The 61,146-nt window shown below is 61.2% G+C and overlaps 1 protein-coding gene and 3 long non-coding RNA genes across 6 annotated transcripts; 1 reads left to right on the forward strand and 3 right to left on the reverse strand.

Annotated features, from left to right (window-relative positions):
- Window positions 1-3,478: 3,478 nt before the first annotated feature.
- Window positions 3,479-9,030, reverse strand: LOC139704796 (uncharacterized). The gene is made up of 2 exons (XR_011706821.1): window positions 7,761-9,030; window positions 3,479-7,626 (listed from the first exon to the last, which is right to left on the reverse strand). It is a non-coding gene; the product is annotated as an uncharacterized lncRNA (long non-coding RNA).
- A 1,143-nt stretch (window positions 9,031-10,173) lies between these two features.
- Window positions 10,174-15,178, reverse strand: LOC114107044 (uncharacterized). Its single transcript, XR_003585276.2, has 5 exons — window positions 14,959-15,178; window positions 14,703-14,873; window positions 14,181-14,621; window positions 13,619-13,803; window positions 10,174-13,210 (listed from the first exon to the last, which is right to left on the reverse strand). It is a non-coding gene; the product is annotated as an uncharacterized lncRNA (long non-coding RNA).
- Window positions 15,179-31,136: 15,958 nt separating this feature from the next.
- LOC139704797 (uncharacterized) lies at window positions 31,137-33,470 on the reverse strand. Its single transcript, XR_011706822.1, has 2 exons — window positions 33,243-33,470; window positions 31,137-32,216 (listed from the first exon to the last, which is right to left on the reverse strand). It is a non-coding gene; the product is annotated as an uncharacterized lncRNA (long non-coding RNA).
- Slco4a1 (solute carrier organic anion transporter family member 4A1) lies at window positions 32,698-55,599 on the forward strand. 3 transcript variants are annotated; one of them, XM_027954283.2, is made up of 12 exons: window positions 32,698-32,781; window positions 42,675-43,555; window positions 44,670-44,760; window positions 46,081-46,202; window positions 46,621-46,729; window positions 50,410-50,564; window positions 51,472-51,667; window positions 52,466-52,628; window positions 52,714-52,886; window positions 53,019-53,083; window positions 53,451-53,599; window positions 54,918-55,599. In XM_027954283.2, exons 1-12 carry the CDS (start codon window positions 32,711-32,713, stop codon window positions 55,059-55,061), a joined length of 2,319 nt encoding a protein of 772 aa, XP_027810084.2. In that variant the 5' UTR covers window positions 32,698-32,710; the 3' UTR covers window positions 55,062-55,599. The 3 variants fall into 3 exon arrangements, with proteins under 3 accessions (XP_027810084.2, XP_071465170.1, XP_027810086.2); XM_071609069.1 differs by having other exon boundaries at window positions 53,513-53,599; XM_027954285.2 differs by lacking the exon at window positions 46,621-46,729 and having other exon boundaries at window positions 46,086-46,202.
- Window positions 55,600-61,146: the final 5,547 nt, after the last annotated feature.

Genomic DNA, 61,146 nt, shown 5'->3' on the forward strand with positions numbered 1-61,146 from the left:
CAGTGACAGATGTTTGTTGCTGTGGGGCCTGTTTGACAGAGAGACAGTGAAGGCCAGAGAGACAAATGTCCACCTTTGCCCAGCCAGAGCCACTGGCTGCAGGGCAAGGGAACTGTGTGCACGGAGCCAGAGGACATCCAGTCTAGGCCCTGTGGGCAGAGGTCCAGGGCTTGCGCTCACTGCTGTCCTTCTTCTCATGCCACTGAACAGTCCTGAGAAAGGCAGGAGGACAGAGGTGTGTGGGACGCTGTAGGACAAGGGACCAGTTCTGCACAGGTCCTTGGGAAACAGTGCCCCATGCTCTCTGCAAACCGAATCTCCAGGGAAAGTTCTAGACAGCCAGGAAAAGCACTTGTGGGTTTTATAACAGAGGACAATGGCCACGGAGCATTTCCCAGCAGAGCACATGGGTAGGTGAATCGGCCCCAAAATCAGGTGTTTCTGGCACCCCTCTGGAGGGGACTCACGACAGGGGTCACCAACACCAGAAGTCACATGCCCAGCCCTCCTCGCTGGGGATGCTGCCTGAGAGGGGTGCCCTAGGCCTGGAGGAGCCCCTGTGACAGAGTCTTGAGGTCCTGAGCAGCCTCCCTTCCTGGGACCTGCAGCAGCCCTCTGCAGGGACGCCCTCCTTCTTGGCAGGAGGGGAGTCCAGCCAGAGCACGGTCCTGCCTGATGGAGCCCTGGGTACGGACACAGAAAAGCCAGGATGATGAGCCTCCGTGTGGCCCTGCTGGGAGCAGCAACCAGTGCCCCCAACTGCCCTGACCAGAGCAGTAGCCAAAGTGGCGGGGAATGGGCCTGGGCTCAGCTGGGCTGGCAGCGTGTGGTGAACCTTGGCACAGCCCATTATCCCCCTGGGCTAATGGCCTGGAGTAGTGGCTGTGGCCAGGCTCCACCCACACGTCCGCTCTTTCTGGGCTGTGTGCTGCTTTTGAAAGGATGGCACACACCACTGGTGGGGCACAAGATGGCGCAGCCACCCTGGCCCTGGGGTGAAGATGTGAATGGAGAAGCAGCTGTGACATCGCACCCAGTGGGAGACAGCGCAGAAGCCCAAAGCAGCGAGTCTTGGAGACGCAGCCCAGAAGGTCAGGATAGCTGAGCTGAGCCAGAGCAGACATAACTGACCCGGAGAGCGTGCAGCAGAATTGTGTTTCTATAAAATTCTGCAAATTGTGAATTACGCACAGTGGCAGAAAGCACCTGGGGCTTCCTGGAGAGCGGGGAGAGGGACAGAGGGAGGTTGGGGAACAAAGGGCAGGAGGAAGCATCTGGGGTGGTGGGTGCTCACCTCCCTGTCGTGGTGATAATTTCGTGGGTATGGACTTGTGCCCAAACTTACCAATCTGCACTCTTCAAGCATGTGCCTTCGCGTGCCAAGTGTACCACAGCAGAGCTGGTTGAGATGCTTGAAGCAAAGTTCAAAGTAATGCAAAATGGACCTCGTCTTGGAAAATGAGAGGACCCTGGTGATGCTGGGTCTTGAGAGCTTGTTTGGAGGTTCTAATGGGAGCACAGCTACTCGCATACCCTTGACGGAAGAATGGTCCTCCTCTATTGGAGAAAGTTCCTCCCCCACCCAGTGCGCAGTCTCGTGAGGGACGCACATGAGCGATGAGGGAGGAAGGGGGCACCCGCCTAGCCAGCCAGATCAGCCTCATCAACCCTGGCGGCCAATGGGGTGACAGATGTTGCAGCCAAATCGCCCTCACATCCAACACTACATTCAGGAGAAGTGTGTGAGTATGTGCAGAGTGGGTGGTTGTGCTAATCTGGGTGGGGCTGGACTGGGCATGGCTTACTACACTGGATTAATCTCATTGCACTAATCTGGGTGGCTTGCCGGCCTGAGCTTGGTAAACTGGGACGGGTGTGGCTCACTGCCCTGGGCGATCGACTGCAGTGGGTGTGGCTTATCGCCGTGGGTGTGGCTGACTAGAGAGGGCGTGGCTCACTGAGCTGGGCATGGCTGCCCTGGGCCAGGCTGAACTGGTCTAGTCTAGGCACACATGCAGCCTCCTTTGTGTGGCACCCACTGCCCCCGTGTCCACCATTCCGTGGAGGAGTACACCTGCCCAGTCCCACTGCCTTTGCATATTGTCCCTTTCTTCACTGGGGTACTGCCTGGTGCCTGCACATGTTTTAGTCCAATGGAACTAAGAGATTCTCAGACCCTTAGTAATGGAACCCTCGGCCAATCTCCATTTTCTGTACATGCTTGATGCACTGAAATTAGATAAAAAGAGTTTCTCTGGTTACAGGCCAGGAGGGGACGGGTCTGTCCCTCCTGCCCACCCTTCAGCCCCCTCAGCCAGTGGCCCTGAAGCACTTATAGGCCCTTGGCTTGCACAGCAGGGACTCTCTGGCGGCAGGGAGCAGGCCTTGCCCTGGCCCAGGCCACTGGGAAAATTTGGGGCCTGGGGAATCTCTGGGCTCCTCTTCACAGACGCCACTGGAGAAGGGAGAGGCCCTGAGGAGAGATCTGCAGCCCCGTCACCTCATTCCTCCCTGCTGGAATCACCAAGATGGCCTTGGGAGACTGGTCAGTGCCTGGCAGACACCCCAGGTACCTTCCCATCTGGGACCACAATGCTTTCAACCAGGAGCATTTTAGGAATGGGGAGGAGACATTCATTGGTGGCCATCCCCTTACTGTGCCTAACCCTCAAGGTTTGGAGTGCGGCACCCCATGGGACCCAATCTGGAGGTACTGGGGAGAAGACAGCCTTGGCATGGCCAGAGCCCAGCTCGGCCTAGCAGACTGAAAGGCCACCCACCTGCCTGTAGCAGTGCATACCCTTCTTAATGCTCAGGGACATTTGAAAGACAAGCAGGTGCTGGGCCACTGGACACATCTCAGTGTGTTTTAAAGAATGCAAGTCACACAGAGTTCCTTGACCATGATGGAATTAAATTAGACACCAATAGCAGAAGGGACACAGAAAATCCTGAAACAGGAAGCAAGTAGACCGCTCACTTCTGGGTAATGCGTGGGGTAGGAGGGAGAGGCAGAAGGTCAGGAGGTAGACTGCAGTGTTACCTTCAGTGTGGTGAGGCCAGCAGGCCAGAGATGCCACTACCACGAGGCAGTGTGTCACTCACGGTTCAAGAGTAGGGGGCAGGCCACACCTGGGGAAGGGCCCACAGGGGCACTAGGTGGCCAGGACACAGGGGCAGCAAGGAGCCTGGCAAGAGCCTTTGCAGTGGTGTCTGCAGGAAGGAGCAGGCAGGGTGAGCGAGCTGCTCAGGACTGGCCAGTGGGAATGAGTCCAGCTGGCCCCAGGAGAGGAGCCCGGCCTGGGCCATGAGGGCAGGTAGATGTGTGGGGGCCCCACAGAGGACGGAGGGTGTGAGGCTGGGGGGCTGGTTTGCACATGAAGGGTGTGCTGGAGGCCAATCCAATTGTCACTAGGCATCAGCCAGCCTGCAAGGGTCAGCAAGGTCCCATATGTCAAAGCACCAGCTACACAATTAATACAGAGTGAAATTAGAAAATATTTTTGATTCAATGAAAATTAAAACATACCAAAATCTATGGGGTGCAGGTAAAGCAGCACTTAGGAGACACTTTATAGCACTAATTGCTTACACGAGAAAAGGTAAAAGGTCACAAATTCTCTAAACCAGGACATGAGCACCACCCTAATAACCTTGTAAATTAAACCCAATGCAAGCAGAAAATAGGAAATACCAAAGAGCAGAGAAGATGGCAATTAAATAGAAAACCAATCAACTCAAGATCTTTGAGATCAATAAACTCCCCACCAGACTGATCAGGAAACTACGAGAGGGGCTGGGCTGGGGCTCAGCAGTGAGCACTTGCCTAGCTCGGGCAAGGCCCTGGGTTCAATCCTCAGCACCACATAAAAATAAATAAATTAATTAAAGATACTGTATCCAACTACAACTAAAAAATAAATATTTTAAAAAATATGTATTTAAAAGAAAAAGAAACTAAGAGAGGACATGCACGTTACAATATGGAAATTGAAAGGGACATGGCTCCGACTGCAGACCTGTAGAGCAGAAGAGGATACTGTGTTTGAGTTTTGGTTGTGCACTCAGCCCTTGAGAAGCAGGGGACAGAAGCCTAGGACACTGAGAGCTGTTATCTGAGGTGGTTCCACTCTCCTCGGGCCTCCCGTGTCTGCCAGGAAATCTGCAGTCATGGGGACATCTTCTGTGTGAAGGAATGCATGTGTTTTCTCAGCTGCCTTCAGGAGGTTTTCTGTGGCTCAATGATGAGGTTTGGGAGGGAGGTTTTCCTTGCCGGGCTCACGGAGTTCTGGATGTTAAAGTGACGTCTTCTCGCTCACTGGGGATGCTCTGGGGTTATCCTTTCAAATAACCTTCTGCCCCAATCTTGCTCCTCTTTCTGAAGCCCAACATGGGCTGGATTTTGATGGTGCATCTGGCCCCTGAGGCTTGCTCACCTACTTCTTTCTATCTCCTCTTCAGATCAGGTACTGATCTTCAAGTTCATGGGCTTTTCTCTTTTGTCTCTGTTCTGCTATTGAACTCATCAGTGAATATTTTACTGCAGATATTGTGGGGGTTTTTAGTTCTAAAATACTCATTTCTTATATTTCCTATTTCTCTGCTGAGAATTCTTCATTTCATATTGCATTCATTCATCAGTGTGTGAGTGTGTGTGTATGTGTGTGTGAGTGTGTGTGCATGAGTGTGTGTATGTGTGTGTATGTGTGTGTGAGAGTGTGTGTATGTATGTGTGTGAGTGTGTATGTGTGTATGTGTGTGTGTGTGTGTGTGAGTGTGTGTGTGTGTGTGTGTGTGTAGAGTGCATACTACCTCACAAAGTGCAGCCGTGACCGCTGCGGTCAGTGTCTGGGTTGCTCTGGGCTGCCATCTTGTCATTGCCTTTCCTCTTGAGGTGGTCATGTCTCCTAGCTCTGTTTGTTGGGTAGTTTTGTTTCATAGCCTGGACACTGTGGGTATCATGCTGCACAGACTCTGGTCCTGTCCTATCTTCTGGAGAATGCTGATGCGTGGCTGGGGCAGCCAGGTCACCTGAATTCCATCACCTCTGTGGTGGTGGCTCATACTCCAGATCAGTTCTCAGAGCTTTGCTGGGCTGTTGGTCCCACCAGGGGGCTTGCCTGGGTCCTACTCAGAACCTGGCGATCATCCTGTCTGGCTCTCTCCCTCCCAGGACCCCCAATCCTTTTCCTGCCGCTTCTGGCCAGGAAAATGGGGCTCCGTCCTAATATTCTCCCCTGGTGCTGTGACCTAGATGGGGCTCCCCCTGCAGCAAAGCCACAAGCAAAACACCTGAAATCAATCAGTGCAGCTGCTCTGCTGAGTTCCACCCCCCCACCCCCCGTCTGCTCAGAAGCTGTTTGTGACGTCTCCAGACCCTGCTCAGAGTTAGTGGCTCCGAGGGTCGGCCAGAGCCAGAGCCTGTGCATAAGACACCCCCTCTCTGGCTCCTGCAGGGTCCCTGGTGGAGAGCTTCATGAGCCACAAGAGCGAGTGTGGCCCTGGGCTCTGTGCCAGGCAGGAGGCAGTGCCCAGCCTGGGAGCTGGGAGGGCCATGAGCAGCTGGGCTCTGACTGTGCTGTCCTCTGTCAGGTGGGGGAAGCTGGGGCTGGACGCCAGGCCAGGGAGAGCAAGACGCACATGCCACACGTCAACATGATGACTTCCTCCTGTGCCGCAATGGGGTGACGCCCTCAGGTGCAGGGGGAGGGGGCTGCTAGCCCACTACATCCTGGACAGTGGCGAGAAGGGCACCTCCCTCAGGACCAGGTCCCTGCCATGGTCACAGGAGATGTGCCAGTGGAGGCACAGCTGGCTGGGGCTTGGTGGGGGTGGCCCGGGCCCGTCTAGTGTGGCTGAGCTCCGCCTCAGCAGCAAAGTCCTTGTCAGACCCAGGCTCCTCCACGCTCCAACCCAGAGGGATGATTGATGGCGGAGCCGATGAGCTCAGAGTCGGTGCAGGCAGTCTGGCCGGACAGCGGTGGGTGACTCAACCCGGAGGGAGAGACGGGAACCGGAGGCACCCTGCCCACATCCGCCATCAGGCACCAGCAGGAAGGCTTGCGAGCACTGTGACAGCTTAATGGCCTTTGGTTAAAGCATCCACGGATGTGCTGGTCAGGGAGAGGCTCTGAGCTGCACTGGCTCTGTGCCGGCCACCCCAGCCCAGGCTGCTGGGCCAAGACAGGAGATAAAGTGGCCATCAGTCCCAGTGCCTCAGCTCCAGTGCCTGCCCAGCCCTCGGGGGACAGTAGGCACCCTGGGTACGGGAACATCAAGTCAGGCAGCGGTGCTCAACCTGGCCTCTCCTCCGCCTGCCTGTTCACAGAGCTGCCCATCTTCCCACAGGACCCCCAGGACTGAGCAGGAGGCACTGGGAAGCACAGGGCAGCCAGAGCAGGGCCTTGGGGCCCACCCTGCACTCAAGTCGCCACGTCCTCCCAGAAGCTGCATCCCTTGGTTTGGGGAGAAAGGTTGGAGCATGTCCCAAAGGGACCAGACCAGGACAAGCAGCCCTGGGCCAGGCACCCTAAGGGGTGGGAGACTGCGGGGAGGACAGAGCACAGCGCGGGGTCTTCAGCCCCGTCAGCAGAGCTACTGCTTGCCCTGGGTTCCTACCCCAGCTCCTCACATCTGAGCTCAGGGCCTGAGCCTCCAGCTCTGTCCTGCTTACCAGAGATCCCAGGGGCAGCTCCAGTGTCCTCCCCAGGGGGTGGGCAGGCCACCGCCACTTCCCTGATGAGGACCCAGAGCCTGGAGTGGAGCAGCCCTGCCCAGGGCCCTGCACACCTGTGTGCACACCTGCCCATCAAGCAGCCCTCTGGGGAGGGGCCTGTGGGCACACTGCCTCTCCCCACCACCTGAGCTGTTTCTCTCGGTTGAGCGATGCCCACCTCAGGCCTAGGGACTCACAGGCCACTTGATCAGGCAGCGGTGCTCAAGCTGGCCTCCCCTCCACCTGTTCACAGAGCTGCCCACATCTGAGCTCAGGGCCTGAGCTACGGTGATGGGTGGACATGGACCGTCACCGTAGCTTTGATGTTGAGACTGCCTGGGCAGGAAGAGCTGACCCAGAGCCTGTCCCCTACTGAGAGACAGGGCCTGGCCTGAGGAGAGTCCCGATACAGGACAGGGAGGTGTGCCCTGAGGACGGCCCCTGGCAGGTCCTTTGACAGGAGAGGAGAAGCCTTCCCTCAGCCGGAGAAGCCAGGACTCACCTTCCTGGGGTCTTGGCGTCAGGCTCTGGCATGGTCGAATGCGAGGGAAGAGGGGGGTTTCTCAAAAATTCCCAGGACGTGACGGATATGGGAGTTTGACATGGATGGACAGTTGTGAGGGGCTAGCCCCAGGCCCAGACTGCATGGCCCTAGGCATGGGTGGGAGTCCCTTCCTGACCAGAGACTGGTAGGAAGCCCGGCCTTTCTTGGGGGAGGGGGATTCTGCAGCCCCCAGGGCACGTCGTCAACCTCAGATACCAAGGAAAGTTCTGCACCAGAAGGTTCCAGGGTCCAGCCACCACCCAGAGTCGGGGAGGGAGTGCATCCAGGGGCAGCAGGGAGCAGCTGAGGCCAGGCTGGCGTCCACCTCCACCAAAGGGCCGACTGAGCTGCTTCAGAGGATGCTTGCCTGGCAAAGGTCACCATGAAGTGCTAGGACGCAGGCCAAAGCCCCGTGGCCTCAGACCTACTGAGATAGGCCCCGAATGTGCCAGAACCCGCCCACCCTGCCCCGAGGCACGGCCTGCACCCTGCACGTGTTACCTGCACAAGAAGCAGCAGGCCTGGGCTGTATGAGGACTCCGTGGCTTCATCGGGAAGATTTGGGTCATCTGTGGGCGTCTCCTGCCGTCAGCACTTCACTGGCTGGGACCTCAGCTGGGTCTGCGGCTGGACTCTCCTGGCCCCTCACACGGACGGGCTTCCTACAGCAGCATCCGGGACGGGGCGCGGAGCCCCGACCCATGACGGGCCACGCGGTACTGCTTCCATCTGTTGCAAAGCTACCGGTTCCAAAAGAGGGAACAGAGACACCTCTCCCTGGGAGCCTGCGCCCGACAGGGGTCAGCGTGATGGGTGGACATGGACCATCACCGTAGCTTTGATGTTGAGACTGCCTGGGCAGGAAGAGCTGTCCCAGAGCCTGTCCCCTACTGAGCAGGACCCTGGCCCCAGCGAAGGCTCTGGCCTGGAAGCCTCCTCAGTGTCACGAGTGGCTTCTCCCAGCTGTCCCCCAGCCAGGATCCCAGCCCCTTCCACCCTGCTGTCACAGGCTGGGGACCACAGGGCCACTGTGTCTGTTGCTGTCCAGCTAATATCAAGCCATCTGGCGTGCTCCTTAAATGGCATTCAGGGGAGCAGCAGGCTGTCACCTCCGAAAACAAGCTTCTGATGGATTATAACCGGCCTCACGCAGAGGGTGCTCCCAGGGTTCTCGCCCATATCGCAGATGAGACTCAGAAGGCACTGTCACTCAGCCCCGTGTGGGGCCTGCCTGCGGACCAGGCCAGATCCACTCCTCTCTATCGCCTGGAAGCGACTGCAGCCTGCGTCACCACCTCCCGCGCTCCCTTCTGAGCGCAGGCTGAGCAGCTCGCAAAGCTCAGGAAGACACCTGCTTGTCACCTGCTCTCAGGCCATCAGGGCTCGACGCCCTGGGCCAGAGGAGCTGTGTCTGCTGTGCTCTGGAGGAGGTGGCAGTCCCTGTTTTGCTCGGGGACCCCCGTGATTCAGACAGGGCTGGCGGGCTGTGGGTAGCCCAGGGTTGGGTGCATGGTGCTGGAGGTGGGTGAGAGGCTCCTCCCGCAGGGCTGGGACACCAGAGACAGGGGCCCCCAGGTCCAGAAGACCACAGGAGGGTGCAGAGAGGCAGTATGGAGGGCTGTGGCAGGGACCCCGGGGACGGGGTGGAGCTGCCCCAGGACGCAGGCCGGGGCTCCTTGGTCGCCTGGCGACAGGCCTGTGGAACGAGGGCGCGGCGATCAGGGCCAGGAGGCAGGCTCAGCGCAGCGGCTGCAGGAGGCCCTCTGTGGACCAGGCCCGCTCCTCCTCACCAATCCCAGGGCCAGAGGATAAAGGGAGCCGGGGACACCAGAAGACCCACAGGACCAGCAGAGCCCAGGGTGGCAATGCCGTGCGTCCGCCCCCCCAGGACGAAGGGCTCAGGCAGCCATCCAGGAGGAGGGGGCCGTGAGCACCCACCGCAGGGCAGCCAGAGGGGCCACTGGCTTTCTCTAGCTCACCCTTGGGCAGGGCCCAGGGACGGGTCTCAGGGCAAATGGGGCTCTGGTCCCGGCCCTCAGAGCAAGGGGCCTCCTCAGAGGGGCTGCCTCCACTGCAACGGTCCCCCTCATGCAGCCTGGCAAGAGCCGTGAGAGGAGACAGGCCCAACAGGAGGGCTTCCTGGAGGAGGTGACGTCTGAGCTGACCCGGGAGGGAGGAGCAGGGTGTGGGAGTGGTGTGGCTAGAAGGGACACCAGGGGACAGCAGCAGTCCCTGGAAGCATGTCCTTCTCTTTCTGCATCCCTGGGTCAGTTGGGGTGGGGGTGGCCCACCAGCCCCGGCCGCGGGTGTCCCAGCAGGGCCAGCTCTTCTCCTGACAGTGACGCAGCACAGCCTTTGCACAGTCACCACTGCAAAATACTGTTGGCCAACGGGAGTCACGAGCCAAGTGCACGCTGGGGACCAGGACAGAGGCTCTTCCACCACGAGGTCCCACGTGAGGGGTGGAAACGTGATGTCCTGCCATGGAGGGCGGGGCTACGGCCAGGAGCGGGGCCAGGGCTGCCTCGTCCTCTCCCCAGTGACTCAGGGAAGCACCCACCAGCTCCACCGTGGGTTCAGGGGGTCCCACGAGGGTGGTGCTGGGCGTGGAGTCATGGGCAGTCTTCACCCCTCACTCTACAGCCTGCTTCCCGGGGCGTGCCAGGCATCAGAGCAGACCCGGCCACGGCACCAGGAACAGCCGCAGGAGGAGGCGCAGCCCCAGCCAAGAGGCCACAGAAGGACCAGGCCTGACTCCCCAGGGACCACAGGAGGGTCAGGATGCCCTGGCCAGGTCTGCAGGAGCCCAGCCAGGCCGAGCACACATGGGCTCAGCCACCTCCTTCCTGCCTGCCCCCAGGCCCAGCCCCAGCAGCCCCGCCAGCAAGCCTCGTTCCAGTAATCCACACGATGATGCCACATAAAAAGATTGCTTTCCCGGAAAACTGCTGACACTCGGGTCTGGGAAAGAGAGGGTTTACGAGAGATGGGCTCCCAATCCATACAGGGCTCGACGCTCAGACCTTAATCAATCTGCATCCCTCGGAGCTAAAACAGTTGTGATTTATGAAATCCACAAGTCAGATTTCTCTGTCCCCCCTGTATTACCAACAGCAAAGAGGAGCACTCTCCTGACAGCCCCCCCCTTCCACTTTGAGACCCTCCTAGGGACATGCGTGGGGTCCCAGCCCTCACACACTGGCCACAAATGGGACACAGGCAAAGAAGCACCTGCTTCTCCTGAGGGCCCAGGACTCAGGAGCTTCTAGCTCAAAGCAAAGGGCAGGACAGGCAGCTGGTCAGTCTCTCCCTGGCCTGTGGACTTACTTTTCTGCCCCTGCTGCTTGTGTCCTGGGGGTCACTTCAACTAACTTCTCCTGAATCCTCTTGCAAACCTGTGGGCACCTGGACTTCCTGGCAAACCTGGGGGCCAGGGAGGACGGCCCCGACAGGTGGGAGAACCAAACACTCAAAACCGGGCAGAGGGTAGATTCTATGTCCCGTGTGCCTTATGACAATAAAACCAAATCAATGTTTTAACAACAAAAACCCAACCAAGGCCCCCTCTGCCAGCTGTGTGTGTGTGGGTGCTGGTCAGCATGAACTCGGGAAGGGGGGCACGGCACCCAGCCCTCCCACCCACCAGCTGGGTCTCGGGGCCCTGCCTCTGCTCCAGGAGCCTGCGCGGCCGAGGAAGAGCTGCCGGCTCGGGGGCTTGTTGTGAGGATCAGAATCAGGGTACATCCAGACAGGGCGTCCCTTCGGCCACAGCTGTTAGGGTTCCTTCAAGTCCCGCCCAGCCTCGGGCTTGCCAGACTCCGGCTGCCAAGGCCACAGTTCTGCTCTGAACCTGTGAGCTCAAGGCGCAGGCGGGACCTGGGGGACTTGGCCGCGTGCATCTCACCTGCAGACCAGACCCCGCCAGCCAATGGGGCTGTCACTGTCGGCAAACAGGAGCCCTCAGGTGAGGGACAGAACCAGATGGGAACAAGACCTGAAACTCACGGAAGGACCTTGCCCTGTGGGGGTCCCCGCCTCGGTGGGCAGAGCACTTGAGGGCAGCTGTGTGGGGCAACCTGGCTCAAAGCTCCAGGGCTGAGCCAGATGAACCAGGGCGTGGGTTGGGCTCGGGGGAGTGGGATGCGGAGGGCTCTGAGCTGAGCCCATGGGGGTCGCAGACTCGGGCCTTCAGACTTGCATGGATGCAGCTAAGTCTGCAGCTCCCGGCCACCCCTGGGAGCCCACCCCCATGGGCCTGGGTGGGGACAGAATCTGCCTTTGAAACTAGTCCCCATCCCACCCAGAGATGCCAGGGCAGGAGTCCCAGCTGGGAAGACACGACCCCAGACCCCAGCCACACTAGTGTCCAGAGGGGACCTGTCCACCAGGCCGCCAGCCCGGGAGCAGGGCCCCAGAGCAACCCCGAGTGGCCAGCCAGTGGGAAGCAGGGAAAGGGACTCATGCCTATGGCTCCCCCAGGCACTTGAGCACCTGCCACACTAGGGCCTCCCCAGCCTTGCACCCGGCGCCACCCCCACCTACCCAGGGCCTGCAGGAGGATGCCGAGGCCCAGCTCCCCTCCAGGCTAGCTTTCTGGGACCTTAGGGTGCCCAGCCAGGGCGGTGGGGGACACAGCCAATCCGAGACCTCCTGGCTCCTCTGGCTCAGGGGAGTCCCAGTCTCCGGAAGTTTCAGTGCACGCAGTGGGACACCTTGGCCTCTCCCTAGGCCTGGCTGGGCTCAGCTGGGGCACTGCCGCCCTCTGCTGGCTCAGAGAGGCACTGCCCCAGGGACTCCAATGAGGGCCCTAACCAGGCTCAGGCTTGACCAGATCCCACAAAGCATTGCCCAGAGGCTAGTGACAGGGACTCGAGGACTTCACAGGGTCCAACACCAGCAGAAAGGGAGTGAGACCCCTGCCAGGATCAGCCCCTGGGCTCTCTGAGCTGCCGGGTACCCCGGGTTCTCAGGACACAAGTGGAAAACTTCAGAAGGTGTTAGCAGAGACAGAGACTTTAGAGTCCAGTTCCTTCATTTTCCAGCCAGGAGAACTGAGGCCTCGAGGAGTCAAGGACCTAGATGAGGGCTGGCTCGGGGCTCTGGAGCCGCCAGCAGTCCGCCCCATGCTCACCCCAGGCCCCTGAGGCCACCCTCGGGAGACGTGGACCCAGGCTACAGTACACAGAGGGGCAGTGGGCCGGGGAGGGGCGTGACCCTGAGGCGGGGAGTTTCAGTCCTTGTCCTGTCTGAACGGCTATAAGGTCTGCGTGGCCCATGGGATGCACAGGATGCCCCCATGACCCCGACCCCACAGGCCAGCCTGCCGACCCTGGAACCCCAGCTCCTGGCCTTGGTACACCATTTCTTAGCCGCTCAAACAAAGCCGGACAGGAAGTGTGCCAGTTTTGCCCTCAGGGTCCCTGTTCTCAGCCTTGGGCTCTGGCTGACCATGAGAGCACCCGGGGGCTTTCAGAAAGGAAGGCCCGGCCTCCTCCGGGGCACACACTGCCCACTGCTTCTACGTGGAGGCCACTGGGCCAGTTTTAACACAGGCTTCAGAGGGGGCACCTGTGGGAGTCCTTGGTCCCTGTTGCCGGGCTGACCAAGCGGGCTCACAGAGAGACGAGTCCCCAGTGTGTGGCCCAGCTGCTGAGTGGCACGAGCAGAAGCAAGGCCCGAGGACCCACAGCCAGAGGCGGGAGGGAAGCGCCAGGGCTGGGTCCTGCTTGCCGTCAGGTTTGCATGTCAGCAGAGCGTTTGGGCCAGACCCCAGCAGGCTCAGGGTGCTGCACAATCCTGGACCAGAGAGGGTGGGCCGAGTCTCATTTGGTGACGATGTGAGGCCCACGAGTTCGATGCACACAGAACCAACCAGAGTCAAGAAAAGACTCCTCTAACAGACCCTGGGGGGGCAGCCTCCGCAGCCGACCCACCCGCAGCGGAACAGGCTCCTGCCAAGAGAGTGGAAAACTGCTGGGCGGAAGTGTTCTGTGTCCATGGCTCCAACTGACCAGGCTACCAGATGCCGTCCCTGCAGTGGGGCCGCAGGTGCCCTCTCCCAGGTGGCCATGGAAGATGTTCCTACAGGCGTTCCCAGCGGGGGCCTGTGAGGCGCCAGCCACCAGCAGTCAGCTGGGGTCCTGTCCTGGGCCCTTCCTGTCCCGAGCAACCTACAAGCTGGCTCTCTGCCCCGCTGGCCTGTGCCCTGGGGCACTGCAGGTGCCTTGCTTTTCCTGGCCCCTCTCTCCTGGGCAGCAGGAATGCCTGTCACAAGGCTCGACAGGCCTGGACTGTGCCCTCATTGTTTACAGTGACCATAACGAACTGGGTGGGGCAAGGGCTGGGCCCCCGGTGCTCACCTTCCGTTCTTTCTCTTCTTGACAAGAATATGATCCATGCACAGGAGAACGTTTGCAGCACCCTGGGGTGAACTGGGACGGAGCAGCCAGGGATAGGGCAGGGAGGTTCCCGACAAGGAGAGGCGGGGTGAGGGGAGGACAGGGTGGACCTGCCACAAGGCCACCTGGAGTTCAGCATGGCCTGTCTGGTGAAATAGAGTTGGGAGCCCTCAGACGCTCAGTGGAGGGCTTGGGAGTCCCAAGGGGACTGAGGGGTCCTGAGGGTGACAACCGCAACGTCTGCTGTGCTGAGCTCACAGTGAGCCCCAGAACCCCCCAGCCAAAGCTCCGGGAACCCAGCCACGGGTGCCTGCCCTGTGCTGGGGACGGAGACCAGGAGCCGGGCCTGCTGGGCACGTGTTCGACCCTCGAGCCACTCCCGGCCATGGGGGCTTTGGAAGCGAGTAGTGTGAAGGCAGGACTGTACCTCAGGGCAGCGTGGAGGGGCAGGGGCAGACGAGTGGGTGGAAGGGTCCCACCTCGCACAGGGAAAGGCCTGATACAGGGAGGACGTCAAACTCACGCTCCCTGTGGATTCGTGGTCCAGGTGATGAGGGCCTCCTCTCAGTGGCCAGTGACTTCAGAGGAAGCACCCAGTGTCCGTGCAATGGTGGTCACCTGCCCAGACTGGCTGCAGTGGACTGAAAGCTGGACGCGAGGCCCACGCTGTGTGGTCCGCTGGTGTAAATGTGCTGAGCAGGCACACCTGCAGACAGGACCTGGGAGCCGGGTCAGCTCCAATGGCACGAGGCCACGGCACCCACAGCGAAGGCAGGGACGTCTGTGCGCACTGGACGCAGGTTTCCTCGACCAAACACACACGTCGGGGAAGGAGAGAAGTGAAGCAAGGAGACCTCAAGCCAGTTGAGACAGGGAGCACTGGGCCATGCAGGAAGCCACCCAGAGTCCTCGTCCTGCTGAGCGTGACGGCAGCACTGTGTGTTGTTTGGAGAGAGGTGCAGCTCTGCAGGAGGAGCAATCCCAGATCGGAGTCTGCTCCCTAATAATCTGGGTGGGCAGGGGCTGGGGCGGGCCCTGCACCTACCGGAGTGGACGCCCGCACACTCCTTCACTCACGAGTGCCCAGTGTCTGCATTAGCACAAGCTGGGGTGCACTGGCGAGAGCCACGTGGACTGGCCTGGTGTCCGCCGGTCCCAGGAGGCAGCCACCTGGGTCATCTCTGGCTGAGTTGCCTGCTTCCAGCTCCTCACGAGGCTGTGAAGACACTTGCCATTGTCCTTGCTCTTGAGTGCCAGAGCCACGTCCCTGCTGCACAGGACAGTAAAGTGGCCCTTTGTACCGCTGTGGTGTCCTCTCTCTTGGCCCCAGTGGCTCACACAGCTGGCTCCTCCTTGAGGTTCTGCCATCTCTGGAGAGCTGGGGGGAGCAGGAGACCAGGGGGTGAGCTGTACGAGGACCCAGAAGACGTGGTGCCTGTCCCCAGCTGGGATTTTCCACCTGCCTGCCCACATGACTCAGCCCAGCCGGATTGGGGGACGGCCCTGGCCCATTGCGCCCACTGCAGGAAGAAGGGTGGCGGCTCTGGGCCTTATCACTGGGCCGGACTTTTCCACTGTGACCCAGGGGCCCTCGGGCCTGCTGCTTGCCCAAAATAGACTTCCTGTGGGAGCCCTGTGGTCTGGGCTGAGAGCCAACAGCCCTCCACGTCAGCAACTCGTGGGGACCTCTGTGCACCCTCCCCACAGCCCCAGAAGTAGGAGGGACGCAGGGTGGGGGGTTTGCAGATGGTGCACACAGGGCTGAGGGGTGAGGCTGACCCCCACCTGACCTGGCCCTCAGTGACAGCCCTGCCCCCTGAACACCCAATGTGAACCTGGGAGAGCCCTGTCCACGCGGAGGACAGGGCTTTATCCAGGTGAAGAGTTACGGCCTTTCAAACGTTTCCACTCTCGCTCCCGTGACAGGCCACATTGACCCCACAGGACCTGCACTTCCTGAGCACAGGGGCAGGGCTCTGAGTAACCGTGTGGTCACCAGCCCCGAGAGGGAGATTGGACAAGAGCAGCCGGAACTGAGAGCAGTTAGGACCAGCAAGGCCCCGGGCCCAGGGGCTCCACGTCCCAGAATCCCCCAGGCAAAAGCCCCCTCAAGGAGGTGCCAGCTGCACACGCTGGCCTTCCTGCCCAAGGCCACCAGGGCCTCCCACATCTGACCCCAGGCACCCCCCAGAGCTCCAGGCGACAGGGACACTCAGGAGGGAGCAAGGAGGAGCCCCCGTTTCAGGATGGAGGCCAGCCTCCCCTTGGCACCCCAGCTGGTGAGCAGGGCCCGTCCACCCTGTCCCCACAACACAAGGTGTCAGCTTGCTCTGTGGCCTTTCCTCAGGACTCCAGCAGAGGCCCTGGGACTGGGAACCAAGGCCCAACCACCTCTGGGACAGGACCAGTGTCCCCCAGCTGTGTGGCTGGCACTGTGCATGGTGTCCCTCTCACCCCCCCCACACACACACAGGTACACATATCCGTCACACACACACTCACACGTGCACACACAGGCACGGTCACACCACTGAGGCTCCACACCCAGCACTCACGCTCCTCACCGCGGGGCCTGAGGGGTGCTTGCCAGTCTGCGCCTGGCTCACCTCTCTGGGTGCCACCAAGTGGTGCCTTCAACCTTCAGGATCTTAGAATTTCGGTGCCCCCAACACAGCTCACTGGCAAAAGCACCTGGAGCCGAATGGTCACTTCTCAGGTTCTGGTGGCCACACCAAGAAAAGGGAAAGGCAATGTGACCTTCATCTTAGTATCTTTTACTGAAATCCAACATAGCTGTGTGCAGCAGCCACACCTGTGACCCTCCCGCGGGAGGCTGAGCAGGATGGCAAGTTCGAGGCCAGCCCGGGCAGCTTGGCAAGACCCTGTCCCCAAATAAAATGCAAAGGGCTGGGGAGACAGCTCAGTGGAAGAGCTTGCCTCACATGTGTGAAGCTGTGGGTCTAACACCCAGCACCAACAATGCATGATAGATCAAGAGAGCCAAAATGTCATCTCTTTACCAAGTGATCAATAGAAAGAATTACTAATGACAATTCTTATTTCCCTTTTTCTTCTGAGTCTCCAAAATCTGCTCACTTGAGTCAGTTTGGGCACTGAATTTTTATCAGAAATCCTCCACTGGACTTAGATTTCATGAAATCCAACAATGAAGTGCCCACCTAAGTCACCCAACACACTGGAATGTTTCTAACTGTGGAGCTGAGCACCAGTTTTAAATTTTAGATTCAAAGTATCAAATTTGAAAGAAGAAAACACCTGGTTCACGTCCCCAGAGCTCCATGGCCACCCTGGGCCGAGGCTGTTTGTAGGACGGAGCAGGTGGCCGTGGCCACCTCCACATGGAGTCGCCATGTGGGAGGGGTGGGCTGGGCCGTGGCCTGGTCACAGTCCCTACAGGCAGGCAGCCCTGGTGGGTCAGCAGCCGCAGCGGGGAGGACAAGGGCTGGGTCACAGACAAGCTCCGCTCCCTGGGGTGTCGCGCTGGCCGGCTGGCCTGTGGGTCCAGGCTCCCCAGGCCTCCCCTCCTCCCAGAGTCCTTTCCCACGATCCCTCCTGGGTTCCGCCATGGACACCATCTGGATGGCAAGGCCCATCACAAGCCCAGCCCAGGCCCAAGTCCAGGCACAGCCCCGTCTGCTGCCTAGATGACCAGAAGAAAGTCAGTGACCACCCCGTGTCCAGGAGTGCCCTCCCACAGCCATCTCTGGCCTCCACCTGCCCTGGGATAATGACCAGAGGGGCCTCTGGGCCCACCCTGCGTTGGCATCTCCCTGCCGCCGCCCTCTTTCCTGGTCCTGCGTGCGCAGCTCCGTCTGGGCCGGGCGTTGGCACAGCTGCTCACCAGGCCCAGCGCCCACCCTCCTCACCCTCCCTTCTCAGCTCGGAGCCGCTCTCAGGGAATCCCAGGCTCCATCCGGGCTGAGCCCTGTGGCAGCCGCACCTGAAGCTCCTATCACGGCTGAGGACTCAGGTCTGGGCTTGCAAGCCGTCCATCCGGCCTCTCCGAGCGCTCATCTTATCTGCTGGTATCCACAGTGCCACCGGCTGACCCTGCTGGGCTCTCCACATCCCGCACACGGTGGGGCGGGAGGAGCGCAGACCCTGCAGCAGGCCAGAGTCCCAGGCACACTCCTCTGCCCACAGCCGACCCTGTGTGAGAGGGAGGTGGACACACCCCACCTGGGCTGTGGCCTCACCCCACAGCCGGGACCCCAGGCCTCAGGTGCTGTCTGTGGAACAGGCGGAGGTGCCCTCGCTGTGCTGCCCACGGGCCCTCACCTGTCCACACCACCTGGGGGGCGTGTGCTGGGGGTGAACAGGGCCGAGAGGCCCCACACGAGAGAGACCCCGAGGGGTCAGCCCACTCCCATCAAGGAGGAGCCGTGGGCAGGAGGGCTGAGACAGCTAGTGACGTCACGCCACAGTGGCCTCATCCCGCAGGCTGGAGTCACCATGAGGGCTGGGTGGGCTGGGGCAATGAAGTCACCATGCGGGCTGGGGGCAATGCTGTCATCAAGTGGGCTGGGTGGGCTGGGCCAGTGGCCTCCCCCGGGCAGGCGGATGCTTGGTGAGCCCCCAGCCCTCCTAGGACCTTCAGCCTAGCGAAGGCGGGTGGAGGGGGGGCCTTGCCTCCACCAGGAGTCTGCGGGGATTCTAGAAGGAGCCTGCCCCCCAGGGAAGCCCCCGAGGGCTGTGAGCCTCTGACCACAGAGGCTCAGGCCCAGGAAGACAGCCTCAGGCGTGGCTTCCCGCTGCCCCAGCCTCGGGCGGTGGCTGTCACAGATGTGGTGGGACCTGCGGTCCCTGCAAGCTGAGACCAACCAGGAAGCAGGAAGCGTCTCGACCGCCCCAGGGCAGCAACTTCCGCGGCTTCCTGGCCCAGTAACTTTCCAGTTTCCACCTCCTCTCCTGGGGCAGGAAGGACACTCAGACGCTGACAGCCCAACCAGACGCACTCCTGCCCAATCACCAGCCAGGGCCACCCATCGCGGGCCATCAGCTCAGGCGCCTTCGACCCCAGCCCATGCAGTGATGCCCCTTCCCTTCCCCTCAGGTCAGGTGTGTGCCTGGCCACCCAGAAGCAGCACCTCTGAGGTGGGGAAGGTCTCAGGATGGGGTCTCCAGGGGACAGGGACTCAGGTTCCTGGACACAGGGGAAGAGGGCGGCAAGAAGAGCCATGCTTCGTGCAGGGTCTCAGCGGAGGCGCAGAGACCCTTGGTGGGGCCCTGGGAGGCAGGAGGTCTGGCAATGCGTGCCCTGGCCACCTCTTGACCTGGGGCTGAGGACTCAGCATGGAGCGGGCTGTGCTGTGAGCTAGCCCATACCACACCCCAAAGCCCCAGCCCAGCCGGCAGACCCACGTTCCTTCTCCTCTGGGGCCCGAGGCCGTGATTCACTCCCCTCCCCTGGGACACGAGGGCCACATGGCTGCCTGGAGGTGACCAGTGGGTACCTGGGGGCCAGCGTGAGGTACACCCTGCCTGGCAGCTACTGCCCAACCTCCAGATGAGCCTGCAGGGCCAGGGGCTTACCCGTGACAGCCGCTGGGCCTGGGCGGTAATGACCGACAGTGCCCAGGGCGGAAGAGGCCCAGTGCACCCCCACCCACCCCCTCTTCCAACGGCTTGGCTTCTTGGCAATTCTGTGTTTGAAAATATTTTATAGGAAAGCTCTTTTATTATTCAAATATGTCACTATCAATAAAGGGAAATGACCAACCAAACCCTCCTGCCAGTTTCCCCATAAAGAGCAGGTCACGCCCCAGAACTTGGTCCACAAAGACTGGAACAAGCCCTCCAGTCTAGACAGAGGGGAAGAGGTCCCCAGCTCCAGGGGGAGGACCCTGGTGTCCGCAGCCCTGCGTCAGCAGGGAGCTACAGCAGGCCCCAGCCTGCAGGAGCCACGGCATGTGGGGCTGAGCCCACAGCGAGGCCCAGGGCAGGCAGATGCATCCGTGTGCTCCGAGGCTCATTGCTATCCAGAACCGCCCGGGCAGATGCCTCTGCTCTCCTCCCAGGAAAGAGGGTAAAGAAGGGCTGAGCGGGAGCCCACCCGAGGGGCCCATCCGTGGAGAGCACCCTCCCTTTGCAGGAACTGCCCTGGGTGTGCAGCAGCTCAGAAAGGGCAGCTGGCCGTAGAGGCCACAGGGGCACAGGAGACGCGGTCCCAGGGTGCTGAGTGTCCCCACGGTGCCCGGGCCCAGCATGACCCGCTTCTGGGGCCAAGGATTGTTCCCTCCTCAGTGGCAGGCACTCACGCCATCAGACACCACACTGTCACCCTTAGCTTGCAGGTCAATGTCGTCTGGACCAAACCAACACTGGAGGTGGGAAGGCTGTCCTGGGCGGCCGCCTTCCTCAGGCTGGGGCAAGGCCAGCCGGGCGGCTGCTGGACCTGGCTTCCTTGCTGGGCCCTGCCGAGGGCAGCCATGCCGGGGGGCACCTGGGGCACCTGGCCAGCCTGAGCAGGATGCACACCTGCTGCCGGGGAGTCTGGCTGTGGGGGCTTGGACGGGGTGAAAGCCAGGCCTCTGTGACACGGAGCAGCCACAGGCTCCGACGCCTCACCTGCCAGCCTGGCAGGACCCGCTGCCCAGGACCTCGCCCTCACAGGCTCCTCGATCGGGATGAGGCTTTGTGCGACACAGCAGCAGAGGACGTGTGGGTCACGCGGGGCCCAGGCACAGTGGGTGCTGGGTGGCGCTGGGACCCGGCAGCCCTCCCACCTTCTTGTATGGGTGCCCCACCCTCCACGGCGCCCCCCTGACACCTCAAACCCAGGTGGGGTTCCTCAGGACTGTGACCAGCTGGCAGGGCTCGGGCTGGAAGAGAGGAGCGGTTCTGCTGATGTGCGTCTTGCTTGTTGGAGTCCCTCAGTCCAGCCCCTGGCTTTACGAGCGGAGAAACCGAGGCTCCGAGGAGGGTTGTGACTTGCCCAGGCCCCCTGTGGACCTCAGAGGCTGAGCAAGGACACAGCCTGAGGCTCCGACTTCGCAGCCCCCTTCCAGCAGCTGCAGGACCCCCCTGGCCTGTGCCAAGCTCCAGCTGGCTCTCTCCACCCAGGCCTGGCACATGCCCCCTCCTGCTGACCATCCAGGGTACAGGGTCTGAGACTGGCCAGGCAGCTTTCAGGGTCGGCAGGACCCAAGTGCTTCCTCCTGATGCTGGGCTGCCAGGCAGAAGCAGCAGCGAGACCAGCAGCCCCCACTCAGACCTACCCACCCCCCATGGTTCCCTCCCAGTCTCCTGCTGTTTACCAAGTCCCATACAGAGGCCCCAGCCCTGCTCTAGATAAATGCCACCTAATGCCACAGATAGGCTCCTTCCTGATCTCCAGTACTGACCATTCCCCAAGCCCAGGGCTTGAGTCCAGCTGCTGACCCACATGCACCTCTGGTGTTCAGAGGTACAGAAGAGCTTCTAAGCCTGACCCAGAAGCTCTCTGACCTCTTTCCCTCCCTACCACCTCTGATCCCAGCAAGTGCTGGCCCTGTCTCGGGATATCTCTGTGTCTGCTGAATTCTCCATCACTCCCAGCCCCGTCACCACTTTCCGGGTCTCTTTGGAGTCATTCTGGTCTTCTGCCCCCACCAGGCCCTCCCCAAGAGGGACTGGGCAAGATCTCCTAAGAATACACAATGACTCATGTCACAGTGCATTAAAGCCTCTCAATGGCTCTGCACTGTTCTACAGGAAAAGTTCAAACTCTTTACTATGTTCTTGGAGGAGGGCTGTCATGGTCAGGACCATACATCATTACCATCATCACATGGTCATGACTGTGGTCACCACCACTATCACCACCAGCACCACCATGACCATCATCACTACCGCCAACTTTATGACCATCACTACCACCACCATCCCCACTACCACCATCATCACCACTACCACCATTATGACCACCACCATCATGACGTCACCACCATCATGACGTCATCACCGCCATCATCACCACCACCATAATGATGTCATCACCATCCTCATCATCTGCCCACAAAGCAAGAGTCTCAGCTTCATGGAAGCAAACTTAGGTACTTAAGCTCATCCCCTAGAAGTGGCTGCAGGGACACTGGAAGCAGGATGCCCTAGATACCCTTAGGTTCCATCGAGGAACACCACCTGGATAGAAGGTAACGGAGCCTCTCAGGCCACTTGAGACAATAATGAGGGCAATGAAGAAGCACTGAAGGACACTCTGGGGGTTTTCCATTTCCCTGATCTGAAGCAACCGGCTGAGTCATTGCTCGCTAGGAGCTGGGCTGACTGGCCCAAGTGTGGGCCCCACCTGGCTCAGCCAAGTATGAAGCCTGCCGTCCGGAGCCCCACCTGGTGCAGCTGCCCACACCAGTTCTCAGTTGCCCAGGGCCGAGAACCAGGTGCAGGGGACCCTTGACCCCCAGCCAGGTCCACAGCGGCCAGAGAGAGGGAGTCAGCCCGGCCTTACCTGGCCCCCCTTGCTCTGCTCCTGCAGTTGGGCCACCTCTGCCCGCCCCCCAGGCCTGTGCTCCTGCTCTCCCTCAGGCTAGAGCACACTCTGGCCGTCCACAGCGTGACCCCTGTCTCTGCCTCCGCCCTGCCCAGCAGGCCGCGTTCACTCCCCCCCTCCAGGCTCTCCCGCCTGCCTGCGGCCCAGGTTCGCTTTTCTCTGAGATTTCCCCAAACTCCATGGGAGATCCACGTTCCCAGAGCTAGGACCGCCTACTGCAGGGTTCCCTGGACACTCTGATAGACCATCGCCACACCGTGTTACCTGCCGGGCCTGGCGTGGCCCTTTCCACGTGTTATCTGTTTCTCCCAACAGTCCTCTGAGGTCAATGATCCTGATAACTTCATTTTAAAGCTGAAACCCTGAGGCTCAGAGAAATTGAGACATTTGCCCAAGGTCACACAGCAGACACTTCACAAGGACAATAATCTGACCCAGGTCTGCTAATCCAGAGCCTGAGCTCTTAGCAGCTGTACACACTGCCCAGCCTGCAACAGACTCAAGACTCGTGCCTACTGCAGGCATTTTAAATCCGTCTTTAAAATCAGGCATGATTCATACAGTTGGGGCTCCTGTGGGTGGGCTGGTTCTTTGGTGACGGCCTCTTTCCCTTGGTGAGACGCCCTTGAGGCTCATCTCTGTGGGTCAGAATCTCCTTCCTTTTGACGTCTGAATGCTATTCCACCAGCGGGTGACCCGCTTGCTCACCCTTCAGCCCCAGGAGGTGCTTGGGCGGGTTCCACCTCTTGGCCGCTGTGAACGCAGCCTGCCAGCGTCTCCTTGGCCGCCCGCAGTTCTTTTGCATATGTCCCCAGGCGCAGGACTGCTGGATGACACAGTGGCTCTATTTTTAGTTTTCTGAGGAACTGCTTTTCCACACAGCCACACCACGTAACAACCCCACAGCCGGGTACAGGTGTCCTCTAGGAAGTCCAGAAACAGACCCCCGGAACACGGCACCAGGAGCAAAGTCAGACAAGACTGCCCAACTAAAAGGGTTCCGCCCCGCAAAGGAGCCATCGGCCGAGCAAAGAGGGGAGCTGTGGCCTCCAGCACGCGGAGAGGCACCTGCACACCTCGGCAGCCAGACACGACCCTGCCCCGGGCCACTGGATGCTCGGATCCCAGGGGGAAAACCCACCACTGCCCATCTGATAACGCGTGTCCAAGACGTTCGAGGGACTCTAACAACCCGCAGGCTGGGGAATAAAGAGCCCACTGAAAAGTGGACAAAGGAGCCTCCACAGACACTTCTCAGAGGAGGACACACCATGGCCAGCAGGCGGATGAAGAAGGACATTTCCACTCATCTGGGAGATGCAAATCAACACCAGGATGAGCAGCCTCCCCTCTGTGGGGTGGCGGCTCTCAGAGAGACAAGAAGCCAGTGTTGGCGAGGTGTGCAGGAGAGGGCCGGCAGGCGCTGGGGGTGGAAATCAGCACAGTCCTTATGGAAAACACCAGGGAGGTTCCTCAAGAGACCAGACAGAACAGCCTGGCCATCCAGCTCCTCTGCTCCTGGGTGCACATCCAAAGGCACAGCAGCTGCCACCTGGAAGGGCCACCTGCAGGGGCAGCGGTCAAGAGGGAATTCACCTGTGTCCAAGGGAAACGCAGGTGCCCGGGGATAAGCAGCTGTGGTCCCACACAGTGGAGTACCTCTCAGCCTTGAAAGGCCAGGAACCCTGTCCTTCCAGAGATGCAGATGGCCCCGGTGCAGTGAGCCAGACGCAGAAAGGCTCTACATGGTCTCTAACAAGTCAGACTCCCTAACAGCGGAGTGGCGGCAACCCGAGGCTGGGGGTGGGGGAGTGAAGGTCAAGGGTGCAGCTAAGACGGGGAAGTCCCGGGATCTAGAGGGCAGCAGCAGCAAGGCTGTCTCAATGCCAGGGCACCCTATGCTGGGAACTCACCAGGGGGCAGTCCCAACCTCCTCACCACGCCAAGAGGCATGCCGAGCAGCAGATATGCTCATCAGCTTGGCTCAGTTCATCCGCGTGCTTACATGTGAAAGCATCATCGTGATGCACACTTGCAAACACAGTTCATTTTACTTGCCAACTTCGAGAATCAATTCAGTAAAAAAAAGAGTCCCCAGCCAGGCACAGTGGCACACACCCATGATCTCAGTGGCTCAGGAGGTTGAGGCAGGAGGATCGCGAGTTCAAAGCCAGCCTCAGCAAAAGCGAGGCACTGAGCAACTCAGTGAGACCCTGTCTCTAAATAAAATACGAAATAGGGCTGGGGTGTGGCTCAGTGGGTGAGTGCCCCTGAGTTCAAATCCTGGTGCCAAAAAAAAAAAAGAGTCCCCAGAAGATGGAGAGGAGGGGGAGGTCATGGTCTCCCCAGATTCGAGCTTGAGAGACGCGGAGAGGGGCCCTGGACACTTACCAGCACGGGGCCTCCTGGCTGCCAGCCCACACCACCTCAAGCAGGGAGGACAAGCAGTCCTGAGCCAGGAACAGGCTTCTCCTGGAGGTTCCTGGGGTCCAGCCAGGGTGACGGAGGCTCCCAGGGCAGGCCCTTGGCTCAGCTCAGGGAGGGAGGGCAGCCCTGGGCCTGGGGCCTCGATGGTGGCTGGGACCACCAGAAACCAGAGCCAGGGCCTGGCACGAAGGAACCCCCTCAGGAGGGAGCGTGACAGGGAGCAGCCAGCCCAGCCCAGCAGGGCGTGTGGCCACGAGCTGTCCCCGCCCCCAAGCCCTCTGCCCACTCTGGAGATGCCAGGACTTCCCTGTGTCCCCTCCTCCTGGGGAGGGGGTGCAGCCTCCAGCTGACACAAACCTAGGGGGGAGGGAGGGAAAGCCAGCTCTGGCAGGGAGTGGGGTTCAGACAGGCAGGGTCGGGCCTGGGGGCTGGCAGGTTGCAGGACAGCTTCCTCCCTCTGGCCTGCTGATGGATCCCACCCCAGAGATCCCAGCCGTGACCAGGCCTGGAGAAGACCGAGGTGCCCCGGGAGGCGGCTCTGGTGACAAAGGCATGCAGAGCACCCCTGCCTTAGGACTGGGTCCACCCTACGAGGCAGGTCTTTAAGACAGGACCATACCAGCCTCACCTGCAGAGCACATCAGAAAGCCAGCCCTCACCGCACAGGCCCTCACTGCAGAGGCCCTCCCCAGCCTCTCCTGCCGCTCCGGCTGGCACCCGGCTGTGGGAGTCCATGCACCTCTGCCTCCTGAGCGCCCTCCTGCAGGCGGCCGGCTGGCAGCGGCACTGAGCTGGACTGGGCTGGGCTGTAACAGCAGGCTGCTCTCCCTAAAGGCCCACACCACCTGAGCCCAGTGGCCTCCACCAGCTCGGTCCAGTCCCTGAGGCAGTTCCCAAGAGAACTCCCCACGCAGCCTGTGCTGGCCAAGGAGATGGCAACGAGCGTCCACACGGGGCCTCATGGGAGGGTGGCCTCCAAGACCTAAGCATGGAAGATGTCGACAGGCGTGGAGGGAGGCCCACCTCTCACTGACCACAGACGTAAGTGTCCAGGGCTCAGCACGGGAAGCCTGGAGACCAGGAAACCAGCCCCCCTGCCCTTGCTCCCACCACAGGCCACCATGAAGGCTCTTCCTTTAAAAATTCCTTTTATGCTGTTACAATGTTGTTTTTGCAATAAATAAAATTCCAGGGATAAAAGAAAAGAGGCAGAGAGGGAGATGTATAAGGGACAGAAAGATAGGGACAGAGGGAGGGAGGGGGAGAAAGAGGGAGGGGGAGGGAGGGAGGAGGAGGGAGGGAGGGAGGGGAGGGGAGGAGGGAGGGAGGGAGGGAGGGGAGGGGAGAAGGGAGAGAGGGGAGGGGAGGAGGGAGGGAGGGAGGGGAGGGGAGGGGAGGAGGGAGGGAGGGAGGGAGGGGAGGGGAGGAGGGAGGGAGGGAAGGGAGGGGAGGGGAGGAGGGAGGGAGGGAGGGAGGGGAGGGGAGGAGGGAGGGAGGGAGGGAGGGGAGGGGAGGAGGGAGGGAGGGAGGGAGGGGAGGGGAGGGGAGGAGGAAGAGAGACGGGGCCTGCATGTACCAGCTGTCCCAGACAGGGAAGAAGGCGCCCTGCAGGAAGGAGGAAGGTCAGCTCCTGCCACCCCCCCCAGAGGCCCAGCAGCAGGGAGAGAGATTACAAATGAGGCTGGGGTCTGAGCAGAGAACCAGGAAGAGTCTGGGTCTCCCTGGGAGCTGTGAGGGGCGCCAGGTGTGGAGAGTGGAGGGGCCATGGTGAGCTGTGAGGGCAGGGCTGTGTTCCCAGCTGGTGTGGAATGGGATCACTTATTAAGTGCTTCCTGTGCAGGTCTGCGTCAGGCCTGGGACATGGCCAGGAGCCGCCGTGGAGCTGACGTTCCTGAGGAGCAGGCCACACACACACACAGACCCTCATGAGGGACAGGTGGGCAGACAATGGACAAGGGCAAGCTGCTTTGGTGACCCCTGGCCTGGGTGGGGCCAGACTGCCTCCCAGGGAAGCCGTGTGCCAGGCTGGAGGGTTCGGGCTTAGGGAAGGGCGATGGGTGCCCGGAGGCTGGGAGTGGCCCAAGTGGGAGCAGATAGAAAGAGCAGCCCTGGTCCAAGGACAGCGCACAGCCTAGCCAGCCTTCAAGTGACAGTGACAAGGCCACGTGCTGCTGCCTGTCGCCTAGTTCCACTCCTTTCTGGTCTGTAGCTGCAGCTTGAGCAGCCGAGGCAGGAGATCCGCTGGTACCAAGGGGAGAGGGTGGCACCAACGGGCGAGGGTGGCACCAGCAGGCGAGGGTGGCACCAGCGGGCGAGGGTGGCATCAGTGGGCCAGGGTGGCGGAGGGAACTCCAGCGAGCAGTGGAGAGCACAGCACCACACGGAAGGGGGACGTGGAGGACTCGCGGAGCTCTCAGGAGCTCACGCAAGGGAGGCACCCCGCGCAGAGGATGGACCATGCTGAGGCCGGCACTTGAGCCAGGGTCACTGGCCCTCGGGGAGCAAGTCAGGCCCCGGGAGGTAGCCCTGGGCCTCGGCCTGATCTGGGGAGATCCAAGACCCTCGACACCCAGGCCCATGAAGGTCGTCTGCCAGTCTCCAAGGGGGAACTTGGAGGAAGCCTGGCTCAGACGTGGGTGGGACACAGATGGCCACAGGAGCCCAGTGGGCGCTGGGGAGAGGAGAGGAGCACCCTAGGCTGGCACCGCAGCTCCTGCCCTAGAGGCTGCAGAGACGAAGCCAGAGCAGAAGCAGAACTTGAGGGCCAGGGAGAGAGCGCCCAGCAGCTGCGCTGGAACGGCGTGGGTGGGACAATGGAAAGGGTCCTCGGCAGAGCAGACGGAGTTAATGGCACTTGGGATGGGGGCTGAGGCATGGCTGGATGGAGCTGCAGCAGCTCTGGGGAGAGGATGAGGTTGCTGCCCCTTGGGGGCAGGACAGGGTGACTTCAGAAGGCAAACCCCGCTGCTCCAGCCAGAAGCATCTGGAAGGCGGGGGAAAGCACTTCTGTGGAATCAGGAGCTGCAGTGGCCTAGAGGAGTGGCCTGGCCCCGGCCCACCCTGATGAGGGGCAGTTGGGGAAAAGACAGCAAGAGCCAGCTGCAGACGCTGGCCCTCCTGAGTGCCTAGAGGAGGCCCGGCCACGGCCACGCAGCCCCAAGTGCCCCTGGGTCCTGGCAAAGCCCTGAGCCACCCTACTTCCTGTGGATGGAACAAGACTTCCATGGTCAGGAAATTAAGCCGGCTGTCCAAATCCCTTCTGGATCTTCAAATCCCTTCTGGGACATCCAGGTCTCTCCGTGAGCCAGAAAATCACTTTTCTCCTCTGGAGGGGAAAATGAGCACTCTGCATCTTCCAAACGGGGAGGGCCCGGCCGCCCGAGGGTGCCAGCCTCACACACTGTTAAGACCAGAACACGGCCCAGTCACTGGGGCTCACTCGCTGCCATTCACACCTAGACCACCCACCTGGGCTCGCCGGCCCGTTGGGCAGCACCTTCCAGGTCAGATTAAATAGGCACAAGCTGGGCTTGGTCCTGGTGCCCTCCAGGGTCCCTGTGCCCTGTGGACAGCCCACACTTCTCCTGAAGGCTCCCGGAGACCAGAGGGCTCTCTCGCCCGAAGCCCCCTCCGCTCCCCAGTGTCCCTGCAGCCAGCCAGAGTAGGCCTCAGGCAGTCAGGTCACACACAGCCAGGGAACTTCTAAAGAGCAGGGCTGGCCCAACCTGTCTCCTGGGACAGAGCGCTGAGGAGTAGGGGAAAGTGCTCCCACTCCCTGGCCAAGTCCCTCAGCTGTGGCCCTCCAGGACTTGCTCTGGGAAGTGGGAGCTGAGCGGAGAAGGTGGTAAGGGGGCCTGAGAGGCAGGGAAGGCCTGGCCACTGCCACTGGCAGGTCAGCAGAGCCAAGCAGGAAGAGATGCCCAACAGGGCTGTGAGTAGTCACAGGTGATCTGAGCATGTGCATCTAATGCTTCTTCCAAGAACCCCCCGGTGCAGCAGGACCCTGCCAGTCTCAAGGCCATTACAGGTGGGTGGGCTAGGAGAGCCAGCTCAAGCCTGACAGAGCCTGCCCGCCCTTCGGCTGCCCACGACTGCAGGGTCTACTGGACACTAATGCAATCCTTACCTAACCTGAGGACTCTCTGGAACGCGAGGGCCCAGCCAATGGGTCTTCAACCACCTCCACCCCAGGCCAGCAGGCGGAGATGGGCAAGCCAGGGCAGTTTGGATGCCCTCAAGCTGGCAACGACATTGCCTCTTTGTAAAAGTCAAGCAGCCAGACCACACAAGTGGCTCACCAGAAAAATTCAAATTACCCTCTGAGAGTACCGGCGTAGGCCCTGGGAGTGCTCGGCAGTGCCAGAGCTCTGGGGCAGCAGGAGCCAGGGGCTGGTGGGTTCTGCAGGCCGGCAGCTTGAGGCTGGAGCCACAGAGCCACCATGGGCAGTGGCCTTCTCCCCTCTTCCCGGAACACAGGGTGCCCTCAGTGCCTTCGAATCCCATCTCAGAGCTCAAGGAAGTCCAGACTCCAACTATTTTTTACCCCAAATCTAATCTGCATCAAGCTTTGACACTGAGGAGTCAGTTGTGGCTTCTCAAGTGGGGTGGATGCTGAAGCCTGACCTATTGCCCACAGAATAAGCTGGACCCCCCTGTTGTGAACAGTGGTCTCTGTTCTCCCAGCCAAAGCGTCCACAGTGCCCTGAAGAGGGCAGCCTGGCCAGCAGCTAACGGCAGGATGTTCACATGGAGTCCTCTGCACGGGTACACCTGGCGAGCCCAGCAACCAGCGCTGTGGAAGAACGGTGAGACCTAGGGCTCTGGAGCCCGACTGGTAGCTGCTTTATGTGGCGGCAAGTTCTCTGAAACCACAAAGGTCTAGTCACACTCCATTTCCCAGGGTCATCTCGCTCCAGGAGACAGCACAAGCGCAGGTCGGGGAGGTTCTTGCAGCTGTGCGGCTGCTCGGGCCCTCCACAGCACTAAAGCAGAACCGGCTGGGGTCCCCACAGCTCCCTTCACACCAGAGGTTCAGCAGACTGGCACGGACAGAGTGTGGAGAGGAGGACAGTATGCAGACAGGGCTCTGTGTGGCCTGCACAATGCCCAGCCCTGGGGGAGGCACAGGAGAGGACGGCCCAGCCAAGCTAATGGAGCAGTGCCTCAGCCACGCCCTGCTCCAGTGGGGCTCCCCCAGGACAGAATCACGATGTTGAAGACATAAAGTGCCTTCACATCCGGGAATCTTGCTGCCAAAGACTCTCACAGCCACCCGTGTCCCTCCTTACCCAGCAGTCTTAATTCCTCAAAGAAGTTTGGATAACTCTGGGCTGAATTTTTTCCTGATTTCTAGCTTCTCTTCTCTGGCGGTCCCTATACCTGCTGTCAGCCCAGCGCTGGACTGTTCTGGGGTGGTCATCCCTTAATGGACACAGAATCTGATAGATCAAAGCATGACCCATGCACTCTCCAGGTGCTCCTGCAGCCTGATCCCTTTTCACCTTCTATAAGTCAAAAAAGGAAAAATGGGGACAGTCTCAACTGCTTTGACTAATGCAGATCCAGATTCACCAACAGACATAAGCACTGAGCACTGCGTCTCCAATAAAGCACTAACACGTTTGGCCCTCAGGCGCCGACGTCAGAGACCAGGAGTGCTGTCAGCTTTTACAGATGTCACCTTTGCAGTTTCCAGACTAGGTCCAAGGACCCAGGCCATTCTGACTCAGCCACCAACCTGGCTGTCCCAGTCCTGAGGAAACTGTCTCTTCACTTCTGTGCTGAGATAAATCTTCCTGGAAGTGACAGTGTCCATGAGCCAGCAGGAGCCTGTGCAGAAAGGACATGCGTGACTGCAAATGCCCACTTCTCAGTTCCTCGGAGGCACCTCCAAGATGACATCAGAGAACAGTAACCGGCCATGAAAGGTAAAGTCCTGCTCTAAGATTCCCAGAGATGCCCAGTGCGTAGCAACATCCCCATGAGTCCACAGGGAGCCCTGGGACTCGGGTTCTTTCCTTTCTTTTAATTATTTCCTCTCCAAAAGAACCCCGCCGGGATAGATCTTATTGAGTTCAGAATGTTCCAGGGCACATAATCAGCCTGCCCTGTTCCAAGTTGCTGCAGTGCTCTGTGGCTGACCTCTTGTGGGCCTCCTCCCTGTTCCTCCCAATTCCTCCACTGTAAGACTGAAGGCAAAGCAGCCTCTTGAAAGGAGGACACCATTGGACCTCACAGTGCCACACATTCTGTCCCCTGAGGCATGTGAGTTTGGCGGGTGCCCCTAGGGCTCCTCAAGGTACGTGGGTGCCAGGGTTAGCCTTGAGGACAGGACAGGGCCTGTGTTTTGCATGAATAGGCCTGAAATGTTTGCTGTGGACTTACCTTTAAGATGGTGCAAGGAATCCTGGGAAATATCTGGTGGGGTCTGAGGTCAGCCTGGGGCTCAGGCCCTCAGCAGGCAGCAGTATTTGGTGAGAATTTAATACCCTTTTGTTTTCTTTTGTCTATTTTTATGGTGACCTGTCTGTAATTGACACTGAATTGCCTTCTTTAAAATAAACCTACCCTTTTAATAAAATACAAGTGGTTAAAGGAAAAAATTTGTCCAAATAACAATTTCAGGGGATATAATCCAAAACTAAGCTGAGGAAACACTGAGTCCAGCCCTGCCTCTGACGTGGGAGCTCTTCCTCAGCATCACATCACAGGAGACGAACTCCTCCCAGGGCTCCTGACAGGGAGCTCACCACCTCTGAGGCTTCTCTGGTCGGCTGTGGGGCTCCACACCTGAGCAGGTCCATGCAACTGGGGAGACATTTGCAGGCTGCTCCTGCTCTCTCCAGGTGCACCCCACCTCCCCTTTCAGGTGGAAGAGCCTGGCTCCTGCAGTGCGTCGTCCTTTACCAGGGTCCAGAACAAAGGTTGGTTGGTTTCTTCTCTTGCAGGGCAGTGTCAGGAGCAGCTGGACCTCACTTCAATTCTGGGAGTGAGGACTGGCACACAGACAGGCTGGGGCCCTGTGGAAATTAGCAGGGACCCACAGGACCAGGTGCCGCAGGAAGGAAGACCCTTTGTTAACTAACGGGGCAGGCAGACATTCCCAAGTCCCTGCACCTGCACCTGCTTCTCTTTTGTGCAGTGACACCCCCACACGGCCCTGCCTTACCCTCCTGGTTGGGGAGCTGGAGCTCCTGTGCTCCTCACTGCCCTGGACCTTGTCTGGTCATTCCCTCACCCAGCTCATCTCAGGAGTCACACTCAGTGTGCAGAGTCGGCTTTTTTCCTCTTTCTTTGCAGTGCTGAGGATCCAACCCAGGCCCCCACCCCTGACAAACAAGGGCTCTTCAGCTGAGCCAGCCACACTCCCAGACCAGGGGTGACTTTTATAGACGTCTTCCTACATGAATTTGCGGAAACCAAAAAGGAGAAACTTTTGGAGAGCTATTTCCTTGGCGGCCGACACCTGGCAACTCCACATCCTGTTCTTATGCAACAGCCTCCCTCTTCATTGGGGCAGTTTCAACCTTCTGTGTGGAGGCGCTGTCGTTGCCCCCACTCACAGAGAGGACGCTGAGGCCCAGAGGGGTTCTGTGAGGTGTTCGAGGTCGCAGCAGGGAACCACTGGTAGGAATGTAACAGGGCGCACGTCAGGGGAATGCATCCGGTACCCTCCCCTCCAGGTCAGCGCTAATGTCAAAGCAACATCGTTTTATGGAAAAAGCTGTGGGCAGGAACCGTGGCCTCCCCGGGAGAGGGTGCGCAGGAGCGTCCTAGGCCGGCCGAGGGGCCGAGCGCCTGTGGGACCTGGGAGCCGGCGGTGACCTTCGCGGGGCCGCCCACCTCTCGAAGCCGGCGGCCTTTTGAACGAGCTGGGCGAGAAACCGCGGCTTCCTTTGGTTCCGCCACGCGCTCCGCGAAACTCAGTGCCACCGCCTCGGGTCCTGCCCCCGCCCCGCCCCGCCTCCGCCCGCCGGCCCCGCCCCGCGACGCGACGCGCGCGCGCTCCCGCTCCCGGAGCTGTCAGCTCAGGGCCCGGCCCCGTCCGGACCGCGCTGCCATTGGCCAGCGCGGTGAGACCCGGCGGCCTCCGCGGTGGGGGCGGCCCAGAGCGATGAATGAAGCGGGAGTGGGCAGCGCGCTGCGCTCAGAGCGCGGAGCGCGGCGCGGCGGCCGGGCCCACAGGACGGTGAGTGCACTGGGGGCGGGAGCGGGCGCCGCGGTGGGGCGCGGCCCAGGTGCGCAGGGACCAGACCTGCTGACGTCAGGAGCACGGCAGGTGCCGGCGGAGGCCGGGCGGGACCCAGCCAGATCGAGGCAGCGTTAGTCCCGAGAGAGAGGTGTGGGATGCTGGCGGGCGGCAGGCCCGGGCATCCCCAGTGCGCCCCGAGCTCCTACTCCGGGGGAGGCAGAACCGAGGGGAACCGGATTCAAAATTCGCCCTTCTCTCCGCGAGGGGAGGGTGAAGGGGTCCCCTGCTGCCGCGGTGCGTAAGGAAAAGTGGGTGGTGGTTGGGGGCTTAGAGCCGATTGGAGAGCGGAGCTGGTGACCTGGGCAAGTGGCTGCGAGCTCACGCAGGTGTAGACCGGTGGGTCAGGCCGGGGACAGATGTGACTGCCCAGGGCTTCAGGGTAGCAGCGGGTCACCCACCTGCACCGGATGCTGCTGCGAGTCTAGGAGGAAATCGTCAGGCACAGAAGTTTCTCGTGGGGCTTTGTCCAGGGAGGGGAGGAGGAGTGGGATGGTTCCCACAGCTGGCACCCTGGTGCAGCCCTTGGTTCCCCTGGCCCGGGAGGATGCAAACCGGGGTGCCAGCCGCCCACCGGTGCTCTGTGCACACATTTGGCCGGGGACCAGGAAACCCGTGACAAATCAGACGCCCCGGATTTCCACCTCCGCGGGGAGGCCGGCCCCAGCTCACCAGGTCTCTGAGAGAGAAGGGGAGGGACCAGCGTGATCGCGCTTTGAGGACGGGGTTCTTCCCGCCTCTGACTCGATGTGGCTCAGTGTGGCCCAGTGAGGCCCAGTGTGGCGTGGGCGGCCTTCCTCCTTCGTGGCCAAGGGGTGTACTTCCCTCTGCAGACTTGGAACCCCAGTAGTTTTCCACAGCGATGGGGCTGTTTTCCATCGCTGATCCTGAAGCGTGTGTTCAGAACTTAGCTTACCTCTGCCTGATCCGAAGCTGGCTCTTCCCAGCCCTGAGAAGTTCCTCTCTGCACTTGGGGCAGATGGACTTCAGAGGGGAGAGCACCTGGGTCTCCTGGCTCCAGAATCTTGGTCATACCATCACTGACAGCAGGTGGCTGTCCCCTGCACAGGGAGGTGCTCTGTGCTGTTCTGTGCCCCTGCAGGGGGCATTGTTCACACTCCTACGGCCCAGGGAGCCTGCCAGGCACCAGGATGCCCAAGGGGTGAGGTGAGACGTTTGCCCAGCTTGCCTACCTCCACATTAGTCTCTGATCACACTCTCCGCAGCAGGTAGACCAGTACCCAGGGCACCCAGGGAGGGCTCACAGTTAAGGGGACATCGCGTTTGGCTAGGCCAGTCTGTGACCTAAGGATACAGGAGGAAGGGTGTCTCTCAGGGAGGGAGGACACACATGTGCTGCGGAGGGGGCCAGGGCAGGGGCCTCTTGATTGCCATCTGGAGCCAGCTCAGCCTGACTGCCCTGCGTCAGGAACTGTCCTGCTTTCCCGCTGGGCAAGGCCAGCAGGTACTGCCTGGAAAATCTTCATGGGCTGTTCCCCTCCAAGGGAGCTATGACCTAATTGTGCCTCACTGGGCGTGGTCCTGAAGCAGGTGCTGGGCAAGTCCCAACCAGATCCCTGCCCACCACTGCGGAGGGCAGGGCAGGCAGGATGAGGGCAGTGTGGTGTGAGAGGACCTAGCAGCAGGCAGTAGACGCCCAGTGGCTGAGCTCTCACGTCCAGATGCAGAGGCTTCCTGCTCACTGTGAGATCAGAGTTCATTTGTGGAGCGTAGTATTGGGCCTGCGCAGCCTGGGTCTAGAAGCGTCTTCGAGTGTTACTCTATCACCCAGGTGGTCCTACTGAGTCCATATGATTTTATGACTTCATAGACTCAGAGGACTGAGTTGTCCCTGAGTTCTCCCCAGATGGTAGGAGATGGGCCCCAGGACGGGCAATGTGAGCCTGTGCTTGTGGACAGGAGGGGTAGGTGGGGAGCCGTGCTGGCACACGCCTGCTCCTCCATGGCTGTGTCCAGTGGAGTGTGGACAAGGGCCACCATTGGACAGTTCTTGAAACCCTGTTGCTGTTTTGTTCTGGGACCTGTTGCTTGTTTGGGCTCGGTGTGGTCTTGGTGACCACAGTGGGGGCAGAACCCTGGTCCTCCACCACAGCGAGTAATCAGAGAGGCCCTCAGGGATTGTGCCCTTGGAGATGCGGCAGGGGGAAGGCACCAGCAGTGCATGGGTCAGGGAGCATGGGGAATGGGCTCGCTGGACCCTGGGTTGCATCCTCCTGGGGGTCATGGCAGAGGGAACAGGAGGTGAGGGCAGGGAGCTGGGGCCTGGGGACCTCTTCTGCAGCCACTGTCCTCAGATGCCAAGGCCTCTGGCTTTCCTGGACACCCCTTCCTTCCCCTGGACAACCAGGGTGCAGCTTCCTTCCCTCCAGCATCACGCAGAATCAGCATCACATTTCTGGGGGAGGGCGAGTGCTTTTCAAATCCCCTGCCCGCCTCAGCCAGGGCTTTGTCTGTTAGTGCCAGAGACCCCAGACTCCAGGGCCAGGGCACTTGAACTGTCTCCTCTCCACCCCACCAGCCCAGGCTTCTTCTGAGGCCCCTCTCGCCCACCCAGGCCTGCCTTTCCCCGTGGTTTCATCTGGAAGGCCCTGGGTATCTGAGGTACCGCCCTTGGATATGAGCCAGAGTGCCCGGACCAGCAGGCCTCCCTCCCCCACCTGCTGAAGGCCACTGGATTTTGTCCTTGGAGTCCATCCTTCAGGAGACCCATGGGCTTAAGAAGACATCTGAAAACAAAGTGCCCTAGCTGTGCCAGGCGGATTCCTTATCTGCGCAAAGCCTGGTCCTGCAGAACCCAGGAGAGCCATGAAAACCATGGGGCTGTGAACCCCCACCTTCAGGAAAACCCGGTCATGGCCACCACGTACATGCTTACTAACAATGGCAGTGCTGCAGTGGGAGCCAGACGTGAGGACAATGCAAGCCACTCGTGTCCCTAGACATCAAATGAGCTGGGAGGCAGGTGTGGGGACAGGTGGAGGGGCCCAGGTGTGCCAGTTCCTAGGTTGGGAACTGATATGTTCCTCATGAGCCCCAGTGGTGCCCAGGCCCGTGGGTGTAGAGGGGCTGGACCCTCGCCCTCATGACGTTGTGCCACATTGCAGGGGTAAACTGAGGCCCAGAGAGGTCAGTGGCCTGCCTAAGGTGGGAGCACCTGCATGGTGTGCAGACAGCCTCTGCCTGTCCTCCAGGTCCATGAGTGGTCAGGAGGCAGAGGAGGGACAATGTGCTGCTTCCCTCAGCTGGTCCCGCCCTCCCCACACTCCCAGGTGCAGTGGGAGGAGCTGGGGGGGGGCAGGTCCTCTGGAGCCAGCCCTGTGCCCCAGCAGGGGCTCTGCGTCATCTCTCCTTCCCTGCTGGCCTTTATGCAAAGCAGCTGGCTTCCTGCACCTCACCTGCTGTGGTCGCCAGGTGTGCATGCTGGGCTGTGCCAGGTGTGCAGCAGCCTTGAACCCTCCCCGTGCCTGCCCTGGAAGTACCTTGAGCCCTTTCTTGGATGTGGAAGTGCCTCCCCTCACTGCCCAGGAAAGATACCAGGGTGGTTCAGGAGGCAAGAAAAGTGTGTCCTGTTCTCCTGAGGGCCGGTGACAGGGCAGGGCAGCACAGGGAGCCAGCTACAGGTCGTTGGCTGGGGCTGGTGCCTAAAGAGAGGAGAAATGGAACCTGTGGTTCTGCCCTGGCCACCAAGGTCCAGGTGGGTCTAGGAACCAGGCCTGGAGCATCCCCAGACATGGAAGGTTCAGGCCTCCCTGGGCCATCGGGCAGGGAGTCAGGAGCAAGCACCAGCACTGTGCCAGGTTGAGGGCTACCCTGGGGAGGCCATGTCCTTCATGCCGGCTGCAAGTGGAGGCTTTGCAGGCTCCCCATCTGGTGGCCACCCGCAGGGGCCCCTGGCTTCTCACAGGGCTTTCCTGAGGGAGCCACTGGGTTCTTTCCTAGACACTGGCCAGACGCAGAGGAAGGTCAGCACTTGCTACCCCTGAGACATAGTGCGGGGGACTCAGCAGGGACCTATGGTCTCCCGCAGCCCCCTCCTGAAAGACCAGGCACAGACACGTGTGTACCCCAGAGCCCCCAGTAAGCCACTGGCCGCAGGCTCCAAGGCACGCACCAGGCCCCAGCTAATCATCTTGGCCTAATCTGTCAGGGCTCCTCCTGCCCCGCCAGCTGTCCTGGTCAGAGCTGGGGCAGGCTGAGGGGCGCCCATGCCTCTCCAGAGAGCGAGTGCCCTGCATTCTCCCTCTGCCCTGAGGAGTGGAGTTCAGTCTGTGCTCTGCTCAGGCCAAGGAGGCCACCCGAGGAGGCCACCCGAGGCACCGTGCCAGGTGCTTCCAGCTTTGGCTTTTTCCCTTGGGATGAAGGGAGACAGTGGGGCCCAGAAGCCAGCAGTGCCCCAGGGACCTTACTGCACAGAGCACCAGTGGTGGCTCCCAGTCTGGGCACGTGGGCAGGCTTCACCCAGGCTCCTTGCTATTGGCTGCTCAGTGGCCACACATGGCAGAAGTCCCAGCAGAGAGTTTATCCTAGGGACAGGGCAGTGGAGAGTGTGCCCAGCTTGGCAGGGGCCATGGACCCACCTCCCACAACGGGCTGCATGTCACAGGGTCTGTGTGCCCAGGAAGGTGCCAGCCAGCGTGGGCCCGTGGGCTGTTCATAAGTGTGATGGTGCTGGGTGTGCTGTCAGAGGCTCTTCCCTGGTGGGGACCAGGGTGAACTCCCAGTTCCCACCTGCTCTCCACAGCCAGGGCTGTTGGGACCCAGGGCACAAGCAGGCTGCAGCCAGGTGCAGGGGCTATGGGACCCTTTTGGGGGACCACATTCTAGAGGGCCTGAACCCCAGTGTCCAGCATGCAACAAAGGAGCAGAGCGACCACTGCATAGGTTAAGACAGCATGTGGGAGAAGAACAACCAGCTGGACACACATAAAGGGACTTGTAAGGACCTGGCTCAGCAATTATAGAGACCAGCAAGTCCTGGGAGCTTAGACAGCCCCCAGAGGCCCAGGACAGCTGGCAGCGTAGCTCCAGCCCAGAGGTGGGCCGCAGTGGCTCCCAGCAGGGGCCCCTCATATGCAGCCTTCTGTTTTGGGCAGCTCCCACAGACCACTTGCAGCCACCCATGTTGAGAGGGTGGCCTGCTGGACCCTGTCCAGAATCAAATGCATCTCATCCAGAACACCTTCACAGAGACGCCCAAATTGGTGTCAGACAAATGTCCGGGCACCCATGGCCCAGCCAAGCTGATGCACAGTACCCCAGGGGCTAGCGGCCCAGCTCCAAGACCACTGTGCTTGGCCTCAGAAAGCAGGTGCCTCTGCAAAGGCCACAGGGAGACCCAGGCTTCAGTGCAAGGGGCTTTCTGGATGAGAGTTCCACAGGACAGGGACACTGGCAGGAGCTGCTGACCCTCCCCTGCGGGTGTGGTCTCCTCTCCCCATGGCTGCCCATCCCCTGGACCCAGGTCTCCCTCTTGCTGTCCCCAGCTGCCCGGCTGCAGCCCTTGCCTTGCTCAGGCCCCCCTCAGCATCAGCCCGGCCTATAACTCAGGCCCCATGAGAAGCAGTGTCACCTCAGCCCACCTGTGCTGGCCACAGAGCAGGTGTCGTCCATCTATGCACTGACCACCCTGCTCCACGTGGCCAGCTTTATGATGAGGGGGCAGTTCTGAGATCTCCATGGCCCTTTGAGGGAAGCCTTTGGGAGAGGCAGGTCCTTTGAATGGGGGTCGAGGGTCAAGGCGGGCTGCATCCCCCAGCCAAGTGCCATCTTGAGGGATGCTGTCAGGTGGCCAGAGCACACCAGTGCTGGGAGCCTGGGGGGGCTGGGGCTCGTCTGCTGCTGTTGTGGGTTAGCAGGCCCAAAGCTGGCACCCCTTCGTCCAATCCTATTCCAACAGGAGAAAAGTTATGGGCCCGCTTGTGCGTGTGTGCACACACAGACTCATGTACACATACATACTCGCCGGCCCCAGAGGACACAGTTCACAAGGGTCAGCCCGACCCCAGCCCAGCTGCAGCGTCTGCCCTCTGCAGAGGGGCTGGACCAGGGGCCAGGGGCCTCACACAGCCATGGCACCCTCCTTGGCTCACCAGGTTTCCACAAAGGGCCCAAGACCGAGACAAGAGCCAGTGGACTCATGTGCTGTCTGCACTTGGTGACCTGAGCTCACCTCCAAGGAAGGTCCCGGCAGGATCTGCTATGGCTTCCCAGAAGTTGGCAGATCCCAGGAAGAAGCTTGCTTTTCAGGGGCCAGGCCCTGCCCCAGGCCTCACCAGCATTGTCTTGAGGAAGCCTGTGGCCACAAGACCAAGGTGGGGCTGGCCGCGTCCGCCCAGCCGTGTCTGGCCACTATGTCACTGTGTGGTTACTGCGGCTGTGGCCTTCATTTCCTGAATGGGGCTGGTGTCTGCAGTGGAAAGATGCCTCAGGACTCAAGGCCTGTGCCATGTGTCCAGTGCGGCTCCTTCAAGTCCAGCAAGGCGGATGAGCAGGGCACCTCCCTCTGGCTTGTTCACTCAACAGGGCCACATCCATGGTGCCAGGCATCTGTGGGAGACCTTGGGAAGGCTAGGGCTTGGCAGAGTCCCCTACCACTCATCTACCCTGCTGGTGGAGGACACAAGCCAGGTCCCTGCAGGGGCTGTGGTTCTCCCCAATCAGCAGCAGGACTCAGCCTCCTTTGAGGGGACTGCTACTCATAAAAAAAAAAAAGGCTCGAGCAGAGGCGTCCAGTCTTGGGAGAACAGGCTGGACTGAGGCAGGACAGGCTGCAGGTGACACAGGCACGCTCCTCGGCCCAGCCACCAGAGGCCTGAGCACACAGAGCTGACCCCTCAGGGATGCTGTGCAGGCCCAATGGTGGACACCTCCAAACGGCCACAGAATGCTTTTCACTGGCCTTCCTAAAAGGAGCAGGTTGTAAGCCCAGAAGGTCCCTGGCTAGTATTTAAAATAGGACTTTAAAGCACTCACTTGAATGTAGGAGCGAAGTCTAGTTCTAGGCCGACCTTCGCACACTTGGGTCAGAGTTTTCAGCTCAAGGTGAAGTTGAGCCCGGAGCAGGGCCACCACAGCCTTCTGCAAGATGGCTTCTTTCTTGAGCAGGAAGTTCTTGGGTTTTTTGTGGCCACTGCTAGTCACAGGAGCTCTGTGGCCTGACTTCCTCCACACCCTGCTGACTGGTCCTTGGGTCACCTGTGTTGTGCCATAGCCACCCCAAGGCCAGGGCTGAGCAGGCTCAGTAGGCGTAGGACAAGCCCAAAGCCCACGCTGGAGTTGGCGTTGGAGGGCAAAGCCACAGGTCTCCCCCCAGAGTTTTGGGGGACCTCGTGCCACCTCCATTCTTCTCTCCATCCTGAGCCTGCTGGTAGCCCAGTGTCTGGGCTGGTGCATGGCCCTCCCTGTCACCCTGCCCCGTCCAGCCCTGGCTCCAGCATGCCCTCTGCCCTGACCCCTGCAGCACTGAATGCACTCACTGGCTTCCCTGGCTGGTTGCTGGGTGGCTTGGCGCTGTAGGCGACCACCTGTGGCTCCTCTGGGACGCTTGTTATTTCCGCTGTGTAAACGCAGCCCCCCTCCTTCCTTCTGGCACTGCCCTGAGGGCTGAACTGGCAGCCAGCTGGCAGAGAGATGTTGGCACAGGAGAAAAAACCCTGGCCTGGTCACTGGCACTGAGAACAGGCCCCCGGGGATGACTGCGGTCAAATAGTTGCTGTTCTTGGCATCGAAACACAGCTGCCGATGCCCAGCAGTGCCCATTTCCAGTGTCAGCACGGGGCCTGTGCACACACGCCTGCCACGGTCAGGGTTCTCTCAATACTGCCTCATAAGAGAGTCGTGGTTCCTCACACTCCGAAGCCAGCCGCCCGGATCAGGGCCTGATTGCTGCTCTCTGGCTGCGTGGCTTTGGACGAACCATGCACCCCCTTGGACAGCTAGGCCAGGCTGGTACAGTCAGCACCCACCAGATGTCACCAGCCAGAGGGCTTCTTCAAAGTCTGTGGCGTTCCAGGCCCTTGAGAGGCAGGAGATGAGTGGGCCTTTGGGTTGGCACTTGTGGCCTCTGGCTGTGGCACTTGTGAGATGTGTGGGCTGAGGGACCAGCATTGGCAGAGGAGGTGGAGGGGGCCCGGGCGCCCAGCCCTGGGGTGCACTGCGGGAGGGGGCATCTTGTGGGGCCCGGAAGGGAGTGAGGGAGGCCACACTGCCTGGTCTCTGCCAACCTAGGAGCAACCCCCAGTCCTGGCAAGACCCCACTCTGGCTCTGGGGCTGGTCCCTGGGCCTGTCCCTGGTTTGCCTAAAGTCCTACCCTTTATTTAAAGTCTAACAAAGCCGGGAATTTGTTGTCCCCAGTACCGGAGGACATTTGTCAGTAAAGGCCACCCTAGCCAGGCCTCCAGAAGCACCCCAGCGCCCACGCCCATGGCCTGTGAGCTGCCGCTCTGCCCTGCCCGGTGCACTCTGGGCCTCCCCAGGCTCGTCACCCCCTGGGTCCTGGGGGCTCCAAGGCACCTCCTTGCCCCTTATGGCAGCCTGAGGTCCCTGGGACTCCTGGGGCCTCTGTAATGAAGACTCCAGGTGGCGGGGAGGGGAGGGGGCAGGGCAGACAGCAGAACCTTGCTGCCCCCCGCTGCTGGGCTCAAGTCCAGGATGGAGGGTCTCAGCACTGGGTCCCCCGAAGCCGCAAGGAGCAGCTGCCCTGTCTTGGCCTGTGGCCTGCGTGTGTTCTCACGGCCTCCTCCCCCCAGCAGACTGGTGTCCAACCTTCCCTCCTGCAAGGACCTGGTCAAATGGGATTCCCTCCTGAAGGCCCAATGTCCACACGTGGTCCTGCTCCGAGGTCCTGGGGCAGCAGCATATCTTCTCTCGGGGCTGAGACAGGAGGCCAGGCAGGCCCAGGAGCCGCATGCTGGAGGCCAGGATCCCCTGAGCCGTGGTGTGCTCTGCCACGGCTTGTTTCTGGAGGGAAGCCTGCAACAGGCCTTGTACCCTGCAGAGTAGCTGCCACCTGTGCTCCTGGGAGGACTTGGGCCTGGGGGAACCTGTGCCCCTGGACTCGGGCACCTCCCTTCCTGGGTGGCATGGGAGAGTGAGGAGCCTGTGAGCCCAGGGCACACACATGTGGGGCTGCTCCTGCAAGGAGGGCTGAGCCAGGCAGCGGGCTTCCACAGAACTGAGTGCCGCTCCAAGCATTTCGGAAGACCCACCGTGTAGCACAGGCAGTCGCTGTGACCTTGGCGTGGCCTGTCCCCAGTGTGCAGGGCTCCTTGGGGCCTCAGAGGCCCATCTCGGTCCCCATGCCCCGGAGACCTGGAGCCACATGATTGCTCTGTGCCACAGGGCACAAGGGCCGCCCATGCATGAACCTCAGGAAGAATCGGGCTGGGCTGGCGTCTGCTGCTCACCCTGGCTGGGTCCATTGGGGCGCTGCACCAGCAGGCGGCAAAGGCAGTTTGTGTGCAGGAAGAGCTCTGTGGGCGGGGAGCGCGGGTCCGCTGTCCCTGTGCAGTCCTGCCATGTCCCACCCACTCCCACCTCGAGGCCTCCACCTGGCACTTTGCCCTCAGCCTCAGCCCTGCAGGCTCCCCTCCCAGGACACAGCCTCTTCCTGCGGTGCTCACAGGAGCACTGGAATGGGGACCTGGCAGGACATGGGACCAGGCAGGATGCCCTCAGGTTGGGTCTGCTCAGAGGCCACCCTGGATTTGGGGAGGGTCAGGGAAGGCACCTGTGATGGGGTGGCTGGGCCATCACACAGGGACGTCAGAGTGTTCCGGAGGCCAGGTTTGCTAACCAGCACCTCTTCCCACAGGATCAACCCGGTCACTGGATTTCCACTCAGCCACTTGGCCTGCGACTGTCTCAGGGACCTACTGAAGCCCTCGCCCTGGGGCAGGATGCCCCAGCATGTCACGGTGGACAAGGGCTTCCTTTCCATGCCGCAGCTCCTCTTTCCCAGCATGCCCTCGGCCACTGAAAACGGGATTGACCCCACCCTGCCTGGCATCACTCCCGTCTCCCTGTGCTCCACCCACAGCCCCCTGGACTCCTGCAGCCAGCTCCTGTGTGAGCCCAGGGCTGAGAAGCACAGCAGCCTGGGGCCCCGTGAGGTGCGCTATGTCTCCATCTCCGAGGGTCCCCAGGACACAGCGTGTGGCTGGCGGGCCTTCGCACCCCGGTGCCTGCAGGTCTTCAACACGCCCAAGGGCCTCCTCTTCTTCCTGTGCGTGGCTTCCTTCCTGCAGGGTATGACCGTGAACGGCTTCATCAACACGGTCATCACCTCCATCGAGCGCCGCTTTGACCTGCACAGCTACCAGAGCGGGCTCATCGCCAGCAGCTACGACATCGCCGCCTGCCTCTGCCTCACCTTCGTCAGCTACTTTGGGGGCAACGGGCACAAGCCCCGCTGGTTGGGCTGGGGCGTGCTGGTGCTGGGCAGCGGCTCGCTGGTGTTCGCGCTGCCCCACTTCACTGCCGGCCACTACGAGGTGGAGGTGGATGAAGGGGCCAGGACGTGCCCGGCCAACCAGAGCGTGGTGTGTGCGGACAGCACCTCAGGCCTGTCCCGCTACCGGCTGGTCTTCATGCTGGGCCAGTTCCTGCACGGCATGGGTGCCACGCCCCTCTACACGCTGGGTGTCACCTACCTGGACGAGAACGTCAAGTCCAGCTACTCGCCCGTCTACATCGGTGAGTGGGCTGGCTGAGGGGCCAGGGTGGGCGCTAGAGGCCAGTTGGTGTTAGCAGAGTGGGGACAGCCAGTCCTGAGCCGGCACCTGTGGACAGTAGGTGGGGGTCTAGCCCTTCACGGCTCCCTGGTTCTTCTGGCCCCAGAGCCCCACCTGGTATGGCAGCCAGTGGTGGCTTCACCCAAGTGCCATGGGGCATGAGGGATGCCTGCCCCCTTACAAGGCCCCCAGCAGGGGCTCCAGGCCACAGGACCTGGGAACCCAGCCAAGGCTCCACATGGGGTCTGCCCTCCTCGTGGGGCTCCCTTAGGCATGAACAGGGCCCAGCAGCAGCCGCAGAGCGTCCCCATGCAGGGAAGAGCCCTGCGGGCAGGTGAGGAGGGCAGGCCCCGCCCTGCCAGTCTCCCCACAAGCCCACCCCTGCTCGGCTCGGCCCCACGGGCGGGAAGTAGAGGAAGGGAACCAGGAGAGTCAGGACTTGAGACCAAGTGGCCAGCTCCTGGGTTCTGCAGCCACCCGGGACTGGCGTGTTCCCCACCCTGCCCAGGTGGGCCCTCTGCTGGGGCCTCAACTGCAGCCTCCAGCTGTCCCTGTGTTGGGACAGTGGACCCAGTCCCCTCCCACGCCTGAGCCTCGCTCTGCCCACCTGGCCTGCTTTTCTATGTCCCCCTCTGGGACCTGGCTTTCCCAGGAGGGGCAGCTTAGAGATGGTCCCAGCAGCTGGGTGGCACTTTGGGGACCAGGCTTCCTCAGCCACCCAGAGGTTGCCACCCTGGGTGCCAGGCAAGCTGGGGCTGCATCACTCCACCAGTGGACGCCTGCCTGGCTGGCCCTCCCAAACCCTGGTTGGGGACTGGGCCCTTCCTGCACCTGGGCCAGGCCGTGGCTGCCGCCCTCACCTACAAAGTGGGTCCTGGGCACATCTGCCCTCGTGGGGGAGTCTAGGTTCACCTTGGGGCATCTTGAGAAGGTGATGTTGCCCAGGTGTCAGGCCTGGCTCAGGCTGTGGACGGACCTGGCCCACGGGCCATGGTGGACAGCAGGTGCAAACACACGGTGTAGCCCCCTGGGAGTGACCAGGGTGGCTCCTGAGCCCCCAACTCTTGTCCCCCCAGCCATCTTCTACACTGCAGCCATCTTGGGCCCTGCTGCTGGCTATCTGGTTGGAGGTGCCATGCTGAACGTGTACACGGAGTTGGGCCAACGGTGAGTGACCTGGGTCCCTGCACAGAGCCAGAGCGGGGGGAGCTGGGGACGGCCTTGCTAGGGACTCGGGGGTCTGTGGGTGGCTCTGGGAGCCCGGCCTGGGGGAGGCGGGGCAGAGGGCTTCCCTGTGCCCCACCTGCTGGGTCCAGCCCCTTTCTGCTGCCAGCCCAGGGTACTCTGTGCCCTCTGTTTCCCGAATCTTGTCTGTGATGCTAGTTTTGTGACTAAAGCAGGAGAGTTGGGCACCATGGCCACACCTGTCATTCCCGCCCCTTGGAGGCTGAGGCAGGAGAATCTCAAATTCCAGGACAGCCGGAAACTTAGTGAGACCCTGTCTCAAAAAAATGAGGATGGGGGCTGGGGACGTGACTCCTGGGTTTAATGCCCAATACCAAACAGTAATTTTTTTTTAAGTTGGAGGGTGAGAAAGCAAGAACGGTGGGGAGAAAGAGATGGGGATGGAAGAGAAGGGGGAGGCTCACCCTTGCCACCCAGGGCCACAGGGCTCTGGTGGCTCCAGTCCTTTGTCCTGTCCACAGAGGGCACAATGTGTCTCAGGCACCAGTATCCCTTGGGACTCTGCCGATGGCACCTGTTGGGGCCTCTAGAGCTCTGTCCTCCCAGAAGCTCTAGCAGTAGGGTAGGGTGACACATTGAGTGTGACTGGACAGTGCAGGGCCTGGAGGGGCCGGGGCTCATGTCCCCACGTCTGACACTTAGCTCCCTGTGCAAAGGTGGGAGGCAGAGCAGGTCCCCCCAGGGCAGCCGTGGTGTCTCCTGTTGGACAGAGCAGAGAGGCTGCCTGGGGCTTCCTCACTCTGCTGGGTGCCCGTGTCCCCCTGCCCCTCTGCAGGCTGCCCTGCTCCCGCTCCTCCCGGCCTGGGCTCCAGGGCTGCTGCTTCCCATGATGCTTCCCGTGCACTGTAATCTGCCTGTCCTGTGCAGGTCACAGTCACATGTGCAGGGGTCTCTGCGGAGCTTAGTGCACTCCAGCAGAGCCCTCTGGAGCCCAGGGGTGCAATCTGTCCCCCTCTGTGCTGGCTTGGGTGTGGGACACTCTGCTGTTGCTTGGAGAGCCCTCCCCTCCTGGGCCCCTTGGGACTGGGCTGCAGACCCCCTTTCCGGGTCCTGAGTGCGGGTTGTACCTGGAGCCAGCTGTCCCAGGGGATGGCAGCTGCAGTGTGTGGGCCTCTATTGACCATGTGTGGAGGGACTCTGGGGGTCTGCAGAGGAGGAGCCAGTCAGTCACCTGGCCTGTGTGTAGCGGGGAGGGTACCACTGAGCCATTCGGTGACCTTGATGCCGTCACCCTCCTGACAGGACAGAGCTGACCACGGAGAGCCCTCAGTGGGTTGGTGCCTGGTGGATCGGTTTCCTGGGTGCTGGGGCTGCGGCCTTCCTCATCGCCATCCCTATCCTCGGCTACCCCCGGCGGCTACCAGGTGGGTTTACCCCCTTGCCTCCCCGTCCACTTCCTTCTCCAAGTCCTTCTGACTGCTGGGGAGCAAGGGGGGGGGGGGTCTCAGGGTCCTTGATCCAACCTTCCTGTTGGGAGGAGGGATACCGTGCTGCAGGCTGGGCAGGCTGGTCAGCCGTAGCTGTGGCCTCCTTCCGTGGCCTCCTCCCACTGCCCCTGGCCACGCAGCAGCCTGTCCTGCCTAGGGCAGGCCCTTGGTGCTCCCGCTGTCCCAGGTAGCCCCAGGTGGCACTGGGGTTCTGGGGGACTGTCTGCCCTCCGAGGAGTCGCTGCGAAGGTGTCAGAGGAGGTGCCCCCAGAACTGAGGTGGAGCAGCAGTCAGGGTCGGCCCGCAGAGCCTGTGCCCTCTGGGAGCTGCGGCCACCTGCTGACTCTCCCTCCAGGCTCCCAGCGCTACGTGGCCATGAGGGCAGCAGAAGCACAGCAGAGAGAGCGCGGCCACGAGGCAGCGAGCAACCCGGCCCGCGGGAGGACCATCCGAGACCTGCCCCTGTAAGGCCCTGGGGAGCACGGCCTCGTCCTCAAGTCCCCCAGAGGCCCTCCTGGGCCCATGGTGACCCCTCAGCCCCTGAGCCTCTTTCATGACCCACCCACCCCAAAACATGGGCAAAGATTAGGCAGAGCCTCCTGGGCCAAGGTCATGTCCCTGAGTGAGGGCTGTGGCCACCATGGCTCCCTTACTAGGGGCCGGGGCCTCAGCCCACACCCAAGGACACCCCGTGGCACCTTGCAGCCCTGTAGAGAACCTGCTCCATACCAGCAAGGTTCCCTGTGGCCTGTGTGCCCCAGGGGTCTCCAGGAAGCTGCGTCGGGCCCCAAGACCCCCTGAGAGCCCTGTCCCACAGCCTGGGCCCTGCTGCTTGGCCAGGTATTGGGGATCACCTGCAGGTGTCCCTGGTTCTGTGGGACACTGCTGCCACCCTCCTGGCCACCAGCCTGCCTCCCCCCACAGTCACTTCCTTGGCTCCTGGCCTCACTCCACCCCCTCTTCCTTCTCTGTGGTCTGGCTTCGTTGTCTTTGTGCACAAAGGGACAAGGCCTGAGCTGCTGGGGCCTCAGAGGGACAGTGGGGAGCTGTGGACCCCTGGTACCCAGGGTCCTCATCTTGCAGGACTCTGTATTCCATGGGGCTCTCCAGAGGGAAGGGGGAGCTGTCCACTGAGGAGGGGTGACCCATGGCATGGCCAAGCAGGCCCCATGGACAGGGGTGCTGGAGCGGCCATGCCAGGCCAGGTCATGCTCCCCACTCCCAGCTGACAGCTCAGAGCCAACGGCCGACAGCCAGCTTAGCACAGAGCAGTGAGCCTCATCCAGGGTGGACATGGGCCCCATGGGCCTCTTCAGTGCGTCAGGGCTAGTTTCCTAGAGCAGCCGTGGTGGGAACTCCAGGAGCACTCTCCACTGAGGTCACAGCTGGTTCTCTGGAGAATTCAACACGAGAGTCTGCCCAGCAGCCTGCGGCTGGATGAAGAGACAGGATGTCTGCATTCCTCCGCACAGAACACTGCTCCCCAGCCAGGCCCCCCACAGCGGGGCAGGCCTGGGCAACTCTCAGGGCATCACCACCCACTCTCAGTCCCTGAGCACCAGGACCAGCTAGTGCCCTGCACCCACCAGGACCTGCAGGACCAGCCGGTACCCCCGCACCCACCGGGATCTGCAAGACCAGCCCATGCCCTGTGCCCACCTGGACCTGAAAGACCAGCCCATGCCCTGTGCCCATCAGGACATGCAAGACCAGCCCATGCCCTGTGCCCATCGGGACCTGCAAGACCAGCCCGTGCCCCGTGCCCACCTGGACCTGCAGGACCAGTCTGTGCCCTGTGCCCACTTGGACCTGCAGGGCTCCCATGCCCTGAGCCCACCAGGATCTGCAAGACCAGCCTGTGCCCCACACCCACCAGGACCTGGAGGACCAGCCCATGCTCTGTGCCCATCAGGACCTGCAAGACCAGCCTGTGCCCTGTGCCTGCCTGGACCTGAAAGACCAGCCCATGCCCCGAGCCCACCAGGACCTAAAGGATCAGCCTATATCCTGTGCCCACCAGGACCTGAAGGATGAACCTATGTCCTGTGCCCACCAGGACCTAAAGGATCAGCCGATGTCCTGTGCCCACCAGGACCTGAAGGATTGCCTATGCCCTGTGCCCACTGGGACCTGCAAGACCAGCCTGTGCCCTGTGCCCACCTGGACCTGCAGGACTAGCCGTGCCCCATGCCCACCTGGATCTACAAGACCAGCCGTGCCCCGTGCCCACCTGGACCTGCAGGACCAGCCGTGCCCCGTGCCCACCTGGACCCGCAGGACCAGCCTCTGCCCCGTGCCCACCTGGATCTACAAGACCAGCCTGTGCCCCGTGCCCACCTATTCCTGCAGGACCAGCCATGCCCCGTGCCCACCTGGACCTGCAGGACCAGCCATGCCCCGTGCCCACCTGGACCCGCAGGACCAGCCTCTGCCCCGTGCCCACCTGGACCCGCAGGACCAGCCCGTGCCCCGTGCCCACCTGGACCCGCAGGACCAGCCCGTGCCCCGTGCCCACCTGGACCTGCAGGACCAGCCCGTGCCCCGTGCCCACCTGGACCTGCAGGACCAGCCCGTGCCCCGTGCCCACCTGGACCTGCAGGACCAGCCCGTGCCCCGTGCCCACCTGGACCTGCTCTGGGATGGGGTCTCCTGAGCACTCTCTTCTTCCCCGTGTTGAGCCCTGGGAGCTCAGTAGCTGACAGAGAGAAGCCTTTTTCACCCTGAAGTCATACAATCTTGAAGTCTGGCGAGCTCCTGTTCCACATGGAAGGAGCCCTGCCAGTGCTGCTGGGGCCTGCCTGGCACCTGCGCCACCCCCTCGCCTGCCTGGGCTCCGAGAGGTGCCTGCTGGCAGAGTCGGCTCCGAGGCGACGGTGGCTACGCAGTGCACACCTCCTTCTCAGAAGCTATTTTTGTCCTACGTCCTCGTAACACGGGACCTTAGGGTGTCAGATGTTGAGCATCACCTTGACATGGGCTTGGGCAGGAGGGCATCGCCTGTCCTGCTGAGACAGGAGCCACAGGGCCATGGAGCCCTGGGCGCTGTGGGACCCTGAGAGGACGCCCAGAGCGGCTCATGCAGGAGAGCCCTCAAGGCCCAGCGTGCACGCAGAGGGTTCACAACCACCTTCCCTAGGGCGCTCCAGAAGTTGCTTTCTTGTCAAAAACGGAAGAGAGCCTACCCTGCTGTGAGCCGGGAGACGGTGCTGTGCCCTGTCCAGGAGACCAGTGGCATCTGGGAACAGGGAGGGACCCCATGAGGCTACTGAGACAGCTGGGCATTTGACTGCAGTCCCGCCAAGCCCCACTGCTGGGGCGGATCCGCCCCCGCCCTCTCAAGTGCCTTGTGTTGCTCGGCTGAAGCCCACGGTCAGCAGTCAGCTCAGCGGCCTCCTCGGGGCACCCTGCTCTCACCCTGGCCCAGGGGGGCAGACTGAGGCGCCTCCCCACCGGGAAGCTGTTGGGGGACATGCACCTGCCCAGGTTCCTTGGGTGCCAGACAGATGGAAGCCGCGAATAGAGGCCCCCGTCCTCCGCATCCTCAGACAGATCCACCGCGGCACCAGCAGGCTGTGTCGGCCCTAGGGCCTGGCTTCACCCCGCCCCTCCATGGCCACCGTCCCCATGCGCAAGCCAAGAGAGGTTGGGAGCTGGCCAAGCCCACCCAGGGCTCCTTGAAGGGCCGACTTCCCGTCCCCAGAGGCTCCCCGCCCCTTCTCCCAGGTCTGGAGGCTGAGACCTCTTGGCAACCCCGGGCCCTGTCCTGGGCCCACCCAGCCTGGACTTGGTGACCACCGACTCCCTGTCATGCTCTAGGCCCCTCTGCTGGTTGTGGCGGGCACTTGAGCAGTGTCTGGTCACTCAGGTCTCCTTGTGGGGTGGCCAGAAATGTGGCCGTGGCAGATCCAGGGTTCTTACACCATCAGTTTCAGCAGCTTTCAGGATGAGAGGGTCAGAGGGGCCCTCTACCTTCCAAGCCGAGTCTTGTGCCCATTCCTGGCTTCTATGGAATAAATGTGGGGTGCCCCCTCACTGCACTGCACTCCACTGCCCCTCAGAACTGGGGCACGTGGTGCTCAGGGTGGATCTGGCCAACTCTGACCCTCTGTCTCCTCTCTGGTTCCCATGCCCCTTCCCTGTCTAGCTCTATGTGGCTCCTCCTGAAGAACCCCGCATTCATCCTGCTCTGCCTGGCAGGGGCTACCGAGGCCACCCTCATCACCGCCATGTCGACGTTCGGACCCAAGTTCCTCGAGGCTCAGTTCAGCCTGAGTGCCTCAGAAGCTGCCACCTTGTTTGGTGAGGATCTCGGGGTGCTCTGCAAAAGGGACCCTGCTTCCCCACTAGGCAGGAAGCAAGTGCCCAGGGCAACCTGGAGCCTGGTGGAAGGACCATGTCCCTCTGAGTGGGCAGCGCTCCAGGCCAGAGGGTGGGGCGGGCTCCACCAGTTCACCACCCAGGCCACTTTGCCAGTTGTCCCAGATGGGGTCCGGGGCTGTCTGTCCCTGTGAACCGGGCACTGGTGTCCCCAGGCTTCTTGGTGGAAGCCTAAACCGCTCACTGGCGAGGCAGCTGGCCTCCAGGGCCAGTGGGGGTGCTCAGGCCTCCCTCAGTGGTGCTCACAGGCACCCTGGGCTGGCAGCTGCCCCATCCCCGTGGACCCCACACAGGGCAGCAGGTGCCCCAGAGCGGTGCAGCATGGGCAAGGGTCAGCAGGCTGGCCCACTGGCCAGGTCCCCACATGCAGGGCCCAGAGAGGGCATCAGACTTGGGACCCCTCCCCAGACACCACTCCTCACCTGGCCCCATTGGGCTTACCCTACGTGCCCAGACCCACCCAGTCACTCCCTCAAGCCCCTCTCCCACTCCCGCACGCCCTCCTCTCTCCTGCCCCCACAGTGGGCCTGGGTCATGTAGCCAAGGGCTGAGTTTGCCCCGAGGCCTCCTGGTGCACCTCTCAGCACGGAGGCCATGTGCCCAGCAACCCCAGCCTCCCATCAGACGCAGTCCCGGTTGGCCTGTAGGCTCGGTGGGGCCCAGGCTGACCAGAGCTGCCCTGGCTACGCCCTCAGACCCTGCACAGAGGCTCTGCCCAGGCAGCAGCTGGGAGCTCAGCCAGTCCCAGCACTGCGCGGCCCGTCTCAGTTTCCCTGCCCACAAAGTGGAGGCCAGGACCTGGGCCCTGCCTGACCCTCCCGTTGCCCAGGGTACCTGGTGGTGCCGGCGGGCGGTGGAGGCACGCTCCTGGGCGGCTACTTCGTGAACAGGTTCAAGCTCCGCGGCGCTGGGACTGTCCGGTTCTGCCTGCTGTGCACCCTGATCAGCCTGCTGTCCTTCTTGGTCTTCCTCACACACTGCCCCAACGTTCCCGTGGCGGGCGTGACGGCTGGCTATGGTGGAAGGTGAGACCCAGCAGCGGGTGCCACACCAATGGGCACTGGTGTCCCCCGAGGGCTTCCCTAGGGCGGGAAAGGGTGAGGATGGCCCTGGCAGAGCGTCCACTGCACCGCCCACCAGGTCCTTGCTCTGTCCCCTGAAGTGTCGCATGCTCTGGGCCTCAGTCTCCTCTGCAGGGGGTGGAGTAGTGCCAGCTCACAGGGCCCTGTGTCGACAGGAGCGTGGTGGGCTCGCCCTGGGGAGGGGATGCCAGGGCCCTGTCCCTCGGGGTCAGTGGGGTGAGGTGCTCGCACGCAGCCCACACCTGCGCCCAGCCTTTGTCTCCGGGAGCCCTTGAGCTGACGTCCTGGAGCCTGCCGAGTGGCCTAGGCCCCAAGGTGCCCTCCACACACAGGGCTCTCCTTGGAGGGAGTGAGGAGGCCGGTCCTCAGGCGCCACCAAGACTCTTTATTAGTTGGGGACAGAGGAAAGGTGGAGCAAGCGTGCACCATGCTGGGCCTGGTGCTGCTTCGCGATGGCGGGAAGCCTGCGTGCACTGCCTGCGTGGGGCAAGACGAGGCCGGGCAGTTGTGCCTGATGCTCTTTCCTAACACCCTGGGGCCCCTCAGGGAAAGGGAGGCCAGACAGAGAGGGTCAGGGCACTGACGCCAGCCCCCTGGGAGAACCGGAGGCACCTGGCTGATCAGTGACTCACAGGGCACTCAGGGTGGCACAGACCTGTGGGCGTGGGGCCTGCTCTGGGTTGCCCTGGGCCATGGGCACCTGGCCCCAGCCTCCCTCCCACTGCCCTGGTCTCCCCGCAGCCTCCTGCCCAGAGGCCACCTGAACCTTACAGCCGCCTGCAATGCTGTCTGCCACTGCCGGCCCGAACACTACAGCCCCGTGTGCGGCTCCGATGGCACCCAGTACTTTTCCCCCTGCCACGCGGGCTGCCCCGCCGCCGAGACAGGCCCAGGTGGCCAGAAGGTAAGTGGCCACTGCCCCACCCCAGCCCTGGGACTGGGAGGCCCGGGCCTGCTCCCTACCACCAGTGCTGCCGTTGGCTCCTCAGGTGTACCGAGGCTGCAGCTGTGTCCCTCCGAGCGTCTCTGTGGAGCCTGGCCACGTCACTGAGGGGAAGTGCCCCTCCACCTGCCCGAGCAAGCCCCTGCTGCTGGCCCTCGTGTTCCTGGTGATCCTCTTCACCTTCCTCAGCAGCATCCCCGCGCTGACCGCCACGCTGCGGTGAGTAGGCCGCCTGCCCTCAGACCCCGGCCAGTGCTGGAGTGACACCACCCAGGGAGGTGGCAGCCTGGCGGGTGTGGCTTGGGTGCAGCCACACTGTGTGTGTGTCGACGCTGCAGTTTTCCGTTGCAGGTGCGTCTGTGACCAGCAGAGATCCTTTGCCTTGGGAATCCAGTGGATCCTAGTCAGGACCCTAGGTACCGTGCAACCTGAGAGTGCATGTACCCTGTACGCTGTTCTCTGCACAAGGGCCCACCTGGGTGACTTCTCCCTAAGCTGGGCCGCCTGGCATGACGCGGCTAGGAAAGGCCCTTTCTCTCACTGACCACTAGAGGGCGCCCTTGGTCTTCTTTTGCCCAGAGGGTTGCCTCCCTCATTAACACAAAGTCCCCCTGCTCGGAGATGGGGCACTCCCGACCGGTGCCAGTCTGCAGAGAATGGGCCACTTGTGTCCCTTTCGCCCCTGACAACACCAAGGGCAGAGTTGCCTTGCCGAGAGCCCACACACGTTGGTCTCCACTGCCCCCAGTCCCCTGCCGGGTGCTAATCCAGCCCTGTCCACAGGCAGCATCCCGGGGCCCATCGCCTTCGGCTGGGTGATTGACAGGGCCTGCCTGCTCTGGCAGGACCAGTGTGGCCAGCAGGGCTCCTGCTTCGTGTACCAGAACGCGGCCATGAGCCAGTACATGCTCATCGCGGGGCTCACATACAAGGTAAGGAGGCCCAGGGCTACAGCAGAGGGCCCAGGGTGGTTCCCCCCAGCGAGCTAGGGCTCAGGCCAGCCCGTGTGTCCAGCTCTTGCCTCCACAGACCTTCCCACAGCTGGTTTTCAAAAGGGGTGTCCTTCCCCATCCCACCAGCGTGCTGTGGAGGGAGTCCTGGCCGGGAGTCAAGAGCAGCCGCCCCTGGACTCAGCTGCGCTCCCAAGCCAGGCCTCGTGGGTGAAGTCCCTCATGTCCCAGCCTGACCCTCTTTCTTCTGCTCTTAAGGAGAGCTCCCTGTCGGCAGTGGGGCTCCCTGGGGGCAGTGCGGTATTGGTGGGTCCTCCCTGAGGGACAGAACACTGAGCTTCCAACTGCCTCAGGGTCTGGGTTGAGGCTGGGAGTCTTGGCCCCTGGGGATTCTCAGCCACCTGTGGTCTTCCTCTTGGGATTAGCATAAAAATAGCCAAGTCAGAGGGGATTTGCAGCTCTGCAAAAGAGTGGTGTGCCCCGCACTGCTCCTGCTGCCAGGGTGCCCCAGGGCCCTGCAGCAGACAGGCCCTGGGTGGGCCTGGGATGGTGCGTGGGGGGGTGCCGACAGACTCCAGGGAACACTGGCCTTGGACCACTAGAAACAGCCCTCCCAAGTGCTGTCTCAGGCCTGCAGCCCAGGGGTGCCCAGGAAGCCCGGTGGGTGATCCCCTGAGGGTGTGCCCACCCGTGATTGCACTCTGCACATGGCCCCTCACACCTGGCAAAGTCCCTGTGGCAAGGAAGCCCAGCTCTACCCCGACACAGTATAGAGGCCCTGCCTGGGTCACTGCCCCTGCAAGGTCCTACAGACCAGCCCCAACAGCAGGACACCTCCATCAGGGCTCTGAGGTGCCAGCAGAGCAGCCAGCAGCTGTCCCCGGGGCTCAGGGAGAGCCGCCCACCTCTGTGCAGCAGGTCTGGGTGCAGATGCCTGCCCCGCACCCCCCAGCCTCCAGGGCCCTCCCCTCGTGCACCAGTCTCCTGTGGGGACACCAGTGATTGAATTTAGGGCCACCTTAAATCCAGGACGCCTAGTCTTAGATCCCTCAGTTAGTGACCTCTGCTAAGACCCTCTTCTAAGTCCCCTCACATGTCTGGGTTGGGACTTGCACATGTCCTTTGGGGGACACTGCCTACGCCCTCTGCAACACTCCCTGGCCCCATCCTCTGCCTCCCCTCACTGACAGGTGGGAGTCACCGGGAACCCTGTGTCTTCTCTCCAGAGGGGGTTGGGCTCTAGGGTCCTTGAGAGGGGGCAGCAGCCAGGTCCAGCAGGCCCCTGCTGTCTGTCCCACAGGTTCTGGGCTTCCTCTTCTTCGCGGCCGCCTGCTTCCTGTACAAGTCCCCTTCGGGATCTTCTGATGGCACGAAAGCCTCCCTGCCCAGCCACTCCTCCGCCTCCGAGAGCCCCACAGAGCCCCAGCAGCAGAGCAACCTCTGACCCCAGGCTGCAGGCCTCTGCAGCCCCCACCTGCACTCCCTGACATCCCCTCTGAAGGGCCAGCACTAAACCCCCACCCTGGATCCTGGCCTCCTGGGGTTCCCCAGCTTCGACCCAGCAACGGCTGGGGGATCACAGCCTCCGAGGCAGGAGGCTGTCCGAGGTGGGCCTGGTGTCCAAGCTGGGCCTTCAGGACGGCGCACCCCGTGGGCGGCCGGCCTGGCCCTGACTTCCTGCCTCTTCCGAAGCCTGGAGCACCTGTGGGAAGGCTGTACCTGTCGCCCGAGCTGCTGTCACCACCTGTCCTCGAGCTGTGGCCTCTGCACTGGAGGGGGAGAAACTTGTGTAAATATGTTTGTGGACCCACATTTTGCATAAAGCACATTTATAGATTTTTCATACCTGGTCACAGGGGGTCCGTCAGGGCCAACTCCCGTGGCTGTGAATCCTGCAGGGAGAGGCCAGTAGTCAGCCAGGAGTGCTGCTCTGTCCCCTTCAGACTGTGCATATGTAAATACATTTTAATATTTAAAGCTTACATCCTGTACCAGAGTATTATTCCATGAATCTGCAAGGGTTGGTGGCTTTGCCCATTCTTCATGTAGCTCTGTGGTGCAGGCTGTCCCTGGCACTGGCCTGGCCCACAATGCCCTGCTGGGCACCCTCCCTTCCCCTGTAACCTGAGAATAAAGCCACAGCCGCCAGACTCCACCTCAGGGCCCACCGTGGACAGGCCCACACCGCCTGCCTCCCCACCCACAGATGACCTGCCCCATCTGTGCGTGCCCAGAGTTAGGGGGCAGACGCTGCTAACAAGGAGGGCTACATGTCTGTGTCCCGTGTGACACACGGTGCGAGGGAGCCCGCAGGGCCCTCCGGTGTGCAGGACCACAGCACTCCCAACAGACAGAGGAGACAGTGGGCTCTGCCACTCGGGGAGGCTGTCAGGGGAGGCCTGGGGGGCGAAGGGCCCACGGCTGCTGCTAGGAACCTACCAGCGAAAGCACGGCTCTCCTCACAGAACTCTTGCCTACTGCACGCCCATCTTCTCCTCCCACAAACCAGACGGAGGACAGATGCTCCCTGGGTCAGCTACACCCCAGGGTCCACTTCTGCACCCTGGAAACCAGGCCTCAGGAGCGTGGATAGGCGGGTGGGGAATCACATCTTCAGGGCAGAGCAAGACAAGGAGGGCCAGGGAGCCCCAGGACACGCAGGTCCGAGCCACATCACCCTCCAAGGAGGGTGCCCAGGACAGACACTGGAGCACGTTCCCCAGCACACCAGCTCCCACTTAGACTCTGGCTGGCCTGAGCCAAAAGACATGGAAACAAATGTATGAATATGTTCTTAAATTTATGTGGCACATAAATACTTGGAAGTGGTGCACTCCACGTACCTCTCCCTGGTCATCAGCGGGGCTGAACCACGACCTGGGTTCATGCGCAGAAGCCTCACCTCAGGGTGTGTTTGGAGAGGGGCCTCTAAGAGGGCCTTAGATCTGTGGTCAGCCTCCTCACCAGGAGGCTCCAGGGCAGCTGCTCGTCCTGCCGTGTGAGCCCTGAGAAGCTGCAGCTCTGGGGACACAGTACACCTGTGCCCTGAGTGGCCAAGCGCAGGCAGCAGCTTTTCACCCTGGCTCCTCCTCCAGAGCCACCTGGCCATTTCCTGTGTGTTCCCTGGGGCCAGGCCTCATGCTCCTGACCCACAGGCACTCTTCACTTGCCCAGGACACAGTGACACCACCGTTCTGTCCAGCCACCCTCCCAAGCACAGGTTACATTTCCACTTAGACAGATTTTAACACAAATAGCTCACCGGCTCTCACTGGGGCTCATGCTACATGTCCACTTGAGGATGTCTGGCTGCCCCTAAATTTTGGGGTCCTGGAGTCTCCCTAGCCTCCTCTTATGTACCCCACACAGTCCAGGCCACATTGCCCCAGGTCCCATGGGATTCCCACAGAGCCCACCTCAGCCTCTGTCCAGGAACCCCGCTCCGTCTGCAACCCCTGCTGCCCCCTCATCCAACCTCTAGGCTGACCATGGTCCACAGCCTGGCCATGTCACCTGCTCCTCCAGGGACACCTCCAGCTCTCGCCCCTGTGAAGGCCAGAGGCAGAGGCCTGGGGATGCCAGGATGTTCTATTGAGCTGTGCGCTGCCTTCCCAGCTTAAGGCTGTTGTATCCCCAATCGGAGGAGCCCCAGCAAAGGTGACCTCATGCTCCTGCCCCAGAAGGGCACATGGAACCACTCTGGCCAAAACAAATGAGTGGCCAGGTGCCCAGAGCTCTGGCTGTGAGCTCTGAGCAGGGAGGGGCCAGGTCCTGGCTCTTAGTGGGCACCCAGTGCAGGAGCATTGGGCAGGTCCACAGTCACTACCAGTGGGCACCAGGGGGCAGGGCAGAGCCCATGTGGTGACCAGGAAGGCCACCAGGTCAGAAGGCAGCTTGGCTGGACTCCCTGGAAGGAGCCTGGGGCAGCAAGCCCTGTCCAGGGAAATCCCCAAGCAGAAACTAGACACTCGGCTCCCTGGCCTCCTCTCCCTGAGGGAGAAGCCCCTGACCTGGCCCCACAGGGTGGACCACCTGCAGAAGCTGCCCTGCCTCCAGCTCCCTCTTCCATTCCTTTCCTCCCATCTCTGCCCTTGACAGGGTCTGGGCCCCTCCAACCAGAGTGGTGGCTTAAAAAAAAAAAAAAACAGATTTATTAACATGCATATCACATGGCACACAAGTCTGCCACCCCAGGAGCACAATCCGTCAGGTTCTGGGTGTCTGTGGTTGCAGGACCACTGCACATCTGCTGGAACATTCTCAGTGCTCCACAAAGACACTGGAACCCCATGCCCTGGTCCTGCTAGCTCCCAACCACTCAGCTGGGCTCTCCACTGCTATGAAGTCTTCCTAGAACGATAAGACTTCCTGCCAGAGAACAAAAGCTTCCTAGAAAGAATGAGAACTTCCTAGAACAGATGAGGACTTCCTGTCAGTGAATGAAGACATCCTAGATCAGATGAGAACTTCCTGTGAGTGGATGAGGACTTCCTAGATCAGATAAGGACTTCCTGTCAATGGATGAGGACTTCCTATCAGTGGATGAGAACTTTCTAGAACAAATTAGAACTTTCTAGAACAGATGAGGACTTCCTGTCAGTGGATGAGGACTTCCTGGAATGGATGAGGACTTCTTATCAATAGATGAGGACTTCCTGTCAGTGGATGAGGACTTCCTGGAATGGATGAGGACTTCTTATCAATAGATGAGTACTTCCTGTCAGTGGATGAGGACTTCCTGTCAAAGCACAAGGACTTCCTGTCAGTGGATAAGGACTTCCTGTCAGTGGATGAAGACTTCCTAGAACCTATGAGGACTTCACATCAATAGATGAGGGCTTTCTGTCAGCTTAGTGGCTCCTCCCTGATCACAGGGCTTCCGAGGAGTCCCTGCGGTACCAGTGGGTGGCAGATGGCTTCCTCCCTTTCCATGGCTGAGTAGTTGCGCTAGAGGACAGACCACTTGTGCTCCCCCACTGTTTTACAGGAGAGGAGGAGTCCCTTGGCTCCCCCAGCTGCCTCAAAGCCAAACTGCACATCCAGTGGTGCCACCCTGGAATTAGGACAAGGCCCTCCATGGGACTCAGGCACACCAGGGGGCCTCTCAGGGGGAGGGTGGCAGGAAGGTCAGAACACCAGGCCGTCCTCCTGCACAGGATGCTTCTCCAGCAGCATGGCCCTGGGCAGACCTGGAGAGCCTGGGGGGTCACTAACCTACTCCTGACTCAGTTTCCCCACTGATGCAACAGCCTCAGCTTCATCCTGGTTGCAGAAGCCTGGAGCAGCTGGTATACAGCCAGCATAGAGCAAGTGTGCATTGCACAACTAAGGTCCCCATTGTCCTGTTGTCACCGCTGCTGACCGGTGACGAGTCCTTGCTTCCCCAGTGTTGAAGAATAACACCAGAGAAGCACGCCTGTGGCAGGGTCAGAGTAGAAATTAGAAGTTTATTAAAGGACAGCAGAAAAGACTTCTCCCGGAGGACGAAGGGGACCCAAGAGGTGGAATCCGTGGAAGTGTGGTTGTCTCCCCTTTGTATAGTTCTTTCAGTGATGGAATGTAGGTGGGAAGGCCCAGGGGTGGGACACAGGTGGGCCAAAGAAGTAATCTGGGCAGGAAGGACTTCATTAACATTCCTTTGGGATGGGCTATCTTCAAATCTGCTGGGGCTGTTCATTAACTTTCTTTGGGATGGACTTTGGGCCTAGGGCTTTTCTTGGGACTTCATTAACATTCCATGAGTTGTCCTGTTTCCGGAATTCATTCTCAGCATGGCCTCCATTATAGATCTTACTCGATATTAGACGCAATTTACCTAACTATAGTGACTACCTAATTTTAAATCTGGCTTCACTGTTGGACAGGAAGGGGACTGAGGCAGAGCTGGGCAGGGACGCCTGCCCTGGCTTGAACCTTGGAGGGGTCTCTGGTGACCCCGGCACAAGGCTCTCGCTGAGGGCCTCTGATACTTGCCCTGCCAACCTTCCACCGAGCTCAAGTCTCCAGAGCAGGCAGCAGCCCCACCCAGTCATTGATTCCCTCAAGAGCAATTTAGGACTTTCCAGGATTAATTGCAGCAGTCGGTAGCTGGGCCATCGCCACACCTGGAAGTCACTAATTAGGAGCCTAATTGGCCTCAGGTCCTCCACTTCTCACCGGGGGCTGGTTTGCAGCTAATGACTGTGTCCAGAAAGCACGACACAATAATGACGATTGCTACTTACACCTCCAAGGCCCAGGAGTGCACCAGAGGGCTCTTCTGACTCCACAGCAATCCAGACCACCTAAACCAGGATGCTCGGAGCAGGGGGGGCTGCCCGGGGGACAGACTGAGGGGAGGGAGGCGGCTGGAGGTGGTGGAGGTGGGTGGCCCGGAGGGTTGGGAGGTGGCCTGGGGCGCTGGCAGTCTGCTCTGCCTGCTGTGGCCCATCAGTAGGTCCTCTCTTGTTCTGTCTTGTTTTGTTCTTAAGGAAGAAGAGTGAATTTAGGAAGCTGTAAACACAGTCGGTGACTTACAGATTGTTCTCCTCTAATTGGGTTTATGCCAGGGCCGTGATGGATGTCCGCAGCTCGCATTCCAGAACGCTGGCCCCGGAGGGTGAGCTGCCTGTCCTCTGGGGAAACAGCGCTTGTTGCCCACGTTCCAACGCTGGCCGCTGGCTGAGAGAAAGGGCAGCGAGGAGGGCAGTGGAGGCCGCAGCAGGGATTCCCCACCTGGGAGACCCCAACAGACTGTCCTCCCCAGGAGCCCAGCCCCAACCCATCACCTCCCCTCCTCACTGTCCTCTCTCCTCCCCTGCTTTTCCCCTCCTCTCCCCCTCCCTCTCTCCCCTCCTCCTGCCTCACTCTCCTCCTCCTACCCCTTCCCCTTCCCATTCAGGAAGCCCTCCTCCAGAAAACTGCCTCCCTCCCCCTCCCCCTCCCTCTCCTCCCCCTCCCCTTCCCTCCTCTCTCCCTCTCCCTCTCCCTCCCCTCCTCCTTCCCTCCCCCTCCCCCTCCCCCACCTCCTCCCCTCCCCCTCCCCCTCCCCCACCTCCTCCTCCCCTCCCCCTCCCCTCCCCCTCCCCCCATCTCCCCTCCTTCCCTCCTTCCCCTCCTCCCCTCTCCCTCTGAGCTCCAGTGCCTGGCCCATGCTGCCCCCACAGCCTCTCTCCACTTCTGTGGCTGGGAAGGAAGGTTCTTGAATCTGAGCTGCTGAACGTGTGGAAGGTGCCTTGGGGGCAGGAGGGCTTTGGGCTCAGAGGCTCAGGTAGTAAACCAGGGATCTCAGCCACACCCTGGGCAGAGCGACCTTCATCTAGGGAGCGGAGCAGAGACTGCAGGGGCCGTAGAGCTCCTGGCTCGGCTGCTGTCCCAGTGGTGGCTGAAGGTCCTGTTCTCCAGCATCTGAGAGAGAACCACAGCAGAAGGTGCCGCAGCAGTCCTGCCCGAGGGCCCTGGCCTGGCCCTGGCCTGGCTCTGCACACCTGTCCGCCTGCGTGCTCCACATCCAAATCTTTGTTTCGTTTTGTTTTTCTTCTTTCTTTTTA

The sequence above is a fragment of the Marmota flaviventris genome, chromosome 2 (genome assembly GCF_047511675.1).
Source record: "Marmota flaviventris isolate mMarFla1 chromosome 2, mMarFla1.hap1, whole genome shotgun sequence".
NCBI lineage: Eukaryota > Metazoa > Chordata > Mammalia > Rodentia > Sciuridae > Marmota > Marmota flaviventris.

What these genes read in the sequence shown, in the direction of transcription:
- Slco4a1 (XM_027954283.2), top strand. Translation starts at nt 32,711, where the DNA reads ATGAAGCGGGAGTGGGCAGCGCGCTGCGCTCAGAGCGCGGAGCGCGGC. An exon ending in GCGGCCGGGCCCACAGGACG is followed by an intron (nt 32,782 to 42,674) that starts GTGAGTGCACTG and finishes CTCTTCCCACAG; the next exon opens with GATCAACCCGGTCACTGGAT. An exon ending in ACCATCCGAGACCTGCCCCT is followed by an intron (nt 46,730 to 50,409) that starts GTAAGGCCCTGG and finishes TTCCCTGTCTAG; the next exon opens with CTCTATGTGGCTCCTCCTGA.